The 72,089-nt window shown below is 36.5% G+C and overlaps 2 protein-coding genes and 1 long non-coding RNA gene across 12 annotated transcripts; all 3 read left to right on the top strand.

Moving 5' to 3' along the window:
- The first annotated feature begins 20,492 nt into the window (after positions 1 to 20,492).
- Positions 20,493 to 27,331, top strand: LOC113301771 (protein CYCLOPS-like). Of its 5 annotated transcripts, XM_026550583.1 has the most exons (8): positions 20,493 to 22,341; positions 22,843 to 22,919; positions 24,505 to 24,833; positions 25,167 to 25,222; positions 25,535 to 25,654; positions 25,762 to 25,810; positions 25,909 to 25,961; positions 26,313 to 27,331. In XM_026550583.1, the coding sequence occupies exons 5-8, from the start codon at positions 25,536 to 25,538 to the stop codon at positions 27,100 to 27,102; spliced, it is 1,011 nt and encodes a 336-aa protein (XP_026406368.1). In that variant the 5' UTR covers positions 20,493 to 22,341; positions 22,843 to 22,919; positions 24,505 to 24,833; positions 25,167 to 25,222; position 25,535; the 3' UTR covers positions 27,103 to 27,331. The 5 variants fall into 5 exon arrangements, with proteins under 5 accessions (XP_026406368.1, XP_026406371.1, XP_026406372.1 ...); XM_026550586.1 differs by lacking the exon at positions 22,843 to 22,919; XM_026550587.1 differs by lacking the exons at positions 20,493 to 22,341; positions 22,843 to 22,919 and adding an exon at positions 22,982 to 24,183 and having other exon boundaries at positions 26,316 to 27,331.
- Positions 27,332 to 50,642: 23,311 nt separating this feature from the next.
- LOC113303441 lies at positions 50,643 to 54,465 on the top strand. 3 transcript variants are annotated; one of them, XR_003337488.1, is made up of 5 exons: positions 50,643 to 50,869; positions 51,718 to 51,864; positions 52,632 to 52,790; positions 52,868 to 52,995; positions 54,046 to 54,465. It is a non-coding gene; the product is annotated as an uncharacterized LOC113303441 (long non-coding RNA). The 3 variants fall into 3 exon arrangements; XR_003337487.1 differs by lacking the exon at positions 52,632 to 52,790; XR_003337486.1 differs by having other exon boundaries at positions 51,718 to 52,790.
- A 1,030-nt stretch (positions 54,466 to 55,495) lies between these two features.
- LOC113301769 (replication protein A 70 kDa DNA-binding subunit A-like) lies at positions 55,496 to 60,005 on the top strand. Of its 4 annotated transcripts, none has more exons than XR_003336472.1 (5): positions 55,496 to 56,132; positions 58,282 to 58,408; positions 58,692 to 58,940; positions 59,055 to 59,267; positions 59,706 to 60,005. XR_003336472.1 is itself a non-coding variant. In XM_026550581.1 (5 exons), coding segments are annotated over exons 2-4 (588 nt in total). In that variant the 5' UTR covers positions 55,496 to 56,132; positions 58,060 to 58,070; the 3' UTR covers positions 59,056 to 59,267; positions 59,706 to 60,005. The 4 variants fall into 4 exon arrangements, 3 of the variants coding, with proteins under 3 accessions (XP_026406366.1, XP_026406365.1, XP_026406364.1); XM_026550581.1 differs by having other exon boundaries at positions 58,060 to 58,408; XM_026550580.1 differs by lacking the exon at positions 55,496 to 56,132 and adding an exon at positions 56,152 to 58,229 and having other exon boundaries at positions 58,353 to 58,408.
- Positions 60,006 to 72,089: the final 12,084 nt, after the last annotated feature.

Here is a 72,089-nt window from a genome sequence, read left to right as displayed (position 1 = left end):
GTAAACCATACTTGGGGACTGAGGATCTACACGGAATCCCTTCACTGTCAAAGCTTAGAAGACACAGTCAACCAAAAGACCATAGCCACAACAAGGTCATCTACCCTTCAAGGGCGTAGCGTAAGAATATCATCACCTCTGTCTAGAAGACGCCTTCAACACTTTACATGGCCGCGGTGGATCCCAAGCCTGCTCAGAGGAAAACACCTTCAGAAAATAAAGAAAAATACGACTGGGGACTGCTCATCGCAGTCCATCCCGACGACCATTAAAGACTCATGAAATAACTCCAGAGACGCGGCTGAAACATTTTCTTGAAGAAACAGAGGGAGCCACGATAAACAACATAACTCTCTCATATCTACCTCTTCGCTATCCAGAATATTTCGTCCATGTGATATCTTAAGCATCCCAGCGTCACATCCAGAAGAGTACCATAAGCTTGTATAAAATCACGTGGACATGGATTCAAGGCGATGCAATGAAAGTATGCTACACATGGGTACTACCAGCATGGGACGCTTTCACTCCCCTCAACCTGGTTATTTCTGATTTCAACATCATCACTACCGAAGTTTTACGATCCGCAGGAATTTCTCAACATGAAGCCGTACATGTGCATTGAAGACTGCAAAAGCACGCCACAAAGATACATTCAAATATTGGGCCATGCCATCGGATCTAACTTAAATATAACTAGGGACTGCTCACCGCATCCCATTCCATACGATAGTCCAAGATTCATAAGCTGGTTCGAAGGATGTCTCTTGGAACAAAGTCCTTGAAGACTTGATAGCAGCACATCTGAAACAGAATGTCTCCCAACTCATCTATTTCATCATGTGGATTCGGAAGATTTCTACCATACAATCATCCACAACATATCATCATCACGATCAGAAGGTCCAGACACTGAACAACCTAAAGTCAAGGATAGACCGACAAGGCAACCACAATCTCCAAGATTAGCCCTGACATGATCGTTGTCGAGCATATATTTCATCCATCCATCCCAAGAATGCAATGGAGTTTGGTAAATTTTGGAAGGGAAACTTAGGCTAAGGCCTAACCCATGGATAACCCATAATATGAGGCCCTTAATTAAAAGAAGTTTAAATCTAGGCCCCGATTTATTAAAAGACATTCATGCCCTTTTATATATTGTCAAGCCCCAAATTAAATAAAATTTAAATTTAAGCCCAAAATTATTAAATCTAGGCCCAAAATTATTAAAATACAGTGTGAATGTGTAAACAGAAGTTACACATGCATATAACATGTGTATCCAGAAGTTACACATCCTTATGCCATGTGTAATGCAAAGTTACACATCAAAAAAATAAACATCAAAAAGAACGCATACAAAAAATACATGTATTACTTTAATATTCATTTACAATAATTTCTTAGCATGTGTAACTAGAAGTTACACATGCATCTGTCTAGTGTAATTGAGAGTTACATATGCATCTATCTAGTGTAATTGAGAGTTACACATGCGTCTGATTTGTGCTTTTATGAAGTTTAAATTTTGCCTTTCCTTCTTGTCTTCCTCCCTCCAAAATGATTTCATATCTGCAACGAAATAAACATCCATGGATTAGGTTGGATAAAAAAAAAAAAATACACGTCTAGTATAGAAAATAAATATATTACTTTAATTTTCAAGTGGAAACATATAGAGGATCTTACTCTAAACAAGGCATTGGTTCCAGTGATGTAACTGAAATTCTGAGCAAGACAACGACGAACAATCCAACATTCAAAAATGAACAAAAATGAAAGGAAAATAACACAATCAACAAATCCAAAATCCAGAGTAGTTTAGGAAGATGATTGAAATACTTACAACTATTTTCTCGGCTGCTTCACAGATTTTATCAACTTTGGCTTTTAATAATCCTTTAAACACCAGTTAAACTCTACAAAAAAGAAAAGAAATCAATTAAAATTTTGACAAAACCATGACATTCTCAAGAACTTAAGATCAAAAATCAAAAAATGAGTTTAACCTTTTTAGTATGCATCGTCAATCTATTGCAGGTGTAAATTCCTGCATCTTGAAGTTTCTGAATGTCTATCAGTTAGGATGTGTATATATAAGTTACACATCTAATTAGCATGTGTAACTAGTAGGTACACGTCCATTTACCTGGTGTATCTAAAAGTTACACATCTAATTAGCATGTGTAACTAGTAGCTACACATACTTCTAGCTTTCCAAATTAACACACTCACCAATTGATATGTAAAAAACAGATCAATCTTAGCTTGCCAAGATAGAATCACGCACACGTCCATTAAAAACTCCAGTAGAACACGTGCATGGGAGCTCTTTCAGGATCTCTATCAAGAACTTGCAGGCATCTAAATGGTTATAAAAATGTAGTTCTTTTTCTCGGACCAATGAGCTAAGGCTATAGCAGCACAGGGACAATGAAAATTGTTGGTGTCTCCACGGTTTTCTCGATTAACAGCTCCACTTGACTTCTTCCCATTCTGTTTACTAGGATGACATTCATCCCAGAACCTCCAGAATCCACGAAAAACACCAACCTGGTTCACAGATCTTCACAGCAAGATTCAACAGCCATAAATACAACCATGTTCAAGTCATTTCAAATCCCTATAACATCCACCATACTCAATACATTTTCTTCTTTTCTCTGCCTAAAATCTAAGGAAGTGTAATTGATGTAGTTTTGAAAGTGATAAGTAGAAGTTCGTTCAACTCGGACTTGTGTAGGCTCGATTCGAGACTTAAATATTAACCCTAATAAATATATACAAAAAGATGATATCAATATCGGAGAAACTGGGACTTAGGATTCCATCAAACCTCATATCATGTGGTTCAACAATCAATTCTTAGACAATTATAGCTCTAGTTTATTGATTCTAATTATTTGCCAGGGTAGATTTTTTAAAAATATTAACTGTAAATCACTGGCATGATGTATCAAAAGCACTTATACCAAGCATACATCATCATACGACTTCATAACTAATTAAGAAAAATCATAAAACGACTAAATTAATGCAAAAAGTCATAAAAAAAATTAAACATAATTACCACACGCATGAAATATGGCTTTCTCCGTCATCCCAGTGTTGGGGTTTAGCTCCTCATATTAATCACTTGCTCAAAATATATGTTTGTTGCTCAAAAGTTGATTAAAAGAGTGAAAGGTGTAAAGCAGCTGATTTGCAACAGCGTAAAAGTGTTACAGATCTCTGGTACAAAGAGGAACAATGATTACTGTTGTATATAAACGTTACTTCTCTTCTGCTGTTGAACAACGACATTGTTCTGCGACTATTTTCCGTGCGTCAATGTTCTTCGCGTTCTTGAGTTGTGCAGCAGCAGCAGCGGAAACAGAGTTTGATAAAACTCTGATTTCTTCTTCTCTGGCTCTCCTCAGGTCCCCAAACTCTCGACACCCCTTCTACATGACCCAAACAATTTATTTATATCAAAAATACCGATCAAATCTCTAACAAATCTTCCAAAATCTCTTTCCTTCTCTTCACGGCAAAGTTGCGGCAATTTCTTGTTTTAGAATTTCTACGCGTTTCTGAGCTTTCCTTTTTATTCTAAACTCTTCCTTAGATAGATACAAATCTTTGGGAAGGTTTACAACACTTTAATCTCTCTAAAATTCCCTAAAACAGGTCACACACGTGACTTTCCATATTTTCTGTTGTGATAAAAATCCGTCGATTGAGCCCAATCTAATCGATTTCAACACCCATATCAGATTCCTAGACCCATAAGGAGTCTATCCTATGAAAATCAGAGGTTTAATCGACCTCAAACTCCTCCAAATCAAGAACCCTAAAATCTGTTCTTCACTGCCAAGATATTTCCCGCCAAAACTTGGTTTTTGAAATGTTGAAGATGGTCGCCCCCTATCCAGAGTAGGGGTGCGATTAGAAGCTGCCTGGAAATGGGATTCCCCTTAGTAATTAGGTTACCCCTTATCCAAAGTGAGGGTCCGAATAGCAAATGTCCTCCCATGAACGCAAAAAACACTTTTCGAGCCAATTTCGCCTCAAAATCTTATTTTTCCAAAAACACCTACAAAGACATAAAAAGCCATAATAAATACAAAATCGAGCACTAACAATATATATAATTGAGATTATATCAGACAAAAAAATGTGTCTATCAGTAATCAGCAGATACACATACTTAAAGGCATGTGTAATCAGCAATTACACATCCAAAATGCAAGTGTAACCAGAAATTACACATCATAATGCATCTGTAACTAGAAAATACACATGTTTTTTTTTGCATTTGTAACTAGTAGATACACATGTTGATTGCCACACAATTTCATCAAAATATGGGTTTCCTACCAACATAATTAAGGTTCATGGCTTGAATGGGCTTGCAGTAGCTAAAATGCAAGTGTAACCAGAAATTACACATCATAATGCATCGGTAACTAGAAAATACACATGTTTTTTTTGCATTTGTAACTAGTAGATACACATGTTGATTGCCACACAATTTCATCAAAAGATGGGTTTCCTACCAACATAATTCAGGTTCATGGCTTGAATGGGCTTGCAGTAGCTCTTACAATTGACAAAAAGGCATACCATATACCATCTTAAAAGAATTAAAAGAGTATGTAACCACCGAGATATGAGAAAAAAGACCTAATCGTCTGTATACAATACAAATACGAATCAAACTAACTGGATAATGAATATTGGTCTAGTTGTGAATCTACATCTGCTTTCAATAAGCCTTTCAATCATATATATTAACAATTATTTTCAAGTGTAGTGTTTTCTGTGTCAAATAACCAGAAAAGAGTATAGTGTCTTTCATGGATCCATGAACAGAGTGTAATGAACAGAGTGTATCTTGACAACAATCTGAGTAATCATTACACAGGTATCTCCTATTTAAACACTAGATTCAAAATACTAGATATCATTTTAGAGTACCTAGTTTATGTAACTTCATCAAGCATATAATACCGCATAAACAAGTACTTCTAATCTAAACAACAAATCCAAACTAAAAACATAACCAAGTAAACAAACCTTGTACTTAGCCACTTCCCCACTGACTTCCTTTAAATCTCTCTTAGTGAAGATCAATCCAACATTTCCTTACATACCCAATCAACAAATCAAAACTAAATCTCAAAAATAAAAAACTAACCACTGTTAAACATACTAATGAATCAAAAAAATACTTACAACAAGGGGAGGAATGAGATTAAGGAAAGCCTAGTTTCCAGTCTTTTCAGCATGAAGTCTAACAAAACGCTTCATCATAGTGTTCTTTCCCATCAATACAACAGAATCACCACGTAAACCTTTACGGATACCCTGTAACTGTTTGGATCCAACTTGCTTAATAGTTCACCAAGCATTCAACATAGTATTCATCTATATCAAACGGCAGGCACACGCACTACAAAATCTATCAGATTCTTAGCTGATAAACACGATAACACAGTATAATTTCTAGTTTAACCAACACCAATATCAGATTAAACTTACTAATAATCTGAACTGAGAATCATTTCAAAGATTCGTAATACCAAAACATTGAAATTAAACCTAAAATTAGATCAAAATTCAGAGAAACTTACTTCCGATTCTGAATAGTATGACACATGTAATCAATCAATTGAACCGCAGATCCCTTACGAATATCGCCATTAAACAGTTTCTCATTCAACTGAGTTTCTAACACAGCATAATGAGTCGAATCTGAGTCAGAACAAGTAATCAAAGACGATCTTGTGATATTATCAATAGATTTTATATCTAAATACTTGAACTAGAGGTTTTAAGTTTGTATCGCCTCGCATTATAAGTTCATTTCACAGACATTTTCACTGAATTTTTATGGGTTTTGGATTACGAAATGAACGAATCTGAGCTTAAAATGATGAGAAATCGATGAATAATTTCGAAATATGAGTTTATGGAGATGAAATGGATGAAAAGAATGAAGATCGGTGAAATTTGGAGACGATGAAGAAGTTTTCTAGGGTTTTCGCCAGAGCCGAGAGAGAAAAAGAACAGAGAGGAGAGAGAAAAAGAATAGATAAATGAAAATATCTTCTGATATTCCTCTTGTATATATAGTAAAGGGTAATCTTGCCATTATTTAAATTGGTAATAATTAATTATGGGCCAGATCTGAAGAAAAGTTGATATTTTGGGCCTAGTAATATCATTTTCTTAAAGTATAGAGTTGACAATGAATGATCCATTTAGTGGGGCTTCTATATGTTAAACCCATATAGTAGGTAGGTTCTAGTATTTTTCACATTTTGGAATCCACTGGAGAGACACTGCAGACGAAAGCACGGATCCAAACGAGCAACAGAAAACATAAGAGCGACGATACCTCTTTTCATGCAGACGGAGTTTCTAGAGTTTGAACAGAATAAAGATTCCTTCTTGCTCCATGAACGGAAATAGATGACTGGGCGCGACTATGCCACCTCGGATCCGCAACATCCCTCCTGAATTCTTCCTTAGTTTTACTGTCGGGGTGTTTTCACCTCCTAAACGAGCTTGAAACCCAAATATTCCCACGCAGGGAGATAGGAAATTATTTTCCGATCGAAATGGAGGGGAGGACCGTCAAAATACGAGTTCGTACGAGAATTATGCAACGATTCTAGTAAGGGGCGCTAATTAGGGTTTCGACATGACAAACCCTGACTTAGACAAAGTTGCCATCATTCCAAGGAACTGAAGCCAGTCGTCATCCTTCCACGGAACTGAAGCCAGTTTTCACCATTACACGTAACTGAAGCCGGTCGTCACCCTTCCATGGAACTGAAGCCGGTCGTCACCCTTCCACGGAACTGAAGACAGTCGTCATCCTTCCATGGAACTGAATCCAATCTCCACCATTCCACGGAACTGAAGCCAGTCGTCACCCTTCCACGGAACTGAAGCCAGTCGTCACCCTTCCACGGAACTGAAGCCAGTCGTCATCCTTCCACGGAACTGAAGCCAGTTTTCATCGTTCCATGGGCCCGCAATATCCCTCCTGAATTCTCCTTGAGTTTTACTAACGGACTGTTTTCACCTTCTAAACGGGCTCGAAACCTAAATATTCCCGCGTGAGGAGATAGGAAATTCTTTCCAATCGGAATGGAGGGGCAGACCGTCAAAATCCGAGTTCGTACGATAATTCTACAACGATTTTAGTAGGAGGCGCTAATTAGGTTTTCGGCATGCCAAACCCTAATTTAGACAAACTTGCCAGGCGCCGTCACCACCGTTTGGTAGCCGATGTTCCAGCGCCATCACCACCGTTTGGTAGCCGAATTTCCGAAACCAGTTTCCACCATTCCGCGGACCGAAGACAGTATCCAGCGCCAGCGGCTCCATTCCAAGTCGCACCATGCCAGCGGCTCCATTCCAAGCCGCACACCGCCAGCGGCTCCATTCCAAACCGGACACTGCCAGCGGCGCCAAGTCCAAGCCGATCAATTCTAACGGCTCATTCCAAGTTGATCCAATACTAGCGGCTCCAAGTCCAAGCCGATCCAATACTAACGGCTCCAAGTCCAAGTCGACCAATGCTAACGACTCATCCAAGACAATACAATGTCGGCGGATCCCCTTCACGCCAAGTCTATGCTAGCGGCTCCGTTCTGTGTTCTCAAACCTAGCCAAGATGACGCAAAACCATTCCAGGCCGATGCCAACGGTCTGCATCTCAGCCAGCAACCACCTCTACCGCTCCGCGACCTAGCTAGCAGCACCACGAGCAGAATCTATGCAAAGCCACCAACGCAAGAATCACGAATTCTCCTTACCTCTCAAAAAGGTTAGACGGATCTTCTTGACCATCTTTTCATGACTTTCCATTTCGATTTTGTCCTTATCTGTCACCATCTTATGCTTACCTCGCAACAATGCTCCTGTTCCGAGCTAAGCAGGGGAGTTAATGTTGATGGTGGTTTTTAGCTGAGGGTTAAAATTGTAAAACCTTAGTCATACAATGACGTCACACTTGAGTAATAATGTCGCTACTAGCACATTTATTAAACCATTCAACATGTCAGCGTAAAATTACCAGGGTACCTTTTTTTATGTAAATACCATGCTCCAGGGCGGAGCCCTCGGTATTGACTGGCATCATCTCTACACATGCCAGCCGTGCATGCTAGCCAAACGTGCCAATCACGCGTGCCACATATTTTAAACTAGGGTTTCGACACGCTAAACCCTAATAGACACATCTCAACGCCAAAGGCATGCCAACCATGCCAGCTTCACTACCGTGCCAATGGCATGCCATGCCAGCCAGATCTCCGTGCCAAAGGCATGCCAACCATGCTAGTCGAACCACCGTGACAATGGAATGCCATGCCAGCCACATCTCCGCGCCAAAGGCATGCCAACCATGCCAACTGCACCACTGCACCAATAGAATGCCATGCCAGCCACATCTCCGCGCCAAAGGCATACCAACCATGCCAGCCGCACCATAGTGCCAATGACATGCCATGCCATCCACATATCCGCGCCAAAGTCATGCCAACCATGTCAGCCGCACCACCGTGCCAATGGCATGCCATACCAGCCACATCTCTGCTCCAAAGGCATGCCAACCATGCCAGCCGCATCACTGTGCCAATGGCATGCCATGCCAGCCACATCCTCGCGCCAAAGGCATACCAACCATGCCAGCCGCACCATAGTGCCAATGGCATGCCATGCCAGCCACACCTCCGCACCAAAGCCATGCCGGCCATGCCTCCATGCCGCTGGCTACCAAACGAAGGGTTGCAACAATCAACGGCCACCCTTCCTTATGAGATGAAAATCTCAGTCGTCCAAGTTAGCCACCAAACGTGTGGAAACTTTTGGCCCAATGCCAAGCCCTAATTTTGGCCGCGCCTAAACTATACCAAAACCCTAATTTTGGCCGCGCCTAAAACTATGCCAAAATCCTAGCTTGGTCGCGCCCAAACCATGCCAAAGCCATGCCGGCCATGTCTCCATGCCGCTGGCTTCCAAACGAAGGGTTGCAACAATCAACGACCACCCTTCCTTCTGAGATGCAAATCTCAGCCGTACAAGTTCGCCACCAAGCGCGTGGCAACTTTTGGCCCAATGCCAAGCCCTAATTTTGGTCGCGCCTAAACTATGCCAAAACCCTAAATTTTGGTCGCGCTTAAAACTATGCCAAAATCCTAGCTTGGCCGCGCCTAAACCATGCCAAAGCTATGTCGGCCATGTCTCCATGCCGCTTGCTGCCAAACAAAGGGTTGCAACAATCAACAGCCACCTTTCCTTCTGAGAGGCAAATATCAGCCGTCCAAGTTCGCCACCAAATGTGTGGCAACTTTCGGACCAATGCCAAGCCCTAATTTTGGTCGCGCCTAAACTATGCCAAAACCCTAATTTTGGTTGCGCCTAAAACTATGCAAAAATCCTAGCTTGGCTTCGCCTAAAACATGCCAAAGCCATACCGGCCATGTAACCATGCCGCTGGCTGCCAAACGGAAGGTTGCAACAATCAACTGTTATCCTTCCTCCTGAGATGCAGATCTCAGCCGTACAAACTTGCCACCAAACGAATTGTGGCAATCTCTTGGCTAAGGTGCCAACTCTTGGCTACGGTGCCAAAACCCTAATTTGGCCACGGTGCCAAAACCCAAATTTGGCCATGTCAGCCATGCCTCCATGCCGCTGGCTGCCAAACGGAAGGTTGCGACAATCAACGGCTATCCTTCCCCCTGAGATGAAGATCTCAGCCGTACAAACTTGCAACCAAACGACTTGTGGCAACCTTTGGATGCACTGCCAACTCTTTGGCCACTGCACACACTTAGCCATAACAATTCTTTGGTCACGGCACCAAACCCTAATTAGCCACGCCAAGAGCATGCACAAGCCATGCCAGCACCGTGGCCACGCCACTGGATACCAACGGAAGGTAACCACAATCAACGGCTAACCTTCCTCTCAAGATGCAAAATCTCGGCCGTCGAAGGTCACCACCGAACCGGCAAGCCTCTCAATCTTAACTTTCCAAACAATAGCAACATGCTACACGTTTTCCACGAAACACTCGAGACATCAAAACATGTCACAAACTGGGGGATGCTCATCAGAATATTGGTCTGGCGGTTTACAGTGTGCGGCGTACACTACGCCCGTTACAAGAAAGTGTCATAAGAGTGAGGCGGTTAGTAAATACGAGGAGTAATGATGAAACGTTTCCTTCATTATGGAAACATCAATTCCAGGCGTTACCCGTTACCGCTTTCTTCCATTTACTCAAACGTTTCCACTTCTTACGAGACCAGGGTACGTTTCTTGCGACTTGTATAAATAGGTCTCACCTATTTCCACCAAACACAAGTTTTGGTCATGAGAATACAACACTCAGAAATCACTTGTTAGCTTTCCCATCTATTAGCTTTCCACTTTATGATACAAGTCGTCAAACAACTACTCTTCCCGAATCAACTATTCTGGTCTCAACACTCTCTTCGCTTCCCTCCCTATATCAACCCTTCTCCTTCACTTTGTGACCGAAGAATGTCTGGAATGGCCATTTCTTGGTTTAGGCCGGATTTGTACAGATTGATATCTCGAATCAAAGTACTCCCTTGCAGTACATTGTTTAGGGTTTAGACTCGTTTCTCACCCACACACTCGAAATTACCAAAATCAGCAGAAAATGTATCACCCTCAAACACCAGGATTATAGATCAGCTTGAATCCGTCTGGAGCTGTATTTTTTTTCTGTTTGCTACTCGCTTTTCGAATATTTTCTTTGTTATTGTTTCACTGTTGTTTCTTTGTTGTTTTGTCACTGATTCCAATTTTTCTTATTTATTCAAACTTTTCTACTTAGTCAAAGATTTTATGCTATACCCATTGGTATCAGGACTCATAGTAGTATATGCTTGCAGGGGATTAATTTAGACATGGTTCGATCGAGAAAATAATCAAAAGAGAGTACCAACTTCATCGTGTTCCAAAGGAAAACTTAAGAGGCATATATTGCAGGTGTACTGTCATTCTTTGCCAACTTCTATTAGATAAAGGCAGTTCTCATAATTGTATCTCTATGTTGGATCATTGTTTTACATTGTATATGAGTCATTAACCGTATCTTTAAATGTTACAAGTTATCCACCCTAATTATGGCCAAATTAGCTATTTGGTTGCTTACCAAATTGTTCTACATAATCTTGCTGAAATTTTATAAGGGTAAATGGGAAAAATACCCTGTATTTGGGTGCCCCGTCGGGAAAATGCTTCACAATTTAAAAGTTATGGGAAAGTGCCCCACCGTCAACGTTTCCGGCCAAATAGTGTTAACTGGTCAATTTCTTCTTCTTCTCCTTCGTTCTTTCCTCCCCCTTCATCAAAGAAATCTCTTTGATCCTTTTCTCTTGGCTATCACCGTTAATAGGTACGAGCAAAACCTCAATCCTTAATCTTCATCTTCCATCACTAACAAGACAATACCGATTAACAATTAACAATTAGACCACAAAAAACCAAAATCAAACTAACCAAATTAGTGAATTACAAACCCAAGTTACTTCCGTCCATCACAAACCATTACAAACCCAAGTTACTCCCATCACCATTAAAACTCAAATTACCCAATTATTTTCTTCTGAAAAATCAAATTACATGCAACTAGACATAATTATCAAATTAAAATTTCAGTTATTCCCATATTGAAGACTCTTAATTCAGCAATTAAAAACCCTAACCTATAAAAATCTCCAAAATCAGTAAACCCAAGTTTCGACAAAATAAGCTAAAGTAGAACTAGGTATGATGCATTCTCGGTTTTTCACAACCCATGCCTTTGATTCTTCATCTTTTAATATAGTATTTCAACCAATCTTCAAATTTTTGACGGCAAATCTCTTCTAAACTCTTCTATCTGTCTTCCTGGCACATCAATTAGAACTAATCAACTAGAGTTGAACACAAAACTTTAATTTTCTTTCGATCTTCTTCACCATTAAATTCTCTCTACAATTGTTTCATGTTACTTTTTTTTTCTTGACAATGTCGATGGAGAAGAAGGAGAAATCTTCATCTTTAGTCGTTCCTTCAGCGCCATATGTCCTTTTCTCGCACATGTAACATCACACATGTGAAGAAATTGACCCGTTAACACTATTTGGCATGAAATATTGACGTTGGGGCATTTTCCCATAACCTTTAAATGGTGGGTCATTTTTCCGATGGGGCATCCAAATATAGGGTATTTTTCCAATTTCCCAATTTATAACTTAGTACGCTCTGTTTGCTATTATTATCTAAGGGGCGATTATACATATCCATTATTTAGTTTACTTAAGGAGTTAAGGTATTACTTTTTTTTTTCAGTTACTTACAAATTATACATATCCATTATTTATTTTCCAACTGAAGGAGGGTTTTGTTGGACTTGTGGGAGTCACGACCCTTAGATTTTGGTGGCTTAGCTACTTAACTATAAACATTCGCTATGATACCTTTTGAGTTTTCTTAGTTACGATGGAATTAATTGTAGTTATTCAAATCTAGGTATTTTGAAGGTACTTTATATATAATTTGAAGTAAAGATGGGAGTAGCTTAGAATCCGCAAGAAATAGAACTTTAAAAACACAGTCAGGAATGTCTAGGAGGTGCACTTAAGGTCGTCGTGTTTAGGAGCGCGTCTTACTAAACACAACCGAGAATGTTTTCTTTAACATGCCAAGTCACAAGAAAATGAACTAATCTATCTAGGTATGCCATTATGCCAAAGTCCCATTTGTATCCTACATAACCAAAAACAGTGTTCTTAGGTGCGTATGTTTGGTTTATAACTAATCACAATTTGAAGACTACGTAACAGTAGTGCATTGGTACTGATTAATTGCATATCATCATACGTAACAGCCACTCCAATCTATGCCTCTGCTTTTTATCATACATTGTTTTTGTATCAAATGTGTCTTTTCTCTCTACTGCTCCCTTTCCTCCTACTTATTCTTTATTGTCTTACTCTCACTACTACGGTACTGTATTGTCATTGTTCAGAAATTGCAGAGTTAGGATGTGTTTGATTAATTTAAAATTAACTGCATATATATAATATCCTAATTGACTACCGGAATTGGTTGGCTTCCAAAATGAGGACATCTGAAACAATCATGGTGTACAAACCCCGTTACATGTTGTTATTTGAGCATGGAGTACTGCAGTAGGCAGTCCTGTTATTTTCATGAACCGAAGGGTGCAAAGGCACAAGGCATAGGCACACCACCACACGATTCTGTGAACTAAAGGAAGTAGGCAGTGGAAGATCAAGTGAACAAAGGGAAGAAAGTATAAGACCTTTTGTTTCTTTTGCAGGTCTTACATTCAAGTAGGAATAAAGCACTTACGAAGTGAAAACATTGAGCATACGAACATTTGCAGCCTGTAAAACCATTTAAAAGTTTTGAAGAGAATACTTTTACCTCCTATGATGTTTTTGTTCCTTAACTAACCTATTTGGATTGTTGATGGATTGGATTGTAGATGGTGTAGGGGCAAAATATCGCACAACATATCAAGTGCGCGTCATTTATACATATTAAAGGAGCACAACAACATTAAGAGTGTGAGGAAATAGTAGCACGAACGTGAGGCAATATTAACATGAGCGTGAGGTGAAAGTAGCACGACCATGAGACAATATTAGCTGTCATCCACTACATGTTAGCTGTCATCCACTATGTAAACACCTATATAAAGTAAAAGGCAGGAGAGAGAAAGAGAGGACACATTTGTAAAGAGAGGAGAACCTTATCTTTTGTATTCATCTTCTTCCTCCATCACCTAAAACTAGATCTAGAGTTCTACCAAAAACACATTAATGGAGATTCTAAATGTAAAATCATGTAATTACAACAATCATAGTGAAGAACCATGGATGTAGATCACATTGATCTAACCATGTAAAAAATCCTTGTGTCTATTTATTTTCTAGCATTTATATTGATGATTACGTGATAAATGATTAGATCTAGAAATTATTATCATAATATCATAAGGGGTGTGTTATAGGGTTTCCTGCAACTACAGATGGAGTAGTAAGTTGGTGAGGATAAAGATAATCCAATGAACCATGATAAGGGAACTTGAATTTACTTTATACGGCTGTGTTAGGAGAACTTTAATTTTGATTTTTGAATGCTTTTAGGGTATTACTTGATTTGTGGGGTGTTATTTTATTTTTATTTTTTTGTGGTAATATGTTCTTTGTTTTCCAATTGTGATTGCGGTTATGACCATTACTATGTCAGTTGAGATCTTTGTTTTTGAATATATCAACAACCCGTTATTTTAAACAACAAATCTGATCTCGTGCAGAGCACGGGCGCACAATTAGTACAATATAGTGATTTAAAGTACACCTGAAATCATGCACACATATAATGTATAGTCATCCCTACAAGGCGATGACTATACATCCACCTCATACTAGGCAAGTTAATACGTGCATCTGAATATCAGATGGTGATTTAGTGTTCGTTTCACACAAGGCGTGTGTTATTATACGTCCGCTTGACCAAAATTTGCTCCCCAGGAGCGTTTAGCCACGGAGCAAACTAATTTTTCTTAGTTTTTAGTCTAGATTTTTATGATTGCTAAAGGCTGATGCCAATTCTTCCAGGGGGACACTATTCTATATAAGACAAAAAGATAGAAACGGATGACCGTCGGATCACTCAAATGGTATCCCCTTTAGCAATCATGTAGATTTACCTCTTTACTCCGTCTCATGATTGTGATTCTCTAAACAGGTTAAGGTTAACTGTTTCGCCCATCTTGGTCAATGACATTTCTGCAGGATCCATCTTTAATCCAAGGTCCAATTATTGCAACTGCAAAGAGTTCGAGACAAGGGTTTAATGACGCCAAGATCAGAGTTCAGACGAGGGAGATGTATAGTGTAAGTAGCAGCCTGGGGATGTTCAGATTCCAGAGGACATTCACTAAAGCACAACCTAATTTTCTAGGACTAGTTTGTTACCCGTGCGATGCGCGGGTCTGTTTCTTGCATATATGGAATAAATTAGAGGTGGGACTTGGCCCGAACGTTGGACGGACATGGGCAACGATTTCAAAATTTTGGACAAATTCAATGAATAAAAATGATTTATCTCGTGGTAGTTATCTATATTCTAACTTTCATGATCAACAAAGTTGTTTTTTGGACTCTTATGGTAGTTCCATTGAGGTGGGTACACAAATAAGTTGAATAATTCGTTCTTTAGAATCTCACACAAAATATTTCTTCTCATTTATCTTTAATTCGTCTTTTCCAATATGTATTACAAATGCAGGTTAGAAGTTCTTGACATTTATTAGAAACGAAGTTTCCTCAGCTGGTGTACTGACCATGACATTGTTTAGCAACTGCACAAAAGAACATATACAACTGCTAAGATTATAATACGAACCAAAAGGGAGAACTTATCACTTAAATGGATCAACCATGCAACAAACAAAATCTAGCACACCCCTTTGAAAAACCTGTAACACCAATCTACAAATATTATCCCAAGTATTTAATAACATGTTGGTTTACTGCGAACATACCCACTTGTACTGTTTGTCGGTCCATTTACTGAGTGAAATTCACATTTCATTACTCATCGGTACTAATTACAATAATAAACTGGGCAGTAGGAAAAGCTTTGCCGCATTAGTGGAACATAATGAGTTATTACCTGAAAACAAAATGGTGAAACTCATATTAGAATGGACTAAATGACAAAGGTTGCATACGCTGATAAGACCTCTTATAGGTGCACGGTAATTTGAAAAAGCATCAGATCAACAGTTTAGTTACCCAAATAATAACTCATTAAAAACTCCACAAACACCCGATTATAGCACCAAAAGATAGACTTCCAAGATACTATAATTCAAGAAATGCTAAATTAGTTCTCAAACTCACAAACGCCAAAACCAATAACTAAGAACTCAATCCAGAAAAAAAAAATCAGATATTATATACCTTGGCATGGGCATGAGTTAGTTTTTATCGTCGACAGAAGGTCCAAAGGAAAAATCCCATGCACCATAGTAGAATTTTGAGTCGATTAGGACCCTGCAACCCAGCAAAACCAATGATAGGAATTAAAAAGAACACCAAAAAAAATCATATACCTTCGCATGAGTTTGTTTTTTGTTTTTTTGAAGGAGGAAGGATCTCAACAGAGCTTCAAATTTAGTCAACTATCTCAGTAGAATCGAGGTTTGCAGAGATACATAGGGGTAGAGAATTAGCATTCTACCAGTTATTTACATTTTCATGCATTGAGAAAAATTTTGACGGGGGCAAATATTGATGAGGGCATGGGGGACGAATAGGAATTCGACATTTGTCCCTCTTTTCCTTACCATTTTCATCTAATTAATATTTTTACTTTGTAAACCGGAACTGCCTTCACAAAATCTGATCGAATCTGATTAGTTACTTATAAATGTTAACCAACCTTAACTAGAGTCTAATCCTAATAAATGCTAAAAATATTCTTGTTACTCTGATTCATCAACCTATTTACCCGATTCAAAATTCCAGATGTCGCTATTATCAACGAAGATTTTTTTGATGAAAATTATAAATCAAAGATTATGAAGAAATAAAGCCCTAAATTTTTATTTATTTATGATGAATATATCATTGTGTCCTTTAAGATTAATTCATCAACAATCGTTAGATTGCACAATCACTGCTACATTGTTTCAACTTTTAAAGTTCAAAAAGTCTGATTTCCATTTCAAACTCTCTCTGCAGAAAAAAAAACTGTGAACTCTAAGATTATACATACATCAATTGTCCATTGATCAAGTGCTAGAGTAGTAGAGCTAGCTATTAAATCTCTCGATAAATTTATGTTTTGATCCTTAACTGCACGTTGATAATCTCAATAATAACTAATCAACCATGAAGCCATCCGTTGCAAACTTCTTCTTTCTTCCCTCCTTCTCTTCTTCTTCAATCTGATTGTCATATTAACGTCCCTGACATGTAAAGCTATGGTTCATTATTTTGATAACAATCATCACTTTGAAAACCCTGATAATCATACAACAAAACCATTTCAAAGCAGGAGGGAGCCGAGGTTCCAGCGATGGTGGTGGTCATGGAGGCGGTGGAAGTTCCATATTTAGTTCGGTTTATAGATATAACACATAAGATTAAAAGATTTGCAGAAGGGTAAATCCGGTGTCAAATATGAAGACTCTAATTAGCTAAAAATGATAAGAAAAAGAAAGACAAATATCGAAATCCTATTCGTCCCCCATGCCATCATCGGTATTTGCCCCAATCAAAAATTTACTCCATACTAACACAACTCGTGTGCCAAATAGTTTGTCATCATCGTCCCAAAGCTCCAAAAGAAACATCCCATGTACCAGCACCAGCCATTATATCGTCAGAATTTGAGAGTCTCAACGTTAATCTACATCCATCAGACAAATTATTAAAAGTCATACAACTAATTCAACATTAAAATAAATCGAACCCTTGACGGTAGATTTTATGCAGCATATGATATCAACTATTAAGGTTGTGTGTAAGAGGAAAAGAAGATTAGTTGTTGATTTCTAGGATATGCAACATATGATATCAACTATTAACTCATATAAGGATGCAAAAATTGTTTTTTTTTTTCTATCTGAATAGTAAGAAACGATGGAAAAGATTAATGAAAGAAGCAGCATTGATATTGTGCACGTCTTGCATATGATATCAACTATTAAGGTTGTGTGTAAGAGGAAAAGAAGATTAGTTGTTGATTTCTAGGATATGCAACATATGATATCAACTATTAACTCATATAAGGATGCAAAAACTGTTTTTTTTTTCTATCTGAATAGTAAGAAACGATGGAAAAGATTAATGAAAGAAGCAGCATTGATACTGTGCACGTCTTGTAGTGATCCTTCTGATGATCTGCGAAGAAAGCACTACCATGGATCAAAAAAAAAATTAATGTAAGCATGTAGACAACAACACATACCCTAAGGAGAGAAAAAAGAAAAAAAAAAGAAAGAAAGAAAGAGAACCTCGTCTCCAAATGAGATCTCGATTTTGATTACATGTTATATAGAGAGATGCCGAAACGAAGATACCAGGAAATTACATGAGTTTTTCGGTATTGGGTTTATACTTTGCATGATAAGTATAGCCACTAAGCTTCCAAATAATCGATATCAATATCCATGAAATCTGGTCGCCGCAACTATTGATCACAACTGTATATAAAACAAAAAATAGCAACAAATAAGATATCAGTTTCGGAATAACCGATACCAATATCCAAAACCTGACTATCGAACCTGTTAATCATATTTATAATATCTAATCTTTTTCGTCACAAAGAGAAAGAAAAAAAAAACGCAAATAAACAAATATAAAAATTACAATTACAAAACAGAAATACCACAAAAGAAAATACTAATAGACGATTAAAAAAAATAGAAAATTTAATCACCTTATCAGTACACGACATTATCCCATGTGTTCATCTATATCAATGTAGCGAGAAGAGGTACAACAACATCTGTAGATCAAAAATCACCATTAATGGATATAATGCTAAGAAAAACTGAGAAACAAAAAAGCGAATCCCTGGCAAAAAAAAAAATCACAAAAACGATGAGACCTCACCTTTACTCGAGTGATTTAAATAGAGAGTATCCACAAAATTTCCTGAAGAAAAAAAATCTCTGTTTAGAGGGAAAAAATACCTAATTTAGGAAACAACATCTCAAAAAATACAGTTTTGTAATTTTGGATAGCAACATAATTCTCATATAACCACCATAATTAGTGGTTGCAAATATTTTTGTATGAAAGATATATTTCATATTTTGAGTATCTTTACACACTGTTTAGGAACTTAATCATGTATTGGAACTTAATTAATTTAGGTTTTTTTCCTTTCAAATGGAATGAAATGTAAATATCTATAATCTTTTATTTTCAGATAGTTTGAATATCTTAATTATTTTTAGATCACCATAATTGGCGATTGCAAATATTTTTGTATAAAAGATATATTACATATCAAAACACAACAAAATTAAAAAATTGGCTTTATTTAATTTATTTATAGATTTATTTTATTTTTAATTATGGTATTATCAATATTAAGAAAAATAATATGAAAATGAGGTCTATTAATTTTTTATTGCTTGAATTTAGGTGTGATCTTTTTTGTGTTGGCTTGTTTTAGATTTTAATATTGCTTTAATCTTTTGTTTCATTTCTAATGATTTCGTAAATTTTTCCTCTTTGACAGGATTATCAAAAAATATATTCGCAAGAAAGTCACAAAGTCGGTTTAAAAGGTTAGTATCCACGATCAATTTTATTTGTTAATAATTCTTATAGGAAGTGTAATCTTATTCTTTAATTTTAATTAATAGTATAGAGTTGTAATTAGGAAAAGAATGATTCTGAAAGCTGTAACTGGACATTGGACATTGAAAAAAAAAATTACATTTTTTTTAAATTCATTAATTATGTGATTGATTTATGCATGATTGTTTTAATTATTTGATTTTTATGATGAAATCGTGAATGCGTGATTGATTTATGATTTAATGTATTTTTGGAAACATTAACTCTTCGAGATAATTGCTTTAGATTTAGATATATTATGGACGTTTTTTTATATTTTTGGCAGTTTTATAAGATTTTATTAGATTTAGTTATTTTGGTAAATATTTTTGTTGGATTAATTGGCTGAAAAATATATCGTGAGGCATAGAAATATTTTCCTCAAATATTATTAGCGAAAATATTATAACATTACCAACAAATAATAATAAAGTGGGGCCAGAATTAACCAGAAGCGAAAAGCACCCAGAAGTGAGAATCAACCAGGAGCTCCGGTGAATGAGAACGCTCCAAAAAAAAACTCTATTATTATATAGAGAATTGGATTTTCACCCTTTTTGTCTATCCGACCGTAATGTGGTCCAGAGAAAGAGATCTTTTTAGGTTCTAAGAGCAACTGCAGTGGGGCGATCAAAACCAAAGACTAAAGAGCAGAAAAAAGACCAAATTTTGGGTTTAGTCCGTGTTGTAACACTACGGTAGTGGACTATATATGATCGAGCGAACATATAATGTGAGCCCATATGTGATGCGGGCATATAATGTACGCCTGATAGGTAGCCAGACGAAGATATAATGTGATTCATACACAACAACTCATGGAACGGGGACTATACAACCGCCCCACATGAAACGTACATTATACGTTCGCCCGTTAACAAGCGTACATTATAAGTTCGCTCGATTATATTTGAGTTTGGTCTTGGTCCCAGATCAAATATAGTTCAGGATCTGGTTATAGTCATGTTTTTGCTCTTTAGTCCGTCCCACTACATCTCGTTGCTAGACCATATTTATGGGTTTGATCGCCCACCGTGGTTGCTCTAAGGGTGACAAAATTTTGAGATCTTTCCCACCCATTATAAGTTAAGTTGAGACCAAAAGCTGCTAAACCCTGGAAAATAAAACAACTTGGATTTGCAAGTTGAATGCTAAAACCCTAAGGTTAAACAAGTCGTTCTTCAATCGGCTAAAGTAGCGCGGGAAAATCTATATGCTGTCTGCATCATTTTCATCATGAACTTCAAAGGTACTACTTCCATTATTATTACTGCTCCAAACAACAAACCTCAATCGCAAACCCTATAACTACTCACCTCCTCTCTTTTTGGTTGAATGTTGTCCTCGTGGAATGATTGATCTGTCTGTTAATATGTATACGAGAATGATTTTTATCTTGCCTTTTGCGAGTTCAAATTTGTTGAATTCATTGGTACATTTAGGTCATATTTTAATATATTTTTTTTTGGAGAATTAGAAAATGGGTATAGCATTTCTCTGTACTGATACCTCAGTAATAATGAAAAGGAAAAAGTTGTTTTTTTCTTCACAAAGCAGGATTCATGCTTGATAAAATTTGCAAGGACAATCATGTTAGGGTATCTTATGGTCTCCTATACAAGATTTTAGGACACTCATCCAATTACTGAAGGTAATGAGATGTGAGGCACTTGAGCTTTATAATATAATGATAGAGAAAGGTAGAACTCTTGATGTAGTTCTTTGTGGTACAATTAAATGTGAAGTGGGGAAAATGAAAGAGGGGCATGATCTTCTTCGGGTGTTTGCTGTTGGTCTTTAGTTCGATTTAGATGTTTATGACTTTATGTTAAAATTGGAGATTTCTAAGGAGCAATTGAAGAGTATACAAGATTGTTGAAGGAATCTCTCCTAGTTCGGTAATTTACTACATTCTTATCAAGGGGTTATGTCAGAAAGGTCAGCTGATTGAAGCTTGTGGAGTTTTTAGTAGGATTTTAAAGAATGGTTTCGAGCTCTCTGGTTTGACTTATAGTACACTTGTTGATACTTTTAGAAATATTAGAGATGGGTTCCATTATATGAGTTCATGGTGAAGAAAAGTTGTGTTTTGAAAGTCGTCACCTATTCTGCACTTGTACAGGGTTTTTGCGAAGAAGGGAGAACGACTGATGCTCGCTGGTTTCTTAAGCAATGGAGAGTAGTTTTGTCCCAAATGTTGTTGTTTTGGTGTGAAATGAAAAGAATCAGGGATGTATTGAAGGTGTTCAAACAAAGTGAGAAATAATATAGACCCTGATGTTGTCACCTGCACCTTTTTTCTCATGGGGGTCACATAACGTGGTAAGTAGGATGAAACTTTGATTATTTTTCTTTCAAGTGAGAAATGCTATAACGTTTTGCACTCTCATTGAATAGCAAGGGTTTGGAACCGAATACAATTATCTGGATAATATTGATCAATGTGTCATCTAAAGATGCTAGAATAGACAAAGCGATGTTAGCTTTCGATTTAGTGGTGGAAAAGGATTTTACCCCAAATTGCATCACATATAACACTTTGATTGATCGTACTTCAAATCTGAAAATATGCGAAGTCTGTACGAGCGACATGAAGAAATGCTTCAAAACAAAATTTCTTCAATATTGTTAGTTATAGTGTTCTCGTTGATGGTCTTTGTAAAGGAGGAAGAATTTATGAAGTATCAAGGGCTTTTCAGTTCGCGATAAACTGTGTTCTTTGCCTGATGTTGAGGCATATGGGATTTTAAATTGAGGGTTTTGTAAGGTTGACATGCTCACTGATGGTGTAGTGCCGGATGTTTTATTACCAAAAACGAAGAAGCATAACGTCTCCCAGATGACAAAATACCATTAGAACATGCAAAGTAACTCGGGAAAGCACTGCTCGTGGTTGGTATACATCATCTTTATTGCCAAGGTATATGCAATTTCTTTTATCAGTTATGACTTGTTAAATTTTGTTACATATTTACCTGACCTTATATATATAGCTTCTGATTTCTTCATATAAATACAGCATATGCCTCCAAAATATAATAGTCATGTACCAAAACGACCGTGGCTTATTATGTTTTCCTGTTATTTGTGAATGATTATAGTTGTGTTCCCTAAATGATGTTCTTACACAAATTTCATCTCATATTGATGGGGATATTAAACTTGAACCGTTTTAAATTCTGAGAGATCTGAATGTGAAACATTAACATTACACGTATGGATTCAAAAATTTAATCATATTGTTGAATCTTTGAATTGGAGGAAGATGTCTCTCGACTAACACACATATTTCTCACACTGGACTGAATGGGAATGGGATTGTGATTGTTGAAAAAAGTATTATGAAATCAAAATGTACTTTTCTGTTCAAGTTTTGAAATAGAGGAATCTGAGTTTTTGTCTCATCGTTTTGAAACTCAAGTACTTTGGCTGCCGGCTCCGCACTCTGTTTTATGTTGCCGGAGGCTCTTCATATAAACTCAAGTCTACCCTACAAAGGTACGCAATTCGTGCAAAAGGACATTTCTGCCCGTTACTGATAAGCTAATATACGAGTAAGTAAAATGGTTGGATATCAGTTTTCATATTAAATTCTCAGAATAAATTTGAACTAACTGCTCGTTTTAAGCACCTGGGCATGTGTAATTCAAACAAATTAGTGACATCTAGGTAAAACATAAAGTGAAGTCATTAGTTATGTGTGCAATTAACTCAAGTTATATTAACATAGTCAAAGTTGTGTTAGTTTCATTATCGCCTGATAATATATAAATTATTAGGTGAGAGCAGATGTGAAAACTTAGTACACTGAAATATATAGATAGACTAGATATATATGTTGGAATTTCTAAGGGAGTGATGTGGTAAATTGCATATGCATGTTGCACTATTTGTTCTCTTGTTAAACTTTTTATTACCAATTTTTTATTGTTAACTAATATGCAAATGTGTGATAAATATGCAAGCATCATGCAGAAACGAGGTATATGCATCGTATAATTCCATAAAGAACATCTAACAATTTGAGTCACCCAAATATTTTAATATTAGAAGAAAGTAGTTTCCTTAACTACTTCTTTTTTAAATAGTATTTCAAGTTTAATTTGCTTATATGTTAATCAATTATAAGGTTTAGTATAATTAATTATTATAAACAAGTTGGAGAAGGTCTTTCTCATTTTTCCATGGCTTCAATATTTTACAGTAAACTTGTTACCCTGCAATGACAGTTCAGATTATTTGACTGGAATACTAAGACTTTATATCCCAAATAAATTGCTGATATGGCAGGTCATGGACTAGTTCAACGTAGGAATGACTGTTTGACAGGAGGACATAAGATGCTAATAATTGAAACTTGCCAAGTCAGCTTCCACATGTGACTTGAAATACCTGCCACTTCATTGAATACTTTTGAATTCTGAAGTGTACTAGAAAAGACAACTCCGTGTCATCAGGAATCTGAACTATAAGAGAAACTAGATTCCATTTTGTTAAGCAAATTTTTTATTTCATTCTTAGTTTCTTACAGTAGTCAATAAGTTTCAGTTACCTATATTTAAATGGCACACTGTATATTTGATGTTTAATTAAGTGATTAACTAATAAAGATTGGTTTTTGTCATAGTTATTTTCGTTATGTTATTGCATTTTTTTTTTTGGGATAATTAGTTAGATATCAACAAGTTAAACTCAAAGTCTGGTTGGAAAATTTTGGTGAAAAGTCCTAAGAAGCTTGTGAAAGAGTGAAATTTCATGAGAGGTTAGTTGTTTTCTTGATTATATGTGTGAATCTTCTTCATTGATCGAACTAAAGTTTGTGATATTCCTTAACTAATTGCTGATTGCTGTTCTATGAAACTAAAAATAATATAGTGTCCATCAGTTCTCTTCAAGCAAAAGTTGGACTAGAAATATATATGTTTTATCTGTATTTTTTTGTGTGATATTGCTCTGTTCAAAATGAGGTTGTGATTCTTAATGTTGAATGATATGACAGTTTGCAGTAGTTGTATTACTTACTGTGGTCTCTTTTCGAGAACAATAGTGAAGAGAGTCTTTAATTCTTTTTGTCATACCTCAGTATAATGGTTTTAGATGGAGATTGGAGAAGTTCAATGAACAATTCACTGATACAAATGGAAGGTGATAATCATCAGAATCCTAACTATTTGGATTCTCATCAAGTTGTTCAGAGGAGTGATAAGGAGAAGAGTTTCATGGAAATAGAAGGAAGGGGTATTTCGGAATTCTTAAGGAATTCTAGTGAAGAGATTTTTCTGAAATCTTTGATTGAAGGTTCACTTGGAATGCCAACACCAACAATGGAAATGCTTGGGGTTCAAGAATCTGTGTCAGAGCTTTCGTGCAGATAGCGAAGAACTTTTCAATAGTTGGCTCAATAATGGAGAGGCAAGTTCCAATTTATCATTTTGGTTTTCATTTACTTTGTTTTCTATACATGGGTGGACAATTTGGATATAAATTTGTTCTGTCGGTATATTTGTTTGAAGTGAGCTGGTGTATTGTGTGGTGTTGATTGCTCAGTGAACAGTGTTGAGCAATCAATAATATTTTAAGCACGTTTTTTGCTTTCCTGTTAACTTGTACAGTCTAGCAGTTGACATACTTACCCCATTCAGTACCTCACAATATTCAAGACTTCTGGGTGAAGTTTCTTTGGTTTTATTTTATAGATTTCTTTGTTGTTAAGGTGTTTATTCTCACGAACATGTTTCATTGCAGATTAATGGACACAATTCAACAGGCATAGCACATCGAACTCGGCAAGCATCTCGACGGTGAGTAGCTTCCTACAGGAAATTGAGGTTCCTCTGCTTATGTCATAATATTTCTTTTACTTTAAAGGGTACCTCAACCTCACCCGTGTTCCGATAGGTTTACATCACAGAGTAGTTTTCATATGTTCAAGAGTTACCTTAAACAAGGTCTCTTATTCATTGTGACACGTTGAGTTTCCTAGCTATTCGGGTTTCCATCAAGTTTTGTTTGAACTTTACAATTTCTTAATAATAGGTTTTTCTCTGAACTTCGGCATCTTTCTGCTGACATTCTTATGTGGTTGCTTTTGTAATGTAAAAATATGAAATCAGGATGTCCACTGAACTTGCTGCTCTGGTAAGTCAGCAACATGGGAACACCGATATTTTGTTCCCTCAAACCTTGTCGATAGTCGATGAACTCTCAAGTGACCAAGAAGAACTTCCATTCAGGTATATCTTGAAGACAAAATCTTTTAACACTGTATATATTGGATCAAGATTCTGAGGCAAATCTGGAATGCTATATGTTGACGGAAACAATCATATTAACCTTCCAGGAATGTTGAGGAAAAAGGAACACAAGCAAGTAACATGTGTTTAGCCAAGGTCAGATTAAATTCACTTCTTTTATATGCACACTAGTAGTCTTATTAGAATGATATGTATGATACTTAAGTAATCTCTTAATACATCCTTCGATGCAGGCCTGGTTTCAGAGTTCCCAACCCATGACAAGAAGCCGGTCTTCTGAACTAAGGTACAAGTTGTTCCAAAAGCATCATTTTAGACACCCTGTTTATGTGACACAAAATTGTTTAGTTAAATTGTTTTCAGTTTCACAATTACAGAAACCGAAGGACGTCCTTTTTGGGGTTTTCTTGTAATACTTGCTTCTAAATATTTAATCTCTCGTAGCACAACTCATATGTATGATTGTATCCTAGTTTTTATTACTTTTGTTCATGATTTGAGCGATTCAAATCCAGCAATCATGTTGACACAGTAATAGAGCTGTCTATTTGATATATCCCTAAGCCTCTTTTATTTCTTTATTTTGTGAGTAGAACTTTTTTTCTTCTATTCAAGCTGATCTCTCTAGTTTATACAGAAGAAGGTATACAGCCATGCAAAATTGGCAATCATCAAATGAAATTGAAGCGACACATAGTACCGCCCCAGAACATGGATTCAGTAGAATGAGACCGCAATATGCAACCACAGGTAGTTTCAGTGACGTACATGAAATTCCTAGCCAACCAAGAACGTTCATGTCTCCCTCCAATTCAACGACATCTTCTTTCAGCAACGCTCCTATACTTCCTGTAGATGCAGTTTCTTCTGTGGTGAGCATGTTGAAGGGTACCCTAGAAAGGAAGAAACTTATTAACCAGATGGAAAAAGAAACAATTGAAAGTAGTCAATTTAGGAGTCATCGTTCTCAAGAAGTTAGTCGAAATTCGAGTTTCGACCAAGGGAAAATGGTTCATCATATACATGAGCCGCAACCAACTTATGAAGGAATATCTGGTGCTGAAGTGAAGCACCCTGATAAGCTGCAAACATTCGAAGGAGCAATAGACATAGATTTAGACGGTTTTGTTGCCCCGCTAAATCAAATTCAAATGGGCTATGTTTGTCAAGAACCTTCTCAAAGTGAATCATCTGCTGCTGCACCTGGGCTTTCAACTGGTTTTGAAGTCTGTGATGGTCCTATTTCAGGTCAAACACCATCCGGTTGCGAGAGTCTGATGAAACAAGTTGCCAATGGAAGTCTGGAAAACGGTTCAATAGCTAAAGGTTTGAGCGATACCTTAATGGCGCGTCACTTAACATCCTTAACATGCACGCATTCTATCTCCCTCCCTTCTCTCCTCCCGACATTGCCCGTCTGTGCCTGAGTGTTACTTTTAAAACCCATAATTGATATTCGAGTTTTTTGTTCAAATTTGAACCTCCTGAAACTTAGGGGAGTATGTAGGTTTTCATTTTTTTATACCTACTGATGGAAGTTGACGAGTTTGCATTTCGCATTGATTTTCTATCTTCAGTTAAGAGAGTTTTAGTATACTTCCAGGGTTGCCAGCATTAAGGTTCATTTGTTAATACAGCATACATTTTTGATTTCCATTAATGTTTGTCACTGAAAATGGACCAACATCTTATGATAACCTTCTTCCTTGTTGTTGGAATACAGAATGGACTCTTCAAAATGGACTCTTCTTGAGCTAAATTACGACACTCGGGTTTTTAGCCTCCAAATAGGCTATAGCCTGCTCTTTGTTGCTTGATAGGAAGTATGAGCATCCACTTGATGGCATGCAACTAAGCCTCATCAAGCTTGACCACAATCATCTCTTGCATCGAGCTACCGAGCTTAGATGATATGAGGGGCCAATCTGCCGCAATCATCTCATAATTAGATGATATGAGCGATAACGTGCTGGACCGGCAATGCTGCAACTCATTACGGCTTCCTACGTACCCTTCCCTACTCTAAAGGGATCAAGCACATACCGTAGTTCATCCTCGAAGGTACGGGAACTTAAACCAACTCGATTGCAAGGTCGTACCCTAGCAATAATGGTAATGGCCTGGTCCGTAGGCCATTCCTTCAAATATGCATAATGATTATGCATCATCGGGTCCGCGGCGTGGCGTAGTGATGCCTAAGCATCAAATGCCCACTTCGCAAGGCTGCGCAACTATAAATGAGCCTTAGGCATCATTTATACTCTTCCGGCTAAGCTATGAAGCTTACTTGGTATATAGTCTGCATATGCACCTTCAACCAAGTACCTCTCCCTATATATGTCTTAATGGAATTTCTACAAGTATGTTTAGGGGAGCAAATTGACATGCTTGCTTCACTGTTCATCGCTATGATTGCGTTACTTCGCAGTGATTGTGTTCATTCGCAATGATTGTGTTACTTCGCAATGATTGTGTATAATGATTGCGCAACACTCGTTCGGTCAGTCCTCTCTGGCCTGATGCACAATGATTGTGCGATATTGGCTCTAAGCCAATAACTTTCATAATGCGCAATGATTACGCTGCAAGCTCAAGGCCACCTACCCAACTGGCCTAACGCAACATGATGATGCAACATTGACCCTTGGCAAATGCCAAACCTAATACGCCATTTTGGCGCGACATTGGGCTTAAGCCAATCTACCGCGTCCACGCAACAGAAGCTTTAGATGAAGCCTCATCTCAGGCCATGGCGCATATTTTAGCATGCGCCATGCTAAAAACACAGGGTGTTACACTCTTCACCCATTTAAGAATTTTGTCCCCGAAATTCAAAACCAAAAACCTATTGTGGACAATCTCTTCGGTTTGGATTTTTTGAACAAAAGTCCCATACCAGATGCTCAGAAATCACGGGTTTCTTCAAGTTATCGTGAACAACAATTTGGACCTTCTGAGAAACCGTCCCATACCGCCTACCCAGGAAGCCAAAAGTGCCCACAACAATACCAAGAATCGCAATTGGCCAGTGCCAAGAGGATATCTCGACCAAGATCCTAGATGGCATCCCATACTACCACCCAGGAATCCCTAAGGTTCACAAGTTTAAAGATGTCATCGAAATGACAATATTTTAGCACAGTACTGTGTGGAACAGTTTCCAGTTTACCACCGTCCTTGACAGTCATCCAGGTTGCCACTCGTAAGTGGGATGCTAGCCGGGCCTGACAACGCACACTCTTGGCCAGTTGCCAACGTGTGGGGATGATCAGTCTCATTGTCTACCCACCGTCCCAGATGGTCTTCCAGATATCCACTCGTAAGTGGGGTGCCACTTAGGCTAGGCAAACTCACAGTACTCATCCAAGCTCAACTTAAATTGCAAAGTAACTGGCAGTTACAGTCACAAATTCTTTCCGCACAAAAGTTGGCTTCTCTTCAACTTCATATTTTCCTTTGAAGGAAAATGCTCGCTGACAAGTCCATTCCGCACAGTCCCTAGAGTTATCTCGGAACTTGCTCTGATACCAACTGTGACGGACCGGAAAATTACGCCTTTAGCGCGTTGCCCCGCAGGACGTAACCCCCCTCCGGGCCTTAAAGATAGGAAAATGCACGTCCATCTGCCCTGGCAAGCATGCTCGTGGAGCATGATACAGCTAACTTAGCTTCCACACTGTTCTAACTCACCCTTGATCCGCAAAGGGTTTATTAAGAAACAAAACTTTCTTAAAACGGGAAAAACGCCCTTTTGAGGCCCTAAACAATGGAATTTGGCAATATTCTGGTGACCACGTGGATCTATAGATCAACATGTCTTGATCTTTGGGTCGTTTCCCGTCAAAATGGACTCTTCTTGAGCTAAATTACGACACTCGGGTTTTTAGCCTCCAAATAGGCTATAGCCTGCTCTTTGTTGCTTGATAGGAAGTATGAGCATCCACTTGATGGCATGCAACTAAGCCTCATCAAGCTTGACCACAATCATCTCTTTCATCGAGCTACCGAGCTTAGATGATATGAGGGGCCAATCTGCCGCAATCATCTCATAATTAGATGATATGAGCGACAACGTGCTGGACCGGCAATGCTGCAACTCATTGTGGCTGCCTACGTACCCTTCCCTACTCTAAAGGGATCAAGCACAGACCGTAGTTCATCCTCAAAGGTACCGGAACTTAAACCAACTCGATTGCAAGGTCGTAGCCTAGCAATAATGGTAATGGCCTGGTCCGTAGGCCATTTCTTCAAAGATGCATAATGATTATGCATCATCGGGTCCGCGGCGTGGCATAGTGATGCCTAAGCATCAAATGCCCTCTTCGCAAGGTTGCGCAACTATAAATGAGCCTTAGAGATCATTTATAATCTTCCAGCTAAGCTATGAAGCTTACTTGGTACATAGTCCGCATATGCACCTTCAACCAAGTACCCCTCCCTATATATGTCTTAATGGAATTTCTACAAGTATGTTTAGGGGAGCTAATTGACATGCTTGCTTCACTGTTCATCGCAATGATTGTGTTCATTCGCAATAATTGCATTACTTCGCAATGATTGTGTTACTTTGCAATGATTGTGTACTATGATTGGGTAACACTCGTTCGACCAACCTTCTCTGGCCTGATGCACAATGATTGTGCGATATTGGCTCTAGGCCAATAACTTTCGTAATGCGCAATGATTACGCTGCAAGCTCAAGGCCACCTACCCAACTGGCCTAATGCATCATGATGATGCAACATTGACCCTTGGCCAAATGCCAAACCTAATACGCCATTTTGGCGCGACATTGGCCATAAGTCAATCTACCGCAAACCGCGCAACAGAAGCTTTAGATGAAGCATCATCTCAGGCCATGGCGCATCTTTTAGCATGCGTTATGCTAAAAACACAAAGTGTTACACTCTTCACCCCTTTAAAGAATTTCGTCCCCGAAATTCAAAACCAAAAACCTATTGTGGAAAATCTCTTCGGTTTGGATTTTTTGAGCAAAAGTCCCATACCAGATGCTCAGAAATCACGGGTTTCTTCAAGTTATCGTGAACAACAATTTGGACCTTCTGAGAAACCGTCCCATACCGCTTACCCAGGAAGCCAAAAGTGCCCACAACAATACCAAGAATCGCAATTGGCCAGTGCCAAGAGGATATCTCGACCAAGATCCTAGATGGCATCCCATACTACCACCCAGGAATCCCTAAGGTTCACAAGTTTAAAGATGTCATCGAAATGACAATATTTTAGCACAGTACTGTGTGGAACAGTTTCCAGTTTCCCACCGTCCTTGACGGTCATCCAGGTTGCCACTCGTAAGTGGGATGCTAGCCGGGCCTGACAACGCACACTCTTGGCCAGTTGCCAACGTGTGGGGATGATCAGTCTCATTGTCTACCCACCGTCCCAGATGGTCTTCCAGATATCCACTCGTAAGTGGGGTGCCACTTAGGCCAGGAAAACTCACAGTACTCATCCAAGCTCAACTTAAATTGCAAAGTAACTGGCAGTTACAGTCACAAATTCTTTCCGCACAAAAGTTGGCTTCTCTCCAACTTCATATTTTCCTTTGTAGGAAAATGCTCGCTGACAAGTCCATTCCGCACAGTCCCTAGAGTTATCTCGGAACTTGCTCTGATACCAACTATGACGGACCGGAAAATTACGCCTTTTGCGCGTTGCCCCGCAGGCCGTAACTCCCTCGGTGCGCCATGATGAAGCTATAGTCCGGGCCTTAAAGATAGGCAAATGCACGTCCATCTGCCCTTGCAAGCATGCTCGTGGAGCATGATGCAGCTAACTTAGCTTCCACACCGTTCCAACTCACCCTTGATCCGCAAATGGTTTATTAAGAAACTAAAAACTTTCTTAAAACGGGAAAAATGCCCTTTTGAGGCCCTAAACAATGGAATTTGGCTATATTCTGGTGACCACATGTCTTGATTTATGGGTCGTTTCCCATCAAAATGGACTCTTCTTGAGCTAAATTACGACACTCGGGTTTTTAGCCTCCAAATAGGCTATAGCCTGCTCTTCGTAGCCTGATAGGAAGTATAAGCATCCACTTGCTGGCATGCAACTAAGCCTCATCAAGCTGGACCACAATCATCTCTTGCATCGATCTACCGAGCTTAGATGATATGAGGGGCCAATATGCCGCAATCATCTCATAATTAGATGATATGAGCAACAACGTGCTGGACCGGCAATGCTGCAACTCATTGCGGATGCCTATGTACCCTTCCCTACTCTAAAGGGATCAAGCACAGACCGTAGTTCATCCTCGAAGGTACGGGAACTTAAACCAACTCGATTGCAAGGTCGTAGACTAGCAATAATGGTAATGGCCTGGTCCATAGGCCATTCCGTCAAAGATGCATAATGATTATGCATCATCGGGTCCGCGGCGTGGCATAGTGATGCCTAAGCATCAAATTCCCTCTTCGCAAGGCTGCACAACTATAAATGAGTGTTAGGCATCATTTATACTCTTCCGGCTAAGCTATGAAGCTTACTTGGTATATAGTCTGCATATGCACCTTCAACCAAGTACCCCTCCCTATATATGTCTTAATGGAATTTCTACAAGTATGTTTAGGGGAGCAAATTGACATGCTTGCTTCACTGTTCATCGCAATGATTATGTTCATTCGCAATGATTGCGTCCATTCGCAATCATTGCGTTACTTCGCAATGATTGTCTCGCAATGATTGCGTTACTTCGCAATGATTGTGTTCGTGCACAATGATTGCGTTACTTCCCAATTATTGTGTACAATAATTGCGCAACACTTCGGCCAGCCCTCTCTGGCCTGATGCACAATGATTGTGCGATATTGGCTCTAGGCCAATAACTTTCGTAATGCGCAATGATTACGCTGCAAGCTCAAGGCCACCTACCCAACTGGCCTAATGCATCATGATGATGCAACATTGACCCTTGGCCAAATGCCAAACTAAACGCTATTTTGGCGCGACATTGGCCTTAAGCCAGTCTACCGCGTACCACGCAACAGAAGCTTTAGATGAAGCTTCATCTCAGGCCATGGCGCATCTTTTAGCATGTGCCATGCTAAAAACGCAGGGTGTTACACCAATGCTCTGCACGGGCCTAGATATTTATGTTTTATTGAGGGTGTAACTTTTTTGTACAAAAATAAAATTTGGGATTTATATATATAGTTGTTGAGCAGTCTTACATATTTTGTGTAGAAAAGTACGTATTGGTGAATAAAAATAGGCTTATGGTTAATAGTTAGATTTTTTTAAATATTTTTCTACCAGTAAAATAAAGATAGATTTTTTTTTACCTCTGAAGTATTTTTTAACTCAAGATATTTTCTTTACCAGTGAAGTATTTTTCTTTTACTTTTGCTCAAGATATTTTTCTCTTACCTGTGAAGTATTTTTTTAACTCAAGATATATTTTATTTTTCAAAGGAATAAATTAATAAATGGGTAGAAAGATTACAAAAATAAATACCCACGAAGTTCTTCTTTTTACTCAATTTAATTTTCTCTTTTACCCGTTTTTTTCACTTACGGAATTATTTTCTGGTGGGGCCGGTAAAATTGTTTTACTTAATGTATTATTTTTTTACTTAAGAAATTATTTTATGGTGGGGCCAGAAGCTCTTATTTCCTTATTGATCTAAATTTTCACAAAAGATTTTATTGGTCTAAATATTATCTGGTGGGGCCAGAAGATTTAAGAAGAGAGCTTTGTTTATCTTTTAACCACAACGAAGGAAATTCATCTGAAATCATATAATTATTATTAATGAAATTCTCACAAAGATACTTCATGACTAAAAGAGAACATATCAATTGTGTTTCGATGATTTCACATAGTCGAAACTTAGTGTATTCATCAAGGAGTTTGTAAAGATACAAGATAACTCCTACAATATTCCACAGCCGCACTCCCCACAAAGATTTTGCAATTAAATACAAGTTCAATTAAGAACTCTCCCCCATAAAATCTCATTCCCGAAAGAACAACAAGACCGACCTTACTTTTACAAGAAAATAAGGATTTCTTTGGACATTAACAAATTATATGAAACATGAATTTGTATCCAGAAAACTCAATTAAATTAACCACAAGAGAGCCCATGATTAATTTAATCGGAAAAGCTCAACATAAGAGAACTTACTGAGCCGCACAGTACTTACACGAAGAGGTGGATCAAGGAAAGATCAATACTGCGGAATATTCAAAGATTCATTCTATTTTCATCAATATTTGCATAATGATATCATAGACTTAATCTTTGTTATCAAAAGTACATTATGTTTTCCATCAATATTAGTATAATGACATATAATAGACTTAACCTTTGACATATATGGGACAATCATAGTTCACATACGTAAACACTCATATCCTACAAACTTATTTTTTGCAATATAGAAAACCAATAAAGATTAATACTGCAAAATCATCTTCCAAATAAACTTTATAATTTAAATAAATAAATCTAAAAACATTTCAAGATGAAATCGTTGGCAACAGCTATATGTACTCACAATAATTTCTATTCCAAAACCTAGTTATCCTTATTAAGACACAAGAATAAATCCTCATAAGAAGTTTCCTAAACATTAAGACCTTTGAAAATTTCTTTATCATCCACGAATTCCTTGTCATCAACAACCATTGGAACATAAGGTTCATGAAGAAAGGAGTCAATTTCTTTATCATCCACGAACTCCTTGTCGTCAACATCCGTTGGAACATAAGGTTCATGAATAAATGAGTCAATATCCTTTGGAACAGTTACATCGCCTTCTGTAACAACCGGAGATCATAGCCATTATTTACACGAGCCCATGATTGAAAATCACGTGCTTGAAGAAAGACACACATAGCAATTTTCCACCATAAGTAATTCGATCCATCGAAAACTGGTGGTACGTTTATAGAGATAGCACATCTATCCATAATATCAGATCGCTATAAACACAGACTTATAAGATCTTAAACGTATTTGAATGCTCTGATACCAATTGAAAAAGCGGGGGTCTAACAACCACACCCAATATTTCGTTTAGGAAATCTGTATGGACAAAATCCAATATAATTCCAAGAGAATCAACTAGACAGTCAGACTCAATCAATGAAAATATATCCAAGAGTTGTATCTCTGTTTATCAATGTAATCATCAAATCAAACAGATAGAATCCGTGAGCCTGATTATTATGATAAACAACTTGAACGGTATCAAAGACCAATATTCAAGTGTCAATCAATTTATATCAACAACCAAAGATTGGATTATCTAATTGATTGAACTATGCATAACCTGTGATATTCCAATTATCTAAAAAAAAATAATGCGGATAAGAAATAACACAGACACCAGAAGTTTTGTTAACGAGGAAACCGCAAATGCATAAAAATCCCGGGACCTAGTCCATATTTGAACACCGCATTGTATTAAGCCGCTACAGACACTAGCCTACTGCAAGTTAACTTCGGATTGGAATATAGTTGAGCCCTAACCAATCTCACACTGATCAAGGTACAGTCGCGTTCCTTGCGCTTCTGAATCCCAGCAGGACTCTACGCACTTCATTCCCTTAGCTGATCTCACCCACAACTAAGAGTTGATACGACCCAAAGTTGAAGACTAGATAAATAAATTTGTTTCACACGGAAAAGTCTATTGAATAGATAAATCTGTCTTCCACAGAAATACCTATGAGTTTTGTTCCGTCTTTTGATAAATCAAGGTGAACAGGAACCAATTGATACACCAGACTTATATTCCTGAAGAACAGCCTAGTAATATCAATCACCTCATAGCGAAACAAGATATTGTGGAATCACAAACGATGAGACGAAGATGTTTGTGACTACTTTTTATCTTGCCTATCGGAGATTAAATCTCGAGCAAATCTTAGAGAAGATAATATTCAATACGATAGAATATAGCAAGATCAGAACACGCAACTACGGAGAAAATAGTTGGGTCTGGCTTCATCATCCCAATGAAATCTTGAAGTCGTTAACCTATAATGGGTCTAGGAAAAACCTAAGTTAAATAATAATCGACTCTAGTCGCAACTATTATCACAGGAGGTGTGGGGATTAGGTTTTCCAGTTGCTAGAGTTCTCCCTTATATAATCTTCAAATCAGGGTTTGCAATCAATGTTACCTTGGTAACAAAGCATTCAATATTCACCGTTAGATGAAAACTTGATTACACTCAAGCTAATATCTTTCAACCTTTAGATCGAACTTAGTTTGTTACATACAAATGAAAAGTGACTTCATTTAGATATGGGTAGCCGTACCTAAATGTATACACCTTGTTGGCTCAACAATAGTTAACCGAAGTTAGCCATATGAACACTTTCATATCAACCTTGTTCATCTTAACATAACTAGTTCAAATGACTCAAATGAAACTAGTTATAGAGTTGTTCAATAGTTTATATTCTCATAGAAGTATACAAGACACAATTGAAATAAAATCGATTTCGATTCACTCGAATCAATTCACGAACATTATAGCCACGGTTTGCAAAAGATTGCATTCCTTAATTTATAAATGTATTAGTTCATGACAAACCAATTTTAGAACACAACCCACTCAAGTATGCAAACAGGTACGCATACCTAAGTAGCCGGACTTGGTCTGGGTTCGCCAGTATGAAAACGGGTATGCATGCTTTCGTACACCACCAAACTCAGTTGAATTCCCGAACTTGAACTTACGACAGTACGCATACGGGTATGCATACCAAGTTCCCGTACTTCAACTAACCAAGCAGTACGCGTAAGGGTATGAATACTATGGTTCCCAGACTTGGAATAACTTTTAACAGTTAGCATACAAGTACGCATACTGTGCTATATGCAATTAACTGTTAATTATTCTAAACTCTCATTTCAATCATTGAAACATTCTTAGAAGACGGGAATAGCTGTCTCATACAAACTATTAGCTTCAAAGCAATTTCCAAGTGATTGAATGATCAATACTAAACATTCCGAGTCTACACCAAATGACTGTCCACACAAATCATATAAGATGTTACCAGACGATTTTCACATGATAATCTTTTGACTTTCGTCAAGGATATAAGATGAACTTGGTTAAAGCAAAAGCTTACCAACACATATTTCGAGAAATATGTAAGCGAGTTAAACTCAGCTCGAAATATCAAATGTGTCTAATCGAAGTTTATATACCCATACAACTTTTGTCTCAAATAGGAGATAGAGTAGATAGAATTTTGAGTGATAGATGAGTTCAAGTCTCCATATACATTTCGTTGATGAAGTTCCACAATCTCCCCTTAGTAGTTCATCGTCTTCAATCGATGAACGACGTGAAGTATAATGCTCAACTACACTTTTTATCCTAATTCGAGACTTAGCTATAAGTAGACTATAATCAAGCCTTTAGTTTTGGCAACTAAACTTGACAAACAAGCTTGAGATAGCAACACTTGCGAGTTCGACCGAGCAGTGCTCTAACAAGTAAATCAACTAATTACTTACTCTTTTCACCAGAAAAAGCAGTCCCCTAATACACAAAATTAAACCATACACATTAATGAATCACTGAAATTTCCACAAATTAAAACATGGATCTTTAAAATTTTCATCTTAACACAAAAATTCAGCCCTTAGATTTCAAAATTATCCAATCGTACATAAAATTACTAGAATCGAGACTCATTGTTCTTTTAAGCACTATGACAAACAGTTAAAGGGAAAAAATTAGATTACCTTGGATATCAGTACCGCATTTATGTATAATAGTTATATTATGTGATTGATATATAGTTGTCTCTTATGTGATTAATCACCAGGAAATTAAGAATACAAAACCTCCAGATCATCTTCATCCAAAACCAGAGAACCCTAATTTTAAAATACCACCCAAAATTCGCAAAGAAAAAAATAAAAATAAAACTCTACAACAAGATTCAATCTTTATTGATTATTGAGATTCAACCAAAACTAAGAATACTCGTTGCTCCAGACCATTTTTGAATTAGAGATATCCTAGATTAGAAGTATAAGATTTAAATTTGATTTCAATTAAATCATAAAACTCCCGGTGAAACACTTATCACCATTTTTGAATTAGAGATATCCTAGATTAGAAGTGTAAGATTTAAATTTGATTTCAATTAAATCATAAAACTCCAATATACAAACACCTAATGAAATCATGGAGAACAATTCTGAAAACTAAAAGTGAAAACTCTGACAATATAAGAACAAACCCTTCGATCTCAAATCTTCACAGAGTTTTGTTCTTCATGTACAATATCTTAAGAGGGAAGGAGAGGCGGAGAAACACGAACAAAATGAAAACCCGGTGTTTTGTTAAAGCTTTATCTTCTAAATACGTGCTATAATTGGTAAACATTCATCTTGAACCGTCGATGTTAAACGCATGTAACAATCTGGTGGAGTTATTCTTCAGCCGTCGATTAATCCAACGCGTGGACGGCAGAAGATTGTTTTAACATATTTAGAGTAATTGGGAGTTTTGTAATACGCCCATCAAAGTCTCATCTCATCAGATGAGAAATTGACAAGTCGACGAGATTTTACTAAACTCGAAGGTTCTGACGGTTTTTCTAATGATATGGTATTAAATAAATATTGAAAAAATGGGGTTATTTTCTTAAATATATTTACACACATGGGCATTTTCTTAAAATCCCCTTCGATATCAATTTAAACAGTTTAACTCAAAGTGTATAGAACCTACAAGTTTTATTCTTGAGAATTCGTATCTTGAAATATAGATTATAAGACTTATTCTTGTTGGAATTCGGTTCGTAACCGTTCCAGTACATACTAGGTTGATCTTGGATATTGAGTTTTGAGATCGTCCAAGATTTCTTTTATACAATCAATCCTACAGATCTTTGATCCAAACTACGAATTGTACAAGAAAGATAAACCATATATAAGGATCTTTTTTGAAGGTCTGCTTGTTGATAGTATTAGGTTTTGTCTTATAGATTCAAACGAAAAAGTTGGTGGTATACATGATACGCTTTTTTTTTTATTAATACTAAGTTTGTACATTCTATCACATAAGTTCCCTTTCCCAACAAACGTACCATCCTTTTTCAGAATTAGTTTTCTAACTTGAATACGACCTTAATGTCGTTCTTACATAATATATTTGCAGATACAAGTTTTTTTCGAATTTCTGGTATATAAAGAGTCTTTGTCAAAATAAGTTTCTTCCCGAAAGTGAACTGAATTTCAATTGTTCCTTTACCCAGTACTTTTAAAGAATTTTGATTACCCGTAAACACCTCTTAACCACTCACATTCAAATATTTTGAATTGTGCTTTGAATTTGCAAATACAAATGGTTGCACCAGAGTCGAGCCACCAATTTATGGTTATTTCCTCCGTTGCCATATCCAATTCAGTAATCATCCCAATCTGCAAACGCATGCCTGATATTGTCATCCATTAGGTTTGCATCATTTGTTTTGTTAAAATTGGCAGTGCATCATTTATTTTGCTGGAACTGGCATTTTAATGCTCAATAATATTCTTCCACAATCAATGGTAATAAGATCCCACTTTTTGTTTGTTATTATCTTTGTTGGTCTTGTTGTTCTCCTTGAACTTTCCATATTGTTTACATTGATCTTTGTTCTCTTTGACATTGTGAACTCCAAATTGAGAAGATATAGTATTTTCACGATTTCTAGTTTTCTCCTCAATTTGAATATTTTTTTGCAATTCCACCAAACTTATGGTTTCATACATATGCAAAAGTTTCTTCATGTAATTATTCCAAGTTACGGGTAACTTAATTATAATAGTACCCACTTGTAACGATTAAAGAACTTCAACCTTAAGTTCATGCAGTTTAGAGACTATGACCAATAATTCATTTATATGATCCATGATGGATATTCCTTCAACCATGATAAATTCATAAAACTAAATTTGAAGGAACTTATTTGTACCGCTTTCTTTCATCACATACTTGTTTTCTTATGTTGTGCATATTTCTAGTGAAGACTTGATTGGAGAAAAAAGATTGTACATTCGATCTGATATGTTGTTTAGTATATGTACACTGTATATGTGTTTATCTTGTTGTCGTTTATTTATGCCTGCAATTATGTTCTCTATGTATTTGTCATTTGGTTCTGGAAAAGGATGCAGTTTCAAATCAAAAACATAAATTCAAAATAGTAAGAAGAAAAAGGATTAACCTTCCAGCGAGCGAAGTCTGTTCCGTCGAATTTGTCAAACTTATAGATATCTTGATTCATCAATTTAAACTTCCTCCATAACATCACTTTAAGATTGTTACTTGAACTTGATATTTTAAAATACAATGATTTTGAGGCGCGTAAAAGTGATATTTCCCCTCTCTCTTAGAGTATTTGTAAAGGGTTCTAGCAAACCACTTCCAAGTTACAACAAAGTCCAGAATTTGTGGTTTAACAAAACCAGAAATTCTCTTAGAACTTTTAGGTTGAAAGAACGAAGAATGAGAATATTTCAAAGGGGAAAAAAAGTCTCTGCTGTTGTTTCTTCTCAATTTCAGTGGAAAATATATAGAAAAATAGGTACCACTTGAAGAGAGACGCATCTCTTTGTTCATGTCCAGTGGTAATCAACAAGTGCGATATTCAAAAGGTTACATCGTTTGACATGCTGCCTAACATATCCTTTAAGCGAATTTGATATACATTTGGAGTGTGCCCTTTATGGTTCTGATTCCATTGGTGAAACACCACTATAAGGCATCTTTATTTGTCTCCCATATCACCAAAAAAATTATAAATTGGAAAACAAATAGCGAAGAGTTGTCAAATTTATCCATTAATCGTGCCAAACACAACAACAATATTAAATAGATGGTAATAATCTTTCATGGAAATAAAATATAGAAGTTGCTTTCTTTTCATGTCTAAAACATCTTTTCAGCGAACTAGATTTAAATGAGTCACACATTTGGAGAGGGATCTAATTTTATTAGTGCAAACGCATTATAAATTATCCATATCCATTGCCGACATAATGAAAAAATTATGAATTCATATAATATTTGAAAATGAGAGAATGGAGGTTTTAATACTTTTAGTTTGAAAGAACAACAATACAGAGTTTCTCTCTCCTTGACACTGGCCGTCTAGTTTTGACTAGTTTTTCTACTTGATCATGGCAATTTTTTCTCTTCCTTTTGTCTCTTATTTTCTTTGATTTGATCTTCACTTTGGAGATCAATCTTCGTCTCTTCTCCATTTTTCGATTATCTTTTCTTCTTTATCCCTGACCTAAAGCCATGGTTAAGTTTACTTCGCAATCATTATTTTTAAGATCTAAAACTTTTTAGTTCTCGTACAACAATAATGGACTCAAGATTTTGGAGAGGTTTAAGGGTATATCAAATTGGGTTTTATTACCAACGAACTCCATTGAGTGGGTTTCTTCGAGCATTTTGGAAGTTGTACAAGGTCTGTCAACAACAGATCAAATCTGGTCAAAAAGGTTTAATCAAGCGGTGGTTTTGGTTGAAGTCTTATCAAATACTAATGGAATATTTATGAAGATATCAAAGTTCGAACCATCAAAGGATTACAAGTCAAGATTCATTTGCGTTCCTTGTGAAGACAAGGGCTCAATTTGGAAAAAATTCTGGAACTGCTTGAATCCAAATAAGCAAGAGATTTAATCTAATTCAGTATTGTTTTCAAAAGAGATTACTGATAAATAATTTCCACCATTGCCTTAATCGTCATGTAATGCTGTTAGTGATTTTAGTTTTTACTCTAAGGGTATTGCTGTGGAGATCATTAATTTTCATAGAGGGTGGTTCAGTGTTTCTAAGGCTATTCTAAATCATTTAACTGAGTGGGTAATCTGGATATTCGATCGATCAGTGGGAAGAAGGCTCTATTTCTATCTAAGTCTGCAGAGGTGCATAATACTCTTGCACAACCTGTTATTCTTAGTGTGGGCAATTCCAAAATTCTGCTAAAGCAATGGGAAACTTCAGATTTTTGTTTTTCTGCGGAATCTGCTATTAGTGATCACTTGATTGGTGTTCGAGGACTGCCATTTCATCTATGGGATGATTCAGTGTTTCGTAAGATTTGCTCATCGTGGGGTGTTTTTAAAGAAGTTCATGCAGAAACTACGAACTTTTCGAAGTTAAACTGCTGCAGAATCAAGGTTACTTGTAATCTTTTGAATATTCTTGCAGTAATAAAGTTTTCTAATTTATGGATTTCTTTTGAATGGATTTCAATTTTACACTCTAAAAGGAAAGTGCATTTCGATCATTATCGAAGTAATGTGGCTTACAGACAAAAATTTGATCACAGTAAGGGTTCTCTTTTGAATCATGATAATCGAATCATGGATCTTGTTGTTGGTCAAAGTTTGATCAAACCAAGACTCAGATCAGAGGTGGTCATTCCTAAAGATTATTACGCCGTAAATGATGCACCTACTTTTACTTCGAGCTGGTTGGAATGAAGAATATGGAAACAGTTCCGGTGAATTGGTCTTCATCACCGGATTTTCAGCGTATTAGCAAATTTCAAAACGTGCGAATTTCAAATTCAAATTTGAATATTTCAAATGTCGGCGCGAATTCGGGCTGGATGACAAATCCACTTTTCAACTCGGACTCAGCCACAAAATCTTCCGTTCCATCAGTGGGATTTGCTAATAAGGCAAATCATAACTCGGGTATGAGTCATTATAAGGTTCAGAGTAAATTAAATTTGGGTGCGGTCTTAGACCCGGATTCTCAGCCTGTAGTTGATTCATACGACTCAGCTAATGAGGATCGCTATATGGGCGAGATGGTGTTTGGAGGCCCATCGGGTTCTAACTTGTGTAAGAGAGCTCCATTCAGGCATGCCCATGATCCGAATGAAACTGATACGTTGGATAAATATTCGCGTAACACAGATTTAGTGATCATTATATGGGATAGAAGGTGCTTGAAGGCCCATCGGGCTCAGACCCGTATAAGAGAGCTTCATACAGGCCTGCCCATGATCCATCTGTTTCTTACTCGTTAGATGAATCCTCGAGTTCATCAAGACATATTGGTAGATCTACATCATCACCGTCACTTTCAAATTCAAATTCGTCAGTCACTCCAATGGATACCTGCAAGGATACCTTATCTTCTCACCTATCAGCCGACAAAATATAAGAAGAGGAAATCAACAATAAGGTTAACTATCATATCTCTTTTAACACAAATTTGGGGATTACATGTGATAATGATTTCTCACGTGGGATCTGCAAGAAAATGTTAACTGATTTGAAGAATTCAGAAGAGGCTGAGGTTGAGACTCATAATGACTTTGATGGTCTTCAAAATTTTGATGAAGATTCAGGTGATGAAAATTGGGAAGCATAAGAAGCAAGAGGCACTGTAAGTGGGGATTTTAATGATACTTCTCCAGGTATTCTTTCTGCTAGTTCTCCATAACATGATGTTATTTATCGGGTTGCAGATGTTTCTAATGGATCATAGCCTCTTATCTTGGAATATTAGGGGGTTGGGTAGTGATCTGAAAGTAACATCTATTCGTAATGCGATTCGTAGAAATAAAGTGACAATTGCTTCCATCCAAGAAACACATAAGGAGTCAATTGATGATTCTTTGGTGAGGTCATTGTGGGGAAGTAATGGTTACGAGCATATAGTTCTTCCATCTGAGGGAAGATCTGGTGGAATTATTGTTATGCGGAATCCCTAAGTAGTTATGGATGAAAGTTTACTAGGTGTTTTTTCGATTTCTCTGAAGTTTCGAAATTTGGCTGATAATTTTACTTGGATTCATACTTCTGTTTATGGATCTACTGATCCAAATGACTATGAGCAGTTCTGGAAAGAAATTCAGGATGTTAGATTGCTAATGCAGGGACCTTGGTGTTTAGGAGGAGATTGGAATGCAATTTTGTATCAATCAAAAAGAAATAGAGTTGGTGGTTGTAAAATAAGTAGGAAATTCTTCAGAAAGTTCATCAATTCAAACAATCTCGTGGACATTCCTATGTCTGGAGGATGCTTTACTTGGACAAACTCTCAAAATCCACCTATTTTGGTGAGATTAGATAGATTTGTTTTCACTACTGATTGGGAGGATAAGTGTATTTCTATGGTTCAATACATGCTCAAGAGGACTACTTCAGATTATGCACCAATTTTCTTGAATTTCAATTATGGTAATATTTCTAAGCCTTCTTTTAAGTTTGAGAATTACTATTTGGATAATCCTGCTTTCTTGGATAATACGAAATTATGGTGGGTTAATTTAAATGTTGATGGAAGTCCAAGTTTTATTCTAGCAAAAAGACTACAAGGTCTGAAATTTTTTATCAAAAAATGGGGTAGAGAAACTTTTGGTTCTTTACAGGCTGAGGTTGATAAACATGAGACTCTGATTGATGTGTTTGATAGTCTTGAAGAGATGAATAATTCTTTGAGTACTGAAGACTTTGGTGCTAGAGAATTAGCAAGAATCAATCATAAGAAGGATTCACCGAACCTATCCAGGAAATGGTTTTCTAGAGCTAAGTGTCAATGGTTGGCAGATGGTGAAAGAAATTCAAAGTTTTTTCATAAGAATGCTTATTGTAAACAGAAGGTTAATTCAATAAACTCTTTGTTGATTAATGGTGAAATGTGTCACGATAAGCATTTATTATTGAAGAAGCAAAGAAATTTTATGAGAAACTTTTCAACGAAGAGGTGTCTGTCAGGCCATATTTTGATGAGCTTTTCCTTCCTAGAATTACTGTACAACAAAGTATTGGTTTTGAAAAGCCAATTGAGGAAGAAGAGGTGAAACAGGTAATTTGGAGTTTTGGCAAGAACAAATCCCCTGGTCCTGATGGTTACACTATGGAATTATTTAAGCAGCTTGGGAAATAATCAAAGTGGACTTAATGGCAGTAATGAAGGATTTTGAATTGACAGGAAAGTTAGACTGGAGATTGAATTGCACAAACATAATTTTGATTCCAAAGTGTGATGGTGCTTCTTCCATGCACTTTTTTAGGCCAATCAGTCTAATTGGTGGAATATACAAAATTATTTTTAAGTTACTAGCTGACAGGTTAAAACTGGTACTTCCTTCAATTATTTCAGAATTTCAAGGGGCTTTTGTAGATAGCAGGCAAATTACAGATGGTATCTTGATTGCTTCAAAATTGATTGATTCAAGAGAAAGAGATGATATTCCAGGTTTAGTGGTTAAATATGACTTAGCAAAAGCTTTTGATAATGTTAATTGGAACTGTTTGGATTACACATTTTGAAAAGACGAGGGTACCCAAATATACCTCAATCTAAAACTTTTCCACCTATAAGTCCTTTCTCCGAAAGTGATTATCTATGGATACGAAATCGAGACAATACAACAACGAAGTATGATTACTTGATAATAGGTTCGGACTTAACCAAACACAGTAAGATTGATATCAAGTAATTCAGAATTAACGTTTGTGTATTTTACTTCTAATTATAATAAAAATAATTATAATTGCGGGAATAGAAAAGTAAAACACATAGCAAGATTTTGTTAACGAGGAAACTGCAAATGCAGAAAAATCCCGAGAGCTTGTCCAGAATTGAGTACTCTTAGGATTAAGTCGTTATACAAAATCTAAACCAACTTCGTATAGTTGAGACCAAGCAACTAAACCTATAGTTCACCTAGTTCTGTCTGTATCCCTGCGCCTCCAACTTGTAATAACTCACGCACTTGGAACAATTCCTTTGGTCGTATTCCAAACAGTAATGGAACAACAAATCTATTCGGTAACAATTCTTTTCAAACAACGTCCAAACAACGTGATATGAGTTTGAAAAAAGGCTCTTTCATTTATCCCAATAAACTCCTTTGTTGGGTTCTTAGATCAATCTATTCAACAACTACCAAAGTAATTGTTTAGACTATGCAATCAGTACTATAAATCACAAAGAAATGTATTGGTGCCGATCTACTCAACTAACCAATCCAATCTATCAAAAGATAAACCGATTATAGTTGGATCCCCAACCGATCAAGTTTTGTGCACACCAAAGATTATAAACTCAAATAAGAAATCTTCTTTGTCTTCAAATCTTCTTAGATCTTCAACAAACACCTGCACACAATGAACTTGAATCTCTTGTGATCAATCACACACAGAACGAAGTCTGTTAACAATGGATTATCACAAGACGTCTTTAGATATACAAACATTTCTAAAGATCCCCGTCAAAACTTCGATCTAGTTTGAGTGAATCTTATATCAGAAGAGAATATTCTCAAGCATAAACAAACTAGGTGCAATCAAAGTTCAACAACCGTTGAACTCGACTCAAGATAAGAACGCGAATAAACTCGTATAGAAAGAGAGATCGGATAGAGAGTCAATCAAATCAATCAGAAACTAATAATAAACTGTAATTATCTAGTTTCCCACCAACAATACTCGTAGAACTTCCCAATCCCAAAGAAGTCTTTAAAACGAGCGGTCGTAAGAGATTTCGCCTAATTAGGGTACTTTCCTCTCCGAATAGACGGCTCCACCAGTAACAAAACAACAATGTAGTTTTGCTGGCTCTTAGGATTAGTTTGATCGAAATGAAAACTTCAATATTTATTGACCAAGGAAGTTTGGACACCAAGGAATTTCCAAAAACGAATATTCTCAAAAATATGCAATAAAGCCAAAAACGGTTTTCATAATTCCTGGAAATGCTCCGTCCAAATATTGACCGAAATCTCAGTAGAAAATCTCCAATTAGTAAATGCAAATTACCAATTTTTATTTCCTAAAGACATGCATTTAATTGTTGGAAATTAAAAGCATATAAAACTAAAAACCTTAATTAAAAGATTCTCAATTTATTTCGATCCGAGATTCTCCTTTAGTTATTAAGGAATATCTTTGAACAATAAAAGATAAGATTACTGCACGTGTTCAAAGTATGTCGACATCTTTACTTTGTAAATCCTTTTACAATCTTGGAACCGATTTTCCACACTTCCAAACGAGTTTAGAATTGGTTCATCTGACTTCCAAGAACTATGTGATTGATTATCCTATCAAATCACCATTAATGGGTTTCATGGTTTTACTAAAACACAAATCTTCGGTTATACCTCCATGTGGGTACTAGGATCGGTCACACTAGATTTCCAAAAATTGGTTGACTGGGTACTAGGATCGGTTACCACATAATTATGGTATTTACTTATGATCGGTTGCGTAAGTCATAGGATCGGTTACCAATTACTAAGACTTGTTATACCTCTTACAAGGATCGATTCCACATACTTGTGATCGGTTGCACCTCTTACTAGGATCGGTTCCCCAATGTCTAGAGTTGGTCATACCAATTACAAAATATCGATTATACCATCTCATGTGATTACTTAAGATCGGTTTCACTAATAAAAGTCATACCAATACAAAAGTCATGCATTGTAAATAGTTTTACCAAGATACATAAACAAGTTATGAGCGGTTATACTAAACACACATATTGGTAATCCAAAGATTTGCAATGAATAACAATACAAATAAGCCTAGCTGTTTCCCTTTCGATTCACAAAACAAGTTTATGAATTGTACTTCCTTTAAACGAATGTAAAACATTGTTTCCTAGGACGAAGTTCAAAAGATAGACGTTATACTTTGTATTGTAATTCCTTAGTACTATGCCTAACTAGAGTATAATCATTCACAGCTTCGCAGTTATGTTTTCAATATGAACGACGTGAAAGATACATTAGGAATGAAACAGTTCAAGTCAAATATTACTAACCTCAAAAGGAAGGATGATTTCATCGATGTAGCTCTTTACTTCTTCACATTCTTCAAGTCTTCGAGTAATACTTGTAAGTATCATATCCTAGTAACTTTCTATCTAACCTATACGAAGTTGACTCTAGTAAATAATCAAGAGACTCTTTAAATGAGTTTTGGTTCACTAAAATATGACAACCAAACTTGACATACCAACGCTTGTTGGGTTCAACCGAGCAATGCTCTAACACATTTACTACATTTGGTTTTGGTAATGTGTGGAAAAACTGGATAAGATGGTGCTTATCAAACACAAGATTCTTTGTGGTTGTAAATGGAACTGCATCTAACTTATTCATAAGCAACAAAGGAATCAAGCAGGGGGACCCTTTGTCTCCATTTTTATTCATTTTGGTGGTTGAAGTCTTATCTCTTTTGATCAAGAAAGTAGCATCTTTGAACTTAATTTCTGGTTTCAAAATTTCTTCTGATTCTTTTGAAATTAATCATCTGCAATTTGCAGATGACCTTATTGTGTTCTTAGATGACAATTGTGAGCAGGTTAACAACCTAAAGAATATATTTCTTGGTTTTGAGTTGGTGTCAGGATTGAAGGTTAACTTCAAGAAAAGTGCACTTGTACCTGTTGGTAATGTAGTTAATGGTGTTCAAAGTGCTATAATATTTGGTTGTCCTTTGACTTCATTTCCAATTCAACATCTAGGGATACCTTTGGGCAGTAAATCTAAGACTGTTGGAGTTTGGGAAATGATCATTCAAAAGTTTCAAAAGAAGCTTTCTTCATGGAAAAGAAAATATCTGTCTAAGGGTGGTAGGTTAATGCTGATTCAATATGTTCTATCCAGCTTGCCTATCTACTATTTGTCTCTCTTTCAGATTCCTGCTTCAGTGGTGAAGCATATGGAAACTATCATGAGGCAGTTTTTATAGGGCACAGTGAACAACAAAGCAAAGATAGGATGGGTTGGTTTTAAAAAATTAAAATTTCCTAAATAAGGAGGTGGAGTGGGTATTAAGAAGTTGAGATTAATGAATAAATCTCTTCATGCCAAGTGGATATGGAGGTATGGAAATAAGGAATATGCACCATGGAGAAAAGTTGTTAATCACAAATTTGGTGGAAATGAAAAAGCTTTCCTTCCTAATCAAACAACTAAACCAATTGGTAAGAGTCTTTGGGTAGGTATTTTGAAGAGCAGAGAACAAGTAGAGCTTAATACCACCATTCATGTGAGCAAAAGAGACAACTGTTTATTTTGAAAAGATAAATGGTTGAATGACCAGTCTTTAATGAGTTTATTTCCAACACTATTTCACCTGAGCAGATTGCAGGAGGCTACTATTCAAGAGGTGCTAGAGATCAATCAAGATAACAACTGGAACATTGTTTTTTGCAGGAACTTAAAAAATGAGGAAATAGAGGATGTTGCTCATTTGTTAGATTTGATTTCAATCTTTAGAGGAGGGGATGCAGAGGATTATAGAGTTTGGCAGAATGGTAAAAATTCTTTTTCTGTGAAAGAGTGCTACAAAGACTTGGTAGTAGAGGGATTAATCTATTTTCCTTACAAATGTTTGTGGAACCCAAAAATACCACAAAAGGTGGTCTTTTTTGTTTGGAATCTTTGTTTTGTGGCTGCACCAAAAATGGATACTTACAAGAACTCTATCAAGGTTAATGGTTGTCTTTTATGCAAGAAAGTTGCAGAGTCTAATCACCATATTTTTTTCATTGTGAAACATAAGAGAACTTTGGGTTTTTTTCCTTGTCAGGCTACAATCTTCAGTGGGTGTTTCAAGAGTCAGTCAAAGATACAATATGGGAATGAAAAAGAAGGAAAGCTTCTCATCGCAGTTTGAAGTATAAAATTTGGGACAATATATCCTTTGCAATCTGGTGGAAAGTCTGGACAGAAAGAAATGCTAGATTTTTCAATGGGAAGTATAAAACTGTAGATGAGTTTAAGGATAGTCTCAAGGTTCTGATTTATAATTGGTACATAGGGACTAACATTTTTGAAGGATTTACACTCAATATTGTATTGAATAATTGGGGGTTGTAATGCTTTAGTTTTTCAGTTTTGCTCTGTTACAGCTCTGCTATAATTGAGTTGTTTTGTTTTCACTTTTCTCGCAGTTTCTTATCATCTTGGTGAGAAACTGATAATTTATAAATCTTGCCCTTTTTGAGCCAAAAAAAATATTTGAAAATCGAGCATCTTATGAAATTTACACATAAACGCGCCAAACACAATAATGTTAAATAGATTGGAAATAATTTTCCGTTGAAATGAAACCTCCAATTACAACTTTCCTTTCATTCCTAACACATCCTTTAAGCGAATTAGATTCAAATAAATCACACATTTAGAGTTTGCTCCCTATGGTTCTTAATCATATCGGTGAAATGCCAATAAGCCAAGTACCCACCGCCCACATTATGGCAAAATTACGGGACTATACCTGTAAACATGAAACTAGATTTTGTGCCCGTGCTACGCACCGGACGGATCCGAAAACCATCTGCCATCATTCTTTTTACTGTTAATCATATTTTTTGGTTTGGTCTCATGTGGATTCACCTCGCCTTATTGTGCATTTTTATTTGGTATCGCAGGATTTCGCTCCGTCCCGTTTCGCAGGATTTTTTATTTGGTGTGGCTCGGCTTCGCCTTGCCCTGTACCAATACATTAAATCTGATCACATCTCTAAAAAGAATTTAGATTCGGAATCCACGGCCTTCATCCCGATTACTGTTGATAGCACCATTTTTTGTTGTGGCCGCAAGTGAGAAGCAGGGACGGACCAACAGCTGGGCTAAAGGGGGCTATAGCCAAGGTAGTTTTTTCAATCCACAAGCCAAAAAAAAAAAGATTACAACTCAACCAAGACTTCTAGCCCGGACCTTAAAAGGAAAATTATCCTTCCTGGATCGGCCCCTGATGAGAAGTATCAAGATCAAGTTAACAAAGAAACATAATTTTGATAAAATAATAATTTTTTTCGATCACAAAGGAAACAAATCAAAGGAATTTCTAGATCACAAAGGAAACGGGTTGGAAAGGGGTGTTTGGAACAGGTTTTTCCTGGTACTGGTACTCCCTGGAACTGGTTCCTTTTAAAGTTGCTATTTTCCCCAAGTTCAGATCGGGATTGTCTTAAACTTGATATTCTATGAAATTCGACAGTAGACCAAACCCCATTTCTGAACATGAATTTAGCCTAACTCCAGTTCTCAAAATGAAAATTTAATCAATAATTTTCTCATTCAATCTGCAACAAATAGGACTGCCGATGAATGAGGAATCTCTCATTAATGAAATTGTCGATGGCAATGAGAGGAGAGATAGAGATGGCGAAGGAGTAGATGAAAGCACCAGCTCTCAGAGGTTTTCTTCTATATATTTCTTTGTTTTTGATTACACATTTTGACCTAATATAGTTGTATCTTCTGATTTCTTTCATTAATTGTGCTAGATTTGATTTTCTGCCCTAAATGTTAAGTAGGACGCACTTTTTTGACTTTAGATTTGTATTATTGTTTATGATTTTGTGAGAAATTTGTATCATTATCAAATTAGGTCCTAATTCCTGTTTATCAAAATTTTGAATCCACTAAGCCCTATCATATAATGTTTAAATTAGGTCCTAATTCCTTTGATGAATTTCTTGGTCCGTGAAGCTAAGTAATTTTAACATGTGAAGTGGAAACTAAGGAGTACTTATATTGCATAAAAAGTGTTTCGAAAATTCGATGAATTCAGAGTTTAGTGGATACTGTAATGCCATGTAACTGGGATGTATGTTGCTAATATCTTTTAAACCGCCACCCTTTTCATTAACAATGATATCTCTTTTCTCATCTGACTCTGAGTCATCAACTAATACACCAGCAATTTCAGATGCAGTTGGCAAATCGTATTGCCTTTGCATCTCTACCACAAGTACCAATAAGACGCAGATCAACTTTACTCAGTTCATTGTCCCTGTACCTGTCCCTCCACATTCTGAATTTTTGGCACAACCAATTGTGCCCAACATTTCCATCAATCCCGCTATTATAGTGTCATCCAATGAGCTAGATGTCTCATCTTGGTATTCGCCAACTCCATTCATTTCACTGTTTGCATTAGTATCATTGTTTGCATCAGCATCTGCCCTTTTTTTTTTTTTTTTGCTTGTGTTTTCTTATTGTTCTTTGACAAAGCATTCTTTCTATTTTGTATTTCATTTTCAGTGTTTATCATGTAAAGTTGACACAAAGCAGGAAGCTACCATCATTCGGCAACAAAGAACCAATGAAATGATGATTTTGGCCACACATTCTAAAACCCCATGGTGTTGTACCGTCGTCCTGAGTTTTTTTCACTTTGGCCCATTTGAGGTAAATGCAAACACGGAATTATAGGCTCTATGTTAATTTTGAACTTTGCTGCCCTGGTACCACCACATGTATATTGCAATAGATTTTCTAAGAATTCTGGCGCTTTGCACAGCAATGGCAATTTCACAGTACCTTTCAAACTACAAATTCCAAATTCTGGTAGTTTATTCTTCTGTTTTTTGTTGCATCTTTCTCATTCCACATTATTGCATTACAATGAGGGCATACTGCAGTTGGGCCTCCTATATTATGCTTGTTCAAGTCCATTACTGCAACATAGAAATCATTAAATATAATGAAGAGTAGTACGCTTGTAGTTACCTAAAGAGTTGTATGCAAAATTAACTTACATGTATATGGGAATTCTTCTTCTGAATCATAATTTTCAGACTCCATTTGATCCATATGCCCTTATTTTTGGTCCGATCCTTGGCCAACTGAATAACTCTAATCAGAAAAACTAAATTAATGTGCAGTAACTGAATGCAACAGATAATCGAAACTGAGAACTTACCATTCTGCATGTAACTGGTAGCATAAGTTCTCCTTCTTTTATTGTCACTTTGAGATACAGTTTATGGCGAATCTGTGGAAAATATGTATAATGAGAATGCTTTGAAAATATGTTATAGGTATATGTTAAAAAAACATTAGTTGTTACCTTTGAGAATGCTGCTTTGATATCTACCAAAGTATAAAATTATGGTTTTACACTTCTATCAGAGGTATATATAGTTTTCTGATATAAGGTTGCTACATCTTTTTAGAATTCTCTTATTCACGGGCTTCACCCGCGTGTATATCCTGGCCCATAAACGGGTTCGAAATGGGTAAATGGAATAGGTTTTTACCGGTACTGCTTCCTTTTGAAGTTGTTATTTCAAGTTGCTATTTTGATTGAATAAGCCCCTTTTCAAAATCTAAAGGTAACTCCATTTCTGAAAATGAAAATTCAAGATCAGTAATTTACTTATTCAATTGTTAATATCTGAAATTATCGTAGGGATCTGAACAAAGAGCTTGTGGTTCACAAAGATGAAATCAAGAATCTCTCATTAATCGATTAACGTAATTGTTGCTCGGAATGGGGAATCTCTGAATCAAGAATTCGATACCCTCTAGTATAATCAGGTAGCTATTGGAATATTGCAATTGACTTTAGATTTCTATAATTGTTTTGGATGTTGTTAGAAATTTGTAGGATTAATATAAATTGTTTCAGATGTTTAAGCTAAATGTGAAGTCATAATACATCTTTATATAATCTGATCCTTTTACTATTTAAACTGTAATCTGATTTGGTTATCATCTATATCTGATATTTTCTCTAGGTTAGTATTGGATCTGTTGGCTATTTTCATATTTGGATTTAAAAGTGTCAACACATGGTATCTTGCTCTTTGCAAGGAAAAAATTACTATAAAATTTTAAACTTAGGTTAGGTAATCCATCTCCTGGTAATGCTGGCAAGAAATTGGAAACCTCGAGTGCAGCATTACTAATAGCTCATAAAGCTGATACCAATAATTTTACATGTAGTCTAGGTAATTTTACTGGATCACATGTGCCTGGTGCGTACCTTTTCTTTTTCTGGAATCCCATGATCACCTTAGTAATTTTTTCCTGCGTGTTCTGCATCTCTGGATTGTATGTGCTTTCTGTATAGCTTTCTTTCTTGCAGCATGCATTGCTATTTTTTTTTGGCAGTATCTGATTCAGGCCAAAGACACAATATTCAGTAATAAGAATACAATAAATATAATAATTAATCATTCAATATCATTCAATAAGTATAAGAGTTGGATTTGGAATACACACCATGTCTGTTTTTCTTCCTAGTGATGGCTGCTAATGTATTTGTTTTATGATAATACGATCTTCTTAATTTCTGGTAAAACGTTTTTTTTGCAATAAAACAGCAAGCTTAGCCTTTCTGGCATTCCTTTTCACATCTGTTGTAATACATTGAACATATTAGTCATAGATGAATAGAATATATGTGTCTAGATATATATAACTGCAAACCTTTCTCAACAACGTTTGCTATATTGATAGCAGCATCAATAGCAGATTGGCTTGTATCCTTTTTTTCCTTTTTGGTTTCTTATAGGTTCTTCTCATAGGTTTAAGAATTGTTGCATAACCTTAATTGATTTCTTTCTTTTTTCCTGTCAATTTCAGCACCGTGACGAAGTCTTTTAGTTCTCAACTGCAAAAATCGAAAGCCTTAGCGCCCTAGCGAGCCTGGTGTCTTGCTTCTTCAAGCCTGATATTTTCCTGCAGTTGAAAAGTATGGCCGGAGGAAAACTAACTGGTTTTTAGGTTTTTTTTCTACGGTATTCTATGTGGAAGAAGAACCATGGTATTTAAGAAAACGAACAAATGTAGTATTTAGGTTTATTATCTAGGTTTAGTAAAATCAACAAATGTATTGTCTACTTAACCGACTTAAAAAACGTCCAGTTAAGTATTGGGTGCAAACCAAGTGTAATCACTAATTTACATGTAGTTTGAATCGTAAGTGGTGTATACCCACGTCTGTGCTAACAGTGTGAATAACGTCCAGTTAAATATCAATAACGTCCGGTTAAATACCGGGTGTAAACTGAGTGTTATTGGAATTTAATGTGTTGGCTTAGAGCAACTGCAGTGGACGACTAAACCCAAATTTGGTGTCGAGTGGGCTGGCGTAGTGGGACGGACCATCGATCAAAATTTGATCAAAGAGTAAAACTCGGACCAAATTTGGTCGGCGATTAAGACCAAATCCAAATATAGTCGGGCGTTTATATAATGTCCGCCTACCCGACGGGCGTTGGTATAATGTTCGCCGGTAGCCGCGCGTTCGTAAAGTTAACGCCTGATGCAAGGCGTTGGTATAATGTCCGCCTGGATGGGGCGTTGGTATAATGTCCGCCTGAATGGGGCGTTGGTATAATGTCCGCCTGAATGGGGCGTTGGTATAATGTCCGCCTGGATGGGGCGTTGGTATAATGTCCGCCTGGATGGGACGTACGTAAAGTTAACGTCGGACACCCAGGCGTTGATATAGTCATGATCCCACCTTCACAAAAGTTTTGAAAACTTTGCTTGGGGCGTTGTCTTTATCAACGCCCCATTTTTTTTTTTTGAACCCGGGCGAACGTATAATCTCCGTCCTACACACCATGCGTTGCTATAGTTCACGCCCCATACAAACGTTATCTTTATCAACGCCCCATACCAGGCGTTATCTTTATCAACGCCCCATGCCAGGCGTAATCTTTATCTACGCTGGACGATGAAGCGGACTTTATATCAACGCGCGACCAAATTTACTCGTCACCCGCTACGTCACAGGACGGACTAAACCCAAATTTGATTTTTTTTTTTAGTCTTTGGTCTTTAGTTATGCTCGCACCACTGTGGACGCTCTTATAGAGTATTGCCAACTGTCCTTTTTAGGTTTACTAATGCTCAAAGCTTTTATCTAATTTAATTTGAGGGGTGTCACACTCACCGTGGGATGGAAGCTTTTTAAAGGAGGGGAGATGAGTTCTCTATCAGGAAATAAAATCTCAACCCTAATTTTAGGGTAGGTAATGTAGTAGTCTATGTCGCCTGTTACTTTCCTCCCAAAATCTTCGACCAGTTCTGAATCCCCTCACTCGCCCACATTCTCTAGATTCCCTATTTCCCTCTCTATCCTGAGATGATAAACCCTTTAAAATCGCGCCAACCTCTTTCTCTCGTTATGATAAAACCCCTCCTAACATAAACTCTTTAACTTTCTACTCTCTGCGACTCCAAAAGCTTTCCAATCGCTACCTACCTACAATAATAATATCTCTTTTCTGAATATCCATTTTTTTCACAGCCATGAACAAAGAGAATCATCAAAATACAAATAACAAAAATCATAAACCGAATGTAGTATTTCATCATCAACCAAATCCACTTCCTCCTAATCCTAATAATTTTGTTCCATTTGGTCCCATTAGTAAGCCACCGATGGTTCTAACAAAAAATATTATTTCATCGATGATTAGTGGAGAGATATTTAGATATCCAAGAATATGTACTCCAATAGTTGATGTTTTTCATATCAATAACATCTCCAATAATAAACAAAATAGCTTCAGTTACTGTATAGTGATTTTTGATGGTATTAAAAGAGCTCCTGTTTTTGTCGATAATTCGTTGAATGGTTTCCTCGGCTCTGGTTTGATTACCAAAGGTTCTATCATCAAATTACTTGATTATCAACCATTTATTTCCAATCACCTCAAGTAAGTCCTCTCTCTATTCCTTTTCAGTTCTCTTCTCTTCTTTTCATTTTTTTTTTCTTTTTACAGTATTTGCTTAATCATGACCAAATATCTAATTTTCTTAGAGATTAAGAAAAAAAATAAATCGTACTTCGTATTTTTTGTACTAGAGTTTTTCTAAATATTCTATAAACGCGTTAATTATTGATTAATTAGATGATTTGTGATTACAATTATTGCCCATTTTAGTAGAAGCATCTGAAAAATTAGACGTTTTCTCATGAATATTATTGATATTAACTTCTTGTAACAGAAAAGGCACATTAAATTTTGACTTCAAATTCGAATATCATTGATTTTAGATCCTAACTTAGCTGTATAAACCTGCAAAAATCATGAAAATCTTTTTTGATCAGTGGGCCACATGAGCTTATGCCAAGTGTCACTATGCACCATATACTCCTAAAACTTAGGACACGTATTTTTAGAAAAGGAAACCATTTTTTTTTTTTTTTCAAGGATACATTCACCGAAATTCCGAATATGAGGGTGGAGACAATGTGCCTAGCAGCATAGGTCGACGAACAAAATATTTGTAGAGATAAAAATTAAAGGCAAACATGCCATGAAAGCCGCTAGGAATAAATTCTGTTCTGTTATAGACTTTATGGTTGATGGCGTAGTGTCATAAATCAAGCAGTAAAAACCATTAATTCACTCGTATGTTGAGTTAAAACCAATAAAAGTGATGTTCTGTAGTCCTATTATGCCGGATGATGGCATTTATAACTGAGATCCTAATTACTTGGATTTCTAGGCTCACGAAATCTTTGTTGGTTGGCATGATAAGAAATCTCGTTGGCATTTCCTGCGATATACCAAGATAAAAATATCCTAAAAGATCTTCTCTGTTTTGGCCGGAATTTAAAAAGCCAGTTTAATCACTGATATATCCGGTTACCACACTAGACAGCAGTAGCCGTATGTCTGCATGTATGAAATGAAAATTATGTTGGTCTGCGATGCACCTGTAAAATGGAATTTATCCCACTATGTAGGTGGCCAGCAGACTAGCAGAGAGTAGCAATTTCTAGGTGGTCAAGGGAGCCAAAAAAGGACTGCACCCATTAAGCTTCTCCAATCCATGAACCTAAAAATCCATAGTAGTAGTTTTAGCGACGCCAAGAAAAAAAAAATCTTTGATATGTCACTACGCTCTTAAGAATCATTTACAATACGAGTGAAGTTGGTTTTTTTCTGAAGCATGAGTGAAGATTGTGATTATTTCCATGTTATGATTTTTCTTTTCATATTAGAAAATTAAAATGCTACTGAGAATATGTTATGACTTTCTTTCTCAACTATGATCATACACTGTGTTAAATAGTACCACATCGCCTAGGGCAATCTAGGATCCATGCTTAATAAGCCATGGGCAACCCTAACATTTCAAGCCGGTTTTCAAGGTTAGTTAGGCCCGGGAATTTCTAACATGGTATCAGAGCCAGGCCCCTCTCAACCCACCCAGGTCCATTCGTGTGTCCATGGTTTCCGTATCACCCATCAGTATAGCCCAGTCAGCGGCTTTCGTATCATACCCGTCAGTGTAGCCCAGTCAGCGGCTGTCATACCCATCAGTTCAGTGTAGCCCTAATCGTTGGGGGTGTTAAATAATACCACATCGCCTAGGGCAACCTAGGATCCATGCTTCATAAGCCATGGGCAACCCTAACCTTGCAAGCCGGTTTTCGAGGTTAGGCCAGGAGATTTCTAACACACTGGACTATTATAGTGATGAAAATGGTGGTTCTAAAGTATGATGGTTTCCCTACATCAATAAACAAAGATAGTACCACAAATGGAATACCTCATTCTTGCAACAATGGAACCACAGTTAACAGTGGCCTTACACTTCCAATCCAAACCAATTGTCTGCCATCTTCAACAGGAGAACCCAAGATGGAGCAGCCAGCTACAAATAACGATTCTCTCGAGTCAAATGATGATAATTACATGTTTGTCAATGATCCAATTTCTGAGGCCAAAGAAAATATTCTAACAACGGGAGCTATCTCGAAGATTGCTAAAGGACAGAAGGAAAGAAATCTCATTGTTCAGGTTGTTCATTCTTTTCAAAGTATTGAAGAGAACCAATTCATGTTCATTTCAGATGGATTACATATGCAGATAGCAATACTTGCTCAATCTCTAAATCATCTTATTTTATCTGGTAAACTGAAGACGGGAAGTGTTGTTCAATTAGTCGAATATATTTGCCCTACTGCTCATAATGGAATGTAAGTTTCTTATCTACTAATTGATCTTACATTTCCAATTTTATTAAGATTGTTAGAACCGCTTAGTAGAGTAGATGAAACTCTAATTTGAAATACACTGGATCAGGTATAGCATATAAGTAGAAAACTTGTCATAAAATTATGTTATTGTTAACGGGACAGTATTTAGATCAGATAGATATCTGTTCAAGAACATGGAACCATTAAACCGTGTTAGCCAATTAATATTTTGGATTCTTACAGTCTGTTATGTGTACTAATTGGTGATTTCCATTTGTATCAGGCAAATGATTGTGGTAAGCATGGAGGTAAAGATTTTTGAAAATGAATTCATTGGTGAACCAAAGCTTTATGTGGAGCCTGCACCAAATCTGGATGATGGGAAGAAAGAACACTTGACTGAAGATAAGGACACATCTTTTTTTATGCATCAATCTCATCTATTAGGAAATCATCAGGATCTATATCTTGCTAATAAAAACAATACAGCAATCAGAGGAGATATCGTGCCGTTAGCCCAACCTAGCATATGGTACACTACTTACTACCATTTTCCTACTTTGACTGCCAAACCTTTCAGTATTCATGGCGTGTGCATCAGTTTGAACTGAACTATATGTCTAATTCATTAAATGTGTTGTTTCAGAGTGTTGATGCCACAGCATTGCTGGGAGAGGTCGAGATGCTTCGGTTAGAGATCAATCGTCTACATTTAGAGAAGAGAAATGAGCAGGAAAAGCATGAAGGTGAAGTTTTGCGTTTGAAACTAGAGATGCAAAATGAGCAGAAGAAACACGGTGATCAAATTTCGCAGCTTAAATCAGAGATAGTGCAGCAATATAGGCAAACAGAAAATCAGGTATGCCTTGTATTGCTGAGATATAATTAACGTTTCAAAACCCGTACTGTCTAGACAGGAAAAGATTAGTTACGCAATTGCAAAACTCATTTCGAATTTGATTCTTCATGGTTTCTGTTCCCTTGTAAATTTTCATGCTCCCTGGAAATTAGATAAGGTAACTTAAAATGAGAGACCGAGTCTCTCTCTATCAGATGGTTCTCCCTAGTCCCAACAGTGTTGCAATTGTTCTAAGTAGTTAGACTAAACTTGATTCAATAACTGAGGGATGCTTTAGTTTGGGTTGTCATATTTTTTTTGTACCTTAACGGACAAGAGTTTTTTGACAAATGTCTAAACCACAGATTTATTCCGGATTGACATGAGCTAGCTAGTTATTGCGCCACTCCTCTTTATTATACTGAGAATTTTTAATGAAACGTTTTCTGTATTCTTTAGATTAAGGTCATGAAGAAGGAACTTGAAGCTGTGAAAAGAATGACGGAAAATAAGGAAGAAAAAGATGCTGACACAAAAAGAGATGATGAATATGATGATGAGTCGGGAACAAACTTTGACAAACTGGATCAAGAGCTTGAGAGGATTTGGCTTTAAGAACATTATACAAAAGAAGATAGAGTAAGATTATTTTTTTTTGGTTCTTTGACATATCATCACATATGCTGTGTTTGTTGACAGAAACTTGTTTTGATAGACTTAGAATGTAGAAATGCGGCCAAATGGCTCTCCAGGCATTGAGTTTATTGAGCCGATAATAATACCAAGGTACGGCCACCTTGTGGCCAATAAACGGGGCATACAATTTATATTATTTTGTAAAAGAAACGAATAAGTTATGCAATAATACAGAGATTTATTCAAACAAATTTTCCAGTATTTGAAGAGGAAAGAAGATTTCACATAGTACTTTTGATCGAAAAAGAAATCTGATTTACTTCGTACCCTTCGCTCGATGAGAAAATGAGTAAGCTTCCACAGGATCAAACCTATGGGATTAATGGAATGATGGAAGGGTATACTCCCTCGTTCTGGTATCGCAGTAATTGTGCACAAATTGAGTGTGAAAATTTGCTCTGAGGATCGGGCGAAAGTTGAATCGACTTAGTTTTTAAATCGGTGAATTTTTTTGATTTTCTTTTGATTTCTTCTGCATCTAATGTTCCATTAATCGTTTTAAGTTTCACAATTGATCATGATTATAACATAGTAGTTGTTTTCTGTTTTTTTTCATTTAGTTTTTTGCATTATTTGATACAAGTTTATGTATTTTTCAATTTCATTCATTGTTATCAATCAACATATATGAACAACTAATTTGTTTGTTTTGTAGTACTTTTGTTGATCTCAGTAGTGTACCAGTTGTGGTCTTCAAGGGAGCAGTAGTGCGTTTTTGTCTTGGTTTACAATTGCTTATTAAGAACATTGGTGTTTTTCATATCAAAGATATGAACATGTTCAACTCCATTAAAGGCCCAAAACCAGTTCTTCAAGTGGTTTTCTCAACTCTGTTCTTCATTGGATGATCCATGAAACAGTATGTTTCACTACCATTTCTTCAAGAGGTTTTTGTAATCTATCTTCTGGGTTAATCAAGATCAAATCGCAAGAAAGTTTGTTGTCCAACATCCAAAGCTTCAAGGGTATTCCTAGAAAAGATATTATCTCAAAGGCGCAATTTTGGGATATTCAAAAATTTGAATCACTATCCTAAAATAAAGCCTATTCTCCATGTAGATTTCTGTTCACAGATGTACAAGAGAATATTAACAAATTATGGTTATCTTGGAAAAATCTTTTCTATTTTGAGAAACAGTCAACCCTAATTGTAAACTCCTTTATAAAGACTGCCGTAAGAATAAGTCTAAACATACACAAAGGAAGTCTTCTCAGAAAAGAAAACAGTTTATCTTTTTGAAATCCATAATGACACAAAGCTCAAGGATTCAAATGACAGCTCTCACAAGGCGTTTCTAAGATTTGGGAAGGGCTCAGGCAAGTCGTTCTAGTGGTGGTCTAATCAATGAAGCGGAAATATAAGATGCAACAAACAACTGGCGTCACGGCTTGATCGGGAAGATAATCTCTACAGATGATATCGACTATGACAAGGTGCAGATAGATATGACCATCATTTGGAGAAGACACAGAAAGGTTAATATCCACACTATGGGTAGGAACCTATATGTTTTTAAATTTAAGGCTGCTGAGGATCATCGTGAAGTTCTAAAAAGAGCACCATGGATAATCCATGAACATCTGGTGGTGCTGAAAAATTATGGCAACTCCATTTCGTTAGAAAACTATGAGTTTAATCATCAAGTTTTCTCAGTTATGTTTAAAGGTCTTGCTTTGGAGCATGTCCATGATGTAATTCTGGACAAGTTATGTGCAGATACTGAGAGGAAAGTTGTTGAAGAAGGAACAAGAGGGTTTACTATAAGAGGGAGAGTTGTGACTGCGAAAGTAGAAGTGGACATCAGACTACCATTGAAGAGAGGAAATTGGCTTCTTAATGCAGCTAAACAAAAAGTTTTGATTAGAGACCACTTTGAAAAGCAACCAAGGAACATATGCACTGAGTGTTTCGTGATTGATCATGATGATGATATGTGTGAAGAGAGAGCATGGAATATCTTCATTTTTGGTCAAACTGATGAAGCCTTTGTGGATTATTATGCAAAGCATGCACATATGGTGGAAGAAATGCAGAATAGTGCGGAGGGTACTTCAGGAGCAAATGGGCCGGAAAATATGGAGCACAATGGGCTTGGAGAATCTGTAGAGGATGAGTCTGATCCAAGAAAAAACAAAAGGAGTAGAGACTTGGGTATAGAGGATAACTATGTTCTCTTATAATCGAATTCTCGGAACCCTAATGCTATCGAAATTTCTCAGTTGTTGTTAAATGGTAGAGGTGGTCATTCAGGGAGTGAGAATAATGGTCATGGAGGCTATGATATGAGCATGAAAGACGTAGAGAATGGAGCCAGTGAACCAAGCATTCAAGGGCACCATGTTTCTGCTATTGAGTCAAGCACGAGTACTATAAATCAGGTATTCCTTCATGCTCAAACTATTTTTACAATTGTTGATGATTCTGGTGTTCTAATTTGGTTTAATTTCTTTTTAGCGAACAAATTTAATTTGGATAAAAATTGTTTTTCTAGGGTAACTGTTTTCATTTGTTGTTCATCTAGATTTCCTGATAGTTTTTGTAGTGTTTGTAATGGTTCAGTCGGGGACGGGCTTTTTTAATATTGTTGTCGTATGGACGTGCCATTTCATATTGACGAAATAAGGAACTTTGTACCGTTAGGTGTTAAAAGAAACTTCGTAATGACCCGTAAGTCCTTTTGGTGTACAGGACAACAACGTGAATATCAACCATTAGTCATAGACTCGTGGCGGAAATATCAGCGATAAGTCATACATGCAATACGATTGGATCATCGGAAATCAATTGCTCCTCATGCATGACTTATCGCTCATACTACCGTGTTGATTTATCGCTCATATCGGTTATTATCGATCGTATGACCGATGATAAGTTTGCGCAGAGTTCATATAAAGATCGCTGGGTGATGTGATTTTCAATTGAGTTGTAGTAAAAAGTTCGTTGAGACTTGTGAAAGAAAAAGATTTAGATTTAATGAAATTTAAAAACAAACAAAACTTAATTCAAGATTATTAAGAATAACCAAGACACTGATTCCACTATCACACATGAATAAATTATGGAAAATAATCCAAAACTCTAATTATCTTTTAAGTCCCTTATTTCTTAATTCACAAATAATCAAACATATTCTCAAATATTAATTCCCCAAGCATAGACTATCAATTGATTAAACAAACTATAATCCATCAAATTGAATCACAAGTAATTAAGAAAATTATGTAAACATTTAAAAACTCTGCAAAAGCAGTGATTGAGTGAATTATATTTAAAAATTAGAGAAAATAAGATAGTTACCCATTATTCATATGTAAATAGCTTCATCCATTGCCTTGGTTAAGCGAGAATTTAGCCTCTCATCATGTTGGAAACACACTCGGAATTCGATTTCATTGCTCAAAAATGGTTTACAAATGATGAAAAGGGAGAAATAATTCAAAACCGGGTTTGTAACAATTATATTTGTTACAAACCAAAGAACGATACAGAGGATGTGTCGTTGTTACTGTAGCTCTAAGACTGTCACTGAACAGTCGCAAATACTATAGCAAAATAAGACTGCTTCTTGAGGTCTTATGTTCTTCGTTTTCTTCAATGGCAGCAGCAGCAGCAGGTTTCTCTAGTGATCGTATTTCTCCTCTGTGATGTTCCAAATCCTTCCCAAACTCTCTGTCCCTCTCTGACTCATAGGAATCATTTATATATCCAACAGTCAAGAAATATTTCGAATAAATGCTCATAATCTCCTCAGTAATGACATTAAACTCAGGGATATTTTCTTTATTCTCACGCGATTCTGAGTTGTTTGATTTATCCCCAAAACTTCCATCCGACAAAAAAATCCTAAGAGAATATCCTCTCTTCGATCCTAACTTCCTATTATAACTCAGAGAATCAAATCAATTACACCCGATAATATCTTCCTTGCCCTGTTTTGGATAACTACCGAAAATAACCGAGTTTGCTTCTTCAAAACATGTAAAAGACGTGTGCACATAGTGAGCATATAATATTTGTTCAAATACCAAGAAAATCTGCAATAATATCTTCCCAAAAATACATCCATACTCCAAAAATATCTCACGGGCACGTGCATTAACCTGTTTTTCTTCCAACTCCACGTAATCTCCTGATTCTTCGAGTTTAAACAACTTGCTATCCCTGTTTAACCGTAACAGGGTTGTGTTAATCCAAATATACGAGAAAATCTCGATAATAACTCTTCAATCAATTTTCAGAAATATTCACAGGGTTTAAAACATTTTCCCGCCAAAAGTATTTTTTATCTTTTGCTTCAAATCGATCATTGTAGCCAAATTCGATCAAGTTCAAAGACCTTACCAAGCTTGTTTAATCAAAAAGAAGATACCCATTCAATTTCAGCCATTAAGTCTCACTCGAACACCTCCAAAATCCAAACCCTAATTAAGCCACCATTTTTCCCGCCAAAATTGAATATTCAAACGAAGAAGAAGGTCTCCCCTTATCCTGGGTGTTGGAGTGTGAATAGCAATAAGTGCTGATTAGTAAAGAAGGTGCCCCTTAGTAATTAAGTTGCCCCTTATCCAAAGTAGGGGTCCGTTTAGCAAGTGTCATCCGGGGGTGCAAAAACCACTTTTCGAGCAACTTTCTCCATAAGAGCTTATTTCCTTGAAAAGACATAAAACAAGTTTATTAGTAATAAAATGAGGCCTAGCTAATATAGTAATGGGTGAAAATGCGCCGCACTTTCGTGCTCATCAAATTCCCCCACACTTACATTTTGCTAGTCCTCGAGAAAAACAGAAAATTGACCCGCTACACAACTGGTCATATAATAAGAGAGAAAGCGACCCGCTACACGGCTAGTCATATATATATATATATTTTAGACCTGCTACACAGCTGGTCATATAATGCAAAAAAAAAAAGACCCGCTACACAGCTGTTCATAACCCTAACAATCAAATTATTATTATTATTATTATTTTCATTTTATATTTTTCATTTTTTTTAGACCCGCTACTCAGCTGGTCATAACATGCAAGAAAAAGGAACAGACCCGCTACACAGCTGGTCATGATTTGCAAGGAATTTCCTGAAAAAATAAAGTAAAAAGTTAAACTCTCCCCCACACTTAAACATTACATTGTCCTCAATGTAATTGAGTCATCCAACGCAAATATCAAGATGGGAAATGCAAAAAGTAAACGAAAATATAAAAATAAAAATACATCTACTGGAATGTACAAAAAGGATCCCCATAAACTAACAACCTGAAAATTTGGGGATCAACCCAAAATACAATATTTACAAATGACAGCTTCACACTTATGTTATCACGATGCGGAGACACTGGAACTATCAAAAACAGAGACTTGCCTCCAGACCAAGTTTTTACAACACAAGGAAGTGTGTAAAGAACATAATATGGAGATATTATTGGGACTGGGAAATTTTCAATTGGCTCATGCACGATATCAGGAATAGGCAGTCCTCTGGGTACTTAGATGCAAAGTAATCCAACAACACTTTAGAAGCACACAATTTTAACCCTAAATTAGGCAACTTTTGGAAGTCTAGGGGTCTAGAAACAACCTCTAAGTTGGGTGAATTATCTTGTGGGATGGATTCATCTATGGAATTAGGAAAATCATCCACAAGGTCATCTATATGTTCTGTTTGGAACAGAGAGTCACTACAAGATTCATCATCAGCAGCATATAATCTTTGACATTCAAGAACTCTCAATCTTTGTTCCAAACTAGGAGGTGTGTGTTTGTAATACTTCTCATATATTGTTAAAGGTGATTCTTCACTTACCACGTGTGGAGTAGAAACTCCATACTGTTGCCTACGCTTATATTCAGCAAGCGTCATCTCAGATGAGGTTTCCTGATAATTTGACTTTCTACGCTTATATTCCGCCAGCGTCATCTTAGGTGACATTTCCTCGGAAGAAGTCATCATCCTCAAAAAGTCCCTGAAAAGAAATACAAAAAGAAACGCATAAAAAGGAAAAAAGAAAATCTAAAATGAAATGAAAATATTGTACAAAATAAAAATAAACCTAAAAATTAATCTAAAAACAAATCCGCGTCGGCGGCGCCAAAATGAAGAAGTTTTTTGCTTGTCGTTGTTGTAAATAAAGATTCGAACTCTAAGACTTGTGAAGATTAATTTTAAAGGTTTAATGAAAATAATAAATATAAACAAAAGCGAGAGTTACTGGGACTAGGATTCCACCAAATATTCAAATTCATGCGATTCACCTATTTATTCTAAACAATTATAGCTCATTCAATAAGAATTTTAACTCTATTTCTTTGCCTAAGGTAGATTCTTAAAATATTAATTGTAAATCTTAAGCATGGCATATCAAAAGAATTATCCTTAGCATAAACCATTAAACAAAATGACAATTAATTGAGAAAAATCTTTTTCTAATTTTAATTTAATGCAAATAGTCATATAAATAATTAAATGAATTTACCACATGACGAATTTTGGTTTCCTCTGTCGTCCCAGATAAAGGTTTAGCTCCACATAGTAAAAAACACGCTCAAAATATATTTTTATAGCTCAAATGGTGTTTTACAAAGAAGAAAAGGGAGGAGAATAATATAAACCAGGATTTTGCAACGCTGCAAGGTCGTTACAAAACTCACTGTTACAACAGTTGCGAAGAACTATTGTTATATGGTGTCGCAGAAGAGCTGTCGTTTATGGATTGGATATGTGACGGTCAAGAACGACAGTTCTTATGAGTTTATTTTTCTTCAGCTTCTTCTTCTCTGCTGCTCTGTAGCCTATCCCCAACTCTCGATGCCCTTTTTTTTTGTTTTTTGTATCTCAATCACTCTATTTCACCTAGCAATGGTAACAACTTGAATCGTGTGCCCCACCAAATCACTTAAGAAATAAAAACAGAAGGGATTAGGATTCAACGAGATATGGCGAAACTACCATGTTTTTTTTTCTTCAATTCTAACACGTGAGATCTTTGCTTTTATGAATAGACTCTTTAGATGTTTCCATCTAATCAGATTGGTTCCTCAACTCCTACAACCAAGATGTTCCCATCCACTTAGATTTTTTAGTGCCAACCTTAATAAGCATAAATTTCCAGGCTCTGGAGTTTATTCGTTGCAACTAAAAGTTTCTCCCATACCCCCAAAATTAAATCTAACATTGTCCTCAATGTTCTAAAGATAAAATTAAAAGCATGAACAAGGAGAAACTGTTACCACTTGAAGCAAAAGGGTTAAGGAAAGATATTACCGTGTTACAAGAGCATGGGTTACCTCCCAAGAAGTGCTAAGTTTAAAGTCTTCAGCCAGACTAAGAAAGGATTAGTCACATTATAGAATCATAAAGTAATAGCCGGAATAACTGCGGATCACCAAAACCAAATAGAGCTATCACAAGTAAAAGGAATCTGCACCATGCCAAGAAAGTTAACAAATAAAGCACACCCTTGTCTAGTTTCCTGTTTAAGACAACTACATATAGCTGTGGTTCAGGTTCAGGTTCTATAACTGGGTCTAGATAACATATTTTCCTGCGTTGCATTTCCTCAAAAGTTAGATCCGAATGTTCAGGTTCTAGAGTCTGGAAAAACTCAAATAAAAACTTTGAAGCACATAATAATAACCTAAATAATTGCGGATCCTTAAAGTCAATCAAATTTGACTTACACAACTGACCACAAAGAGAGTGGTGGTCTTCCTTAAACAAATATGTCGACCCTAATCTCCTAAAGTAATTAGGTTTAGTCTCGGAACTTAATATCTGACACGTTTGAATTTCATAAGTTCCCACAATTGGAGAAATTTTTTTTGGTGGGAATACAAATTCAATCGAGGTATCGTAGCCTAGGTTAACCACATCAACCAGAGGATGGGTTTCTAACAATTGAACTTCTTTCTGGACATCATTAGGCTCAGGAAAACGTGTATGAAGATAATCTTGTAAAATGGTTGAGGCATATATGTTAAGTTCCAAGTGAGGGACCTTTGTAAGAGTTAAAGCACATGGAGAATAAAAATCACCCCCAAACTTAGAGTTTTCAGTGTCTCTATAAATACTAGTCACAACTTCCTAGTTTCAAGGTCATCAGATTCCTGAAAATGGTCAATTGATTCTTCTAAGTCAGGTACATCCTCACTCATCTCTACGATTTCATTTTGTTTTTCTAAGACTAATGTTTCTAAATCGCTAGACTCAAAAACAATATTCTCAGGATAAACCCGCTCCTCTAAACTATCATAGCTTTCATAATCAAAAGGAAATACTACATCATCTAAGGAAGTCTTATCTTTAGTCAAATCCTCGTCCTTTTGAATAGGTGAATAATTATTAAAATTATTTGGATTTGAACTATGAATAATATTATCATTATGAAGCTCAGTTGGAGTAACAAATTCCTGATCACCATGCCTAAATATTTCAGATTCTTCATCAGCACTATGCTCATCATAATCATAATAACATGAAAATGGTTGAACCTCATCTAAAGTATTGCTTCCAATTCTATCCTTGTCATCTTGATTATGTAAATAAAAATTTTCCTCACTTTCAAGGTTGATTTTTGAAGCAATGTATTGGCAATTCAGTGTAATTCGAGCAATTCTTTCTTCCGTATCTAACTCAAGCCTACGTGTTGACTCAGCAAACTCACGTGTTGACTCTGTTAACTTACATGTTGACTCAGCTAACTTCCTGAGGTTATCTTCTAAATAAGGTTCACTCATTGTTACAGTCTTTCGTCTATAACTAAGTCATTTGTGTCCGCTGACTTATGTGTCGACTCATGTAACTTACGCGTTGACTCAAGTATCTTACGTGCCTCATCTAGAGAAGAGGAATTATAGGAATTTTTCTCGTATGACTGGTATTCATGTGAATATTAATTGGGATCACCATGGTATGAGCCATAATCTTCAAAAGGTTGGTGTTCCCAACCACTATTCACACTATGGTCAAAGTAATGTCCATTTTGAAAATCAGTCGGATATTCGTTGTATTGGCTATTGTAATACCAGTTCGACATTCTCAACACAAAATAAACCCACTGACAGGGGATTCGTGGGTGGATAGATCCTGACCTCCCTACCAGACGGGCGATGAACCGTTGAAGTCGACTCAGGCCACCGACTCCAATGTCAGTGTACGAACCCGAGGGGCCGAGACGGTATCGTAACCGTCGTCCTTCCCTGCAACAGTTTTATTTAAATGAACCCTTCCTTAGGATTTTTAAAAATAATAATGTCCAATGTCCAAAAATAAAGTCCAAAAAATGTCCAAAAAGAAAAAAAAAACTAAAAAAAATACAACAATAAAATCCTAATTACAGTTTATAAAAATAAAATAAAATAAAATATCTATATACAAAAATCTTCTTCTTCACTCCTTTTGGATTCCTCTTTTCTTTCCTTCTTTGACTTCGCTTTTGTTTTCAACACTTTCTCCCTTTTTCTTTAGCTCAGCTCCAAATCTGAAAACAAACAAGAAATACCAAAAGGCGTAAAAAAGAACAAAAATAATAAAAATAAAAATAAAACCTAAAAACAAATCTATACACAAGTCCCCGGCAGCGGCGCCAAAAATTGATGTGATTTTCAATTGAGTTGTAGTAAAAAGTTCGTTGAGACTTGTGAAAGCAAAAGATTTTAGATTTAATGAAATTTAAAAACAAACAAAACTTAATTCAAGATTATTAGGAATAACCAAGACACTGATTCCACTATCATACATGAATAAATTATGGCAAATAATCCAAAACTATAATTATCTTTTAAGTCCCTTATTTCTTAATTCACAAATAATCAAACATATTCTCAACTATTAATTGTATTCCCCAAGCATATACTATCAATTGATTAAACAAAGTATAATCTATCAAACTGAATCACAAGTAATTAAGAAAATTATGTAAACATTTAAAAACTCTGCAAAAGCAGTAATTGAGTGAATTATAATTAAAAATTAGAGAAAATGAAATAGTTACCCATTATTCATGTGTATATAGCTTCATCCATTGCCTTGGTTAAGCGAGAATTTAGCCTCTCATCATGTTGGAAACACACTCAGAATTCGATTTCATTGCTCAAAAATGGTTTACAAATAATGAAAAGGGAGAAATAATTCAAAACCGGGTTTGTAACAATTATATTTGTTACAAACCAAAGAACGATACAGAGGATGTGTCGTTGTTACTGTAGCTCTAAGACTATCACTGAACAGTCGCAGATACTATAGCAAAATAATACTGCTTCTTGAGGTCTTATGTTCTTCGTGTTCTTCAATGGCAGCAGCAGCAGCAGGTTTCTCTAGTGATCGTATTTCGCCTCTGTGATGTTCCAAATCCTTCCCAAACTCTCTGTCCCTCTCTGACTCATAGGAATCATTTATATACCCAACAGTCAAGAAATATTTCGAATAAATGCTCATAACCTCCTCATTAATGACATTAAACTCCGGGATATTTTCTTTATTCTCACGCGATTCTGAGTTGTTTGATTTATCCCCAAAACTTCCATCCGACAAAAAAATCCTAAGAGAATATCCTCTCTTCGATCCTAACTTCCTATTATAACTCAGAGAATCAAATCAATTACACCCGATAATATCTTCCTTGCCCTGTTTTGGATAACTACCGAAAATAACCGAGTTTTCTTCTTCAAAACACATAAAAGACGTGTGTACATAGTGAGCATATAATATTTGTTCAAATCCCATGAAAATCTGCAATAATATCTTCCCAAAAATACAACCATACTCCAAAAAATATCTCACGGGTACGTGCATTAGCCTGTTTTTCTTCCAACTCCACGTAACCTCCTGATTCTTCGAGTTTAAATAACTTGCTATCCCTGTTTAACCGTAACAGGGTTGTATTAATCCAAATATACGAGAACATCTCGATAATAACTCTTCAATCAATTTTCAGAAATCTTCACAGGTTTAAAACATTTTCCCTCCAAAAGTATTTTTTATCTTTTGCTTCAAATCGATCACTGTAGCCAAATTCGATCAAGTTCAAAGACCTTACCAAGCCTGTTTAACTAAAAGGAAGATACCCATTCAATTTCAGCCATTAAGTCTCACTCGAACACCTCCAAAAGCCAAACCTTAATTAAGCCACCATTTTTCCCGCCAAAATTGAATATTCAAACAAAGAAGAAGGTCTCCCCTTATCCTGGGTGTTGGAGTGTGAATAGCAATATGTGTTGATTAGTAAAGAAGGTGCCCCTTAGTAATTAAGCTGCCCCTTATCCAAAGTAGGGGTACGTTTAGCAAGTGTCCTCCGGGGGTGCAAAACCCACTTTTCGAGCAACTTTCTCCATAAGAGCTTATTTCCTTGAAATGACATAAAACAAGTTTATTAGTAATAAAATGAGGCCTAGCTAATATAGTTATGGGTGAAAATGCGCCGCACTTTCGTGCTCATCACTGGGGTTCTGAAGGATATGCTTGTGTCTATTGTTCCGAGGGGGTCATCCGAATCACCGTCATAAACTATCCCGTCCTAATTATCATTCTCACAAAACTTCTTCTCCATCCTCGCTATCATATTCCTCAAAATCCTCAGCTTCTTCATACAACCAACGTCTGTAAGTGTCAAAAAGGGAAAGCCTTGTTCCAAAGCTTGATAGTACCCCCTCCTACATCAAGCTGCGAAAGAATTCATGTACCCATAACCTCTATTGTCATTGATCAAAAAGTCTGTTTGGAATTAGAAGAAGAACATCACTAGTTATCTTGTAAACAGCTGGAGCAAGCATCAAGATATTGGAATTCCTTGCGTTATCCACTCTTGTTCTTAATTGAGAGGTATAACCTATGTAAATCCGGTAAAGGAGCTTGACATAAACTATAGATGTTATTGTGTACGGGTCCTCGAAATGCAAGAGTGGATTGACGGAGGGGGGTTAGTGGTACAGAAGATTTCGAACAACAAAGTACATGCCTCACCAATCACCATCTGTGAAACAAAAGGCGTTCCATGATATGGGGAATCTTGTTCAATTATGAATTTCCTTGAAAAAACATGTTACATTATGGGCTTGAACAGATACTATTTGGTTGAGAATCCTGCTACAAAGATTTTTTTCTATTGATTCAAGTTGCCCGTTTCTTCTTGAATTAGGATGACATCCGTTAAA

This window comes from Papaver somniferum, chromosome 8 (assembly GCF_003573695.1).
Source record: "Papaver somniferum cultivar HN1 chromosome 8, ASM357369v1, whole genome shotgun sequence".
NCBI lineage: Eukaryota > Viridiplantae > Streptophyta > Magnoliopsida > Ranunculales > Papaveraceae > Papaver > Papaver somniferum.
The sequence above is the reverse complement of the archived record's forward strand: the minus strand, read 5'-3'. Positions and strand labels throughout refer to the sequence as shown.

What these genes read in the sequence shown, in the direction of transcription:
- LOC113301769 (XM_026550579.1), top strand. Translation starts at nt 57,906, where the DNA reads ATGAAAATGGTGGTTCTAAAGTATGATGGTTTCCCTACATCAATAAAC. An exon ending in CCTACTGCTCATAATGGAAT is followed by an intron (nt 58,409 to 58,691) that starts GTAAGTTTCTTA and finishes CATTTGTATCAG; the next exon opens with GCAAATGATTGTGGTAAGCA.
- LOC113301771 (XM_026550586.1), top strand. Translation starts at nt 25,536, where the DNA reads ATGTCCACTGAACTTGCTGCTCTGGTAAGTCAGCAACATGGGAACACC. An exon ending in GTAACATGTGTTTAGCCAAG is followed by an intron (nt 25,811 to 25,908) that starts GTCAGATTAAAT and finishes CCTTCGATGCAG; the next exon opens with GCCTGGTTTCAGAGTTCCCA. An exon ending in AGCCGGTCTTCTGAACTAAG is followed by an intron (nt 25,962 to 26,312) that starts GTACAAGTTGTT and finishes TAGTTTATACAG; the next exon opens with AAGAAGGTATACAGCCATGC.